Genomic DNA, 55688 nt, shown 5'->3' on the forward strand with positions numbered 1-55688 from the left:
CTGCTTCACTGGGAAAATCTGGATGCTGATGCCTCTCAGCCCAAAAGGACTGGTAAAACATATTGGATACTGCACATATCCTGCCAAGTTTCAACGCTGTGTCCCCCAATTCTACAGTCTAAATGCAAGAACAATGAAGCAGCCCTTCGTGCATCAAAAATCCAGACTATTCAGCAACGTAGTACAGCAACACAACACAAGATAGTTTTATAAATTCCAATCTCAGCTACATAGAGAAGTGCAACGGCTCCAAATTCACTGAAAAAAAATCCAGACCCCCCCCCACCCCCATTCACCCCTCTTCAGCAGTTCTGCAAAGACACATAGCCAGCACCTGGAGCCTATTATTTTGGGGCACCAATCCCCCCAAATTTTAACATCAAAATAGATAACTGAAAGCGAAACTTCTGGCACCACCCCATGTAAGATCAATGCACAAACATATGGGACACCTGGACCATGCCAAATGCAGAATTTTTGGGGCCACAAACCTCTAAATTCTACTACATAGAGACCAAGTGCAGCAACTCCTGGCCCCATAGGAAATGCTCCTCCTGGCACACTTGAAAAGCCCACATATGGGCCTGGATCCAGGAGGGCTGTACCTATTTTTCCATTTAGGCCCACAAAGTGTTTCTATCTGGTTAGACCGGGATCTTGTACATTAAAGGACTCTATTCCAAGCTCCTGTGTTCCAGGGAAGCTATAGCAGCCCAGAGCTCCTATCTTGACCTTTCTAGATACAGCTAAATTGCAAACCACCACACTTACATTTTGCAGAGGGACTTTTGATCACATGAGGTGTGGTAGCTACAGTAGCTGGCTCTTGTCTTGAGTGAACTTTTCAAAGCAGGGTCGGGGACTGAGACCTCTTTAAATTAATTTTAAACACGTTTCAGCTGAATGCTGGCATCGGCAGGATCCATGGTGCCTACATGTAAGGCGCACCATGCTGCAGCCGCGCGCAGGTTTTTCAGGTGAAGTAGGAGTGGCTCGGTTTGTTTTCCATGGCCAGTGTACAGGTTGCGATTTGGGGCCCAAAAGCGCCAAATCCCTCTGGATCCAGGGGCCATCACTGATTTTTTGTGGCGCTCGCGCCTGTTTCCTTGGTGCAGTAGGAGCAGCTGGACGTGTTCCCTGTTCAAACATCAGAATTTGCAGGTTAGGGCCCAAAATATGGCGGGATCCAGCAGCAGCCAGGTGCCGGATCCCCGTTTTTGCAGTGCTCATGCTCCGGATGCAGCGGGACGCGGGAGCATCAGGAGCAATTAAGCCGAATCTCTATTTTGACGGTACAATTTAGGGGGCTTGGGTTTTGACACGGGCAGCATCTGGCAGGATCCGGGTAGATCCAGCTGTTCCCTTCCCCGGGCACAGCTCAGCGCAGCGTCCTTGGGCCGCTTGCCATATTCGGACACGGGCTCATTGACCACCCCACCCCCACCCCATGCGCCGGGACAGGCGAGCTCGAGGCTTTGAAAATTCGCCTCCGCTGTGAGCGTCTACAATGTTCCTGGCGCCCGGGGCCCTGCAGCGAGACGCGGGGCACTTGTCCAACATTCCCTCCAGCCCCTCCACCGCGCAGGCCGGGTCTCTGACACCCCGGCGCTGTCAGCGGCGTGCTCCCGCGGCCCGGCTCGCCTGAGAGCCAGTCCCACCATGCCGCGAGGCCAGGTAAGGGCTGCGGGGGGGGCACAGCTCCGTTCTAGGGTGCCAGGGAAAGCAGACGATCGGGCAGACACTTGTTGTTCTCTGTCTTGCGATCACTCCTCCTCCCCCCCCCCCCCGCCGCCCCCCGGACAATCTTTTGCCAGCTGATGCCTTGGGGCTCGTTCCCGTTTGGCGCGGGCTGATTCAGAGCCAGAGTTACCGCGGGGGTGGGGGGGGGGGCAGATGCGTTTCCAGACGGCTGGGATGGGCTGGAACCGGCGGGAGGACCTGGAGGCAGAGCTGCGCTCTCGCTGGGTGCCAGGGGAGCGGAGAGATCTGCGCAGAGCGGGCCCCCCTCGGACAGCTCAGCGACCCAGCTCCGCGGGCTGGAGGAGGGCGGGCTGCGCTGCATTCGGGGACAGCGACGTGCCCCGACTCCCAGGCGTCGCCCTGCGCCAGCCCCCTGTCCCGTGTCTCCCTGGCTTGCAGCGGCGGGCAGGGCAGCAGGCAGCAGCCCACGAGGAAGCGTCGTTACTCGCTGTGTTTGTTATAGGGCTGGGTGCTGCTGGCAGCTCTTCTCATTGCTGGGCTGGGTCGCCCCGCATCCGAGGCCTTCAAGATGAACAGGCGCCCCGCGCGGACTCGAACCTGCGCCGACCGGCCGGAGGAGCTGCTGGAGCAGCTGTATGGGAGGCTCACCGCGGGCATGCTCAGCGCCTTCCACCACACCCTGCAGCTGGAACCGCTGGAGAAAGACCATAACGTGAGCTGTCCGGCAGGGGGCAGAGCAGCCAGTGAGAAAAAGTACCGCCTCCCTATCAACCTGCACAGCGTCTCCCCCTGGTCTTACAGGTGACTAGCGCCCTTATTTACTTTGCTACACTCCCAAGGGTGGCACGAGCCAAGGGTGGGGATTATTGGGGCCACCACTGCCATTGTCTTCTTCACGGGCTGTTTCTTGTCAGACCAGAGCTGTTCCCCTGGCACAGGGCACAACAAAGGCGGGTTGAGAAGGAAGGTTGGAATCAAGACAGGATATCCTTCTGAGAGATAAGCTCTAGTCCAGTAGGAAGTTATGCAGAAATTGCTGAGGTAAGGCTCTATGGTTCATATTATGCAGGAGGTCAGACTAGATGATCATAATGGTCCCTTCTGGGCTTAAAATCTATGCTTCTGAAAACCTGAGATCCCTTAATTAATATGCAAAAAGGTTTTCTGTAACTTTGTGGCATGATTCTACTTTTCATGTAAGGACCTAGCTCCATTCAGACAAGCCTCCCGATACAGAGGTGTGTTGAGCATCAGAGTCTCTGAGACACAGGTGACCAATCTGAGTCTGAGAAGGAGCCCGAATTTACCAATGTACATTGCCAAAGAGCCACAGTAATATGTCTGCAGCCCCCCATCAGCTCCCGCACCCTGCTCCCAGGGCCTCCCACCCACCGGCAGCTCTGTCAATCAGCCCCTCTCCCTCCCTTCCTCCCCCCCACCTCATGATCAGCTGTTTCGTGGCGTGCAGGAGGCTCGGTGTGGGGGGGGGGGAGGAGGAGCAAGGGCACTGCAGGCTCAGGGGAGGGGGCAGGAAGGGGTGGAGTTGGGGCAGGGGCTGTGGCAGAGCCAGGGGTTGAACAGTGAACACCCCCTCGGCACACTGGAAAGTTGGCTCCTGTAGCTCCAGCCCCAGAGTCGGTGTCTGTACAAGGAGCCGCATATTAACTTCCAAAGAGCCACATGTGGCTCCGGAGCCACAGTTTGGCCACCCCTGCTCTAAGAGAATGTCTCACAATAATTTGCACATGGACTAGTGATGCTGGAACACACGAGAGTTTAAACTCTTGGAGTGAAATCCTGGCCCTATGGGCGCTTTGCCATGGACTTCAATGGGGCCAGGATTTTACCCCTAACATTGGCAATACTATAATGTCAAGTTCCCTTGTTCCTCCCAAGAAAAAGGCTGAAGCCCACTCACTACCCCAGGAGTCACTTTGACTTTCCTTTGATGCCTCAATTGCATGTGAATGGCCTGGCCTGCTGCGCTGCAGTGACAGAAGAACTAAGTGAAGAGCCGAAGGCTGGGGTCAGGAGCATTGATCTTGAGGTGTGAGGAATCATCTTGGGGAGCACAGTGGTTAAAAGATATTAGAAAAAAACAGACAAAGGGCTTTAAAGAGTTAAAATATGCTAGAAAATAGTGCAGTGTGAGGTAAAAATATAAAGCTGCCAGAGAAATGCATAGAACAGGCTAAAAAGAGAAGTGAACAAGAAAATGGAGTTGACCATTAAGCTTTTTTCTTAACTAGAAAGTTTTTCACCACCATCCGAAAGGTGGCACATGGTGCACATTGCCCCATGCAGAATCAACTCCCTCCTATAAAACTGCATCCAAGAATCCCCCGTGATTTTGCAGCTGTTCCATGGAGGTACACACCCACAATTGGTCAAGTCAGCCTGTAGTTTAAGGGCACTTTTACACTTCTCATTGAAATGAAGCTTTATACCAGATGGGACATGATATAGATGCTGTTTGGAAAGGGAACATTGGTTACGAATTCCACAATCTTTACTGTTTAATAAATTGCACCTTTTGAAAGAAAGCATCTGACTGGCTGTCAGAGCCCACAACAGGGCAGGAATCTGATATAACTACAGGGACTAAGAGACAGTAACCTCTTCAGTGAAGAGCTCTGAATTTTCAGTACATTTATTTTTTCAGTTACAGCAGGAAATAACAGATACGTGCATGAGAGAAATATGGGGTGGAAACATGACTCGATTACCTAAAATTCCACTGAAAATAAATAAAGGAAATCCAATCCAAGGGGTAAAGTTAAACATTTAGGAGTTAAACATTAGGAGTTAAACATTTTAGGAGTTAAAGTTAAACATTTGGCCTTTAGCAGAGAAAATAAACTATGAAGAAAGCAGAAGCAGAACACCAACAATGGTGGGAACCATTAATATTTTAGATGATTTCCTCAGAGAGAGAGACATTACTGTGAACTTAAAAAAATCTGTAACTAAATAAAGAAAAGCTATCATGTCCTAAAGTGCAGTTATACTCTGAATGGTGACTTAGGCCTTGTCTACACTAACAAGGTCAGTCGATCTAAGTTATGCTAGTTAAGGTACGTAAGTTATGTAACTGAAGTCGACATAGCTTAGATTGACTACACCGCACTATGCTGCCGGGAGACGCTCCCCTGTTGACACAGCTTCCGCCTCTCAGGGAGGTGGAGTACTGAAGTCAACAGGAGAGCACTCTCCCATCTACTTATTGCATCTTCACCAGACCTGCTAAATTGATGCCGCTGCATTGATCGCAGCAGTGCCGATTTAGCCCGTAGTGAAGACAAGCCCTCAGTATCAGCAAAACCATAGGGCTTCATGTTTGGCTCTCAAGGTTTTCCATACCATAGCTGAAACTCGGAAATAAAAAGGTGTTTTTCCTAACTGCTGGTCCTGAAGACAGCCTGGAATCTGAAATTTAGGTCCGCATTGTCCTCTGTGTAGATTACTCCTGTGTAGGGGTTGGTAATGCCACCTGAGCTTTCCTTTTGGGGTAGCCACTCTCACTCTGACAGAAGGGGTTTTCCCACTGAAACTCAGCGATTTTGAGAAATCCAGAAAAGATCAGGATGAGGAGGCAGGAGGCCCTGTGCTTTCACAATGCCTTGATTTAGGTTAGAAACCCCCATGGGGCTATGGGTGATAATCCTGTTGAGTAACAAAAATATTTAAAAATAAATAGTAGCGAAGGAGTGCGCATGGAGACAGCATAACAATGAAAGCCATGGACTTCATAGCAGTTAGTGTCCTTAAGCCAGACCACTGTCCTGGGATCTAAAATGCATCCGAGTGCAACATGTGCCATGTTTACAGTTATGATGTTCCAAGGAGGTTCCCTCACATTCCTCACTGCAAACACTGTCCCCAGGGGTTGGCTCCTCTCTCTCAGGATGCCAGGCCACACACAAGGAAGTAAAATAAAATGAGAGTTTTTTAAAGCATTGAAAACAAGCCATGATCCTGCCCTCTGTACTTATCTGGGTGTTGTGCCTGAAGAAGGAATGGAGGACTCGGTCCTTTATTTTCAATCTTCTAAAAGAAGATTGTGAACAACAGAGAGTTAAAAACAAGCCCAAACCCAAAAGACCTTGTATTTCTCTTTAAATTTCATATGTGCTCCCTTTATGATGCCCTGAGTGAAGGACAAAGTCACAGTCGTGCAGCAGTCTTGAAGATAAAAATACCACCTCATTAGGGACCTCCAATAAATATTTATTTTGTGGCATGTTCCCTGCTTGCTTTTAGCTCAAAAAATAATCCTATGTGAGATAAAAACAGTTCATTTGCTCAATGAGGCCTTTATAGACAAACTAATATATTTAGGAATATTACATTTTCTTGTAAACATTGAGGATTTTTTTTTATAGCTACATAAAAAATTCACAGAAACCCCAAATATGTTGAAATGCTGAGAATAGCACATACCAATAACTTAACTAACTCACACTCATTTGTTCTGCCATATATTGGTCCTCTCAGGATGTTGGTCTACCTGGGATAAGAACAACAAAGCAAGGCCTCAATTCTGCCATCGTAGCTGCGTGGGCAGACTTCTTTGACTTCAGTGGAGCTCAGCACAGGCACAGCAATCTGTCCACCCAGCACCAATCACAGGAATGGGGCCAGTCTTAGGAAAAGGGGGATCAGAAAGCCATAAATCCACTGCACTCTCCTCCAGACATCTCAAACTATGCCAGTCAGACAGCCCCAACCTCTCTCTAGCCATTCAAGTAACCCTAGACTTTTAATATTTATTTACAGTATTGTATTACTGTGTCACCTAGGAGCCCCAGTCTGGGGCCAGGACCCCAGTGTGCTAGGCACTGTACAAACACAGAACAAAAAGACACTCCCTGCCCCCAAGAGATTACAAACTATTCTTGGTATAAGACAAGGGACAACAGATGGATACAGTCAGACAGGGAACACAAGGAAAGAGTGAGACAGTACTGGTTAGTGTGAGGGGCAGTGGTCTTTGCAGGTCATTGGCCTCACACTTTTTGTTGGCATCATGGCAAAGGAGAATTCTGAGGAGGGTTTTGAAGGAAGACAATGAGGTGGCTTTGGGGATGTTCATGGACAGCTCCTCCCAAGCTTGAGGGGCAACTTGGGAGAAAGTATTGAATAACAGAGAAGCTCCCCATGTTTTATAAGGACTGGTTTTTTATTTTTAGTTTAAATTTTCAGTTGGAGCTCATAATGAAGGCAAAAGAATGTTTGAAAGTAATACATGATTGGAGGGGAATCCTGGCCCAGTGATGCAGAGACCTAGCGTTCACTGCCTAAAAATAGATCTAATTGGCAGGAAAATTTGCCTGATATTCAGACTTTTATTAGATCATTACAATAATGGGGCTCCAGGAGCCATCATAAGACAAACAATAAAAATGTATTATCTTATTTAAAACATGTATTCTCTTGTCCTCTACTGTCTATGGTACTGTAAATTCTTAATGTCAGCCTATGATTTTATAGACGTCTGAGGCCAGAAGGGATTATTAGCTCATCTAGTCTGGCCTCCTGTGTATCACAGGCCATAGAATTTAACCCCGTAGTGCCTGAATCCATCCCGTAACTGTTTGAGCAATAGCATATCTTTTAAAAGGATATGCAGTCTTGATTTAAAGATTTCAAGTGATGAAGAATCCACCACACTCCTGGGTAAATTGTTGCAGTGGTTAACTAGCTTCGCAAGTGCCACCCTAAATATTTCCTCTCCCTCCTTGATGTTTTCATTCTTTGAGTCATTGTAGACAATGATCATCCCCACTTTAGCAGTCTCTTAGCCAAGCTTCTCTCTAACTTTCCTTGCAAGCCACTGCCCGCCACCTCTCTGACCATCATTTGTTGCTCTGTTCCGAATTTCCGCTAAGTTGCCAGTGTTTTTCTGGTGGCAGTGTGCCCTGAAGTGAGTGTAGAGTTCGAGGTGTGATCACACTGATGCTGCATGCAGAGGGATTGTCCCTTCCCCTACTCCATGACATGATACCACTGAACATGCAGTCTAAAAGCGCTCAGATTATACCACAAACACAGTATCACCCAGAAGTCTAACAGCCTTAGTGCTCTCCAGTTTTCTCTCTGCCATTCAAGAGCTTCATTATAGATTTTTTTTTCTTTCCAGGTGCATTAGCTTAGTTTTTCCCAAATTTATGTTTCTGCCCCTGATTTTAATCTGTCTGGGATCTTTGGTATTATTTCTCTGTCTTCATTTGATATTTGCAACAGCTCCCCATGCAGCAGCATCTGCAGATTTCATTATGAACATCCTGTTTATACCCCCATCATTAATTCTATCCCCCCATCATTAATAATTAAGAGGTTAAGTCAGTCCCAGCCTACCTCCAAGCCCTGCAGTACCTCCCAGGGCACCTGCCCCCAGCTCAGCACACTGCCATTTATCACAGTTCCTTGTTTAATCTTTCAGTTCATATGACAGCATTCCAAGCCAAACCACCTGGGATTTGTCATATAAGAGTTCCTGAGAAAGAATCAAATGCTGCACTGAAATCCTAGTGTCTGACGTTCACCTACCATATCCCCTCATCCAAGTGTGTAATTCTATATCCACCTACACAGATATATTTTCAAAGCAATCGACTTAGGCTGGAAGGATGCATGCACGATCCATCTGCAGCCTCTTCCCTTATCTTTGTTCTGCACTTATTACTGCTTTCCTATCCTTTGGCCCTTCATTTGCTTATACAAACATCAAGACTTACATCATTTTTGGCTTGCTACCCCTCAGAAACACACGAGTTGCCATATGGATCAGGCCATAGGCCCATCTGGTCCAGGATCTCGCTGCTGGCAGTACCTAACCCGTGGTGCTTCAGGGGGAGGTTGTTGGAGGGGGAATGCATAAAGTACATCTGCCTGATATTGAAATCCCATCCTGCTGGCCAAAGAAGAACAGTATACGACCTGTAGTATGAAATTTAATTACCCATATCACTCTGTTACTTTGCAGATCTATAAAGAGCCAGTGAACTTAAGTCACTAAATTAAAGTCAATGACTTTAATTTTGTTAGTGTGTTTGTTTTGTTTTTCACAAATGATTTTTCTCTCTGTAAAAATGCCAGTTTTAGTGCTCATGTATTTAAAATTCTAGTAAAGAATTACAAGAGGAAATCGATCTTCATCTTTGCTAACGCTCAGGCTGGCTTAAACTGCAATACTTTTAAAAAAATTATATAAGGGAAGGTATTTTTCTTGTGAGTAAACTTCCATTGACTTTTTCAAGCACCATATCCAGGACATTTTACAGAGTTCAGCATTATTGTACAATACAGTGGAATAGCACAGAGGTGCAGCAGAACACAAATCTGCTATTAATCAGATCCTTATTTTAATGCATCTGTGTAATGATCAGCTGGACCTTATCAGAGTTCTAGAATGCAGAGCATCCTCCCATTACTGAACATTCTGAACAATTTACATGATGGAGATTTCAATGCTGCTAGTTTTGTTATGGAGAGGTACCTCTTTCTCTACTGGAGGTGTTGCTAGGGTTCTTTCGTTAACTCACTTTACACTTAATTTGTTTTACATATATATTGGGCCAACTCACTGATGGTGTAAATGGACACACTGACACTGACTTTGCAATCCCGCAAGTCCTCATCCCAGCACTGAATCTGACCGAGTGCATGTAAAGCGCTCGGAAATTGTGAAGTGCAATATAAGTGATAAAGTATGATTTTGAAGATCACCTACAGGCACAGCACTATTGGACAACCAGATCTTTAGACAGTCAATGCTTTGCAAGTGTTGCCGCTTCTGACAAAGTGGCCTTTCAAAGCTTGCAATCATACTAAACAAACAGCAGGAAGTTTGCTTTTCACTGGGAGCTCTCAAACCACTCAACAGAGTCACAAGAAAGAGTAAAGCCAAAAACTAGTCACATTTCACCAGCCACTTCAGTTCAGTTGGGAATTTAAATTTATTTAGAACAAACATTAAACACAGCATCTGTGTACAGCTGACTGCCAGGAGATCATTTCTCTATGTTTGGACTGCTGTCTAAAGGCCAGTTAGCATTAACCACCAATAACACACTGATTATGTGGTCATATCTTTAGTCACATGTGGGAAAGTGTTCATGTGAAATTAGAGCATTCCCCCAACCTATTCTGTACTGATACTTATAAACAAATAAAACATTTTTAGTCCTTTTCTAGGGAAAGAAACAAGTTTGTTATGAATTGAAATCCTATGAGCGATGGAGCTATGCTGATTTGCCACAGTTGAGGATGTACCTGGACCCTGTGCATGAACATTCATGTTCTACACATGAGTACAGGAACAACTGTGCAGTGGCACAGATTGTATGAAAGGAAGACATTAAAATGGACAGACTTTTCATGACAGCAGCCCTGGCAATCTCTGAGCAATTCAAACCAAAGGAGGCATAGCACAGAAAGACAATGAGGCTTTACAGTAAAGGTTTCCTATTAAGATTTGGGCTGAAGCCTCAGAAACTTGGATCCAGATTCAAAGTTCAGGGATACTGGGGTCCAGAATTTAGCTTCAGCCCATTTTATGGAGAGAAACCAGCTGTGAAGTTCTGGTCTGGCTCCAAAACCTTTCCAGAATTCGGATCCAGGCTTTGGCTCAGAATCAGCTCGGATTTTTTCCATTCCTTTTATTATTATGGAGCTAGGGTAGCAACCCCACAGTTCAGATTGTAAGACGCTTTCCATACAACACCCATTTTGATCCCCAATCTAGCTTTCCCCAGTGCCCCTCCCCTGCCTCATGAAATTTAGAATATATACCCCTCTGCTTGGAGGATATTTTGGGGGAAAGATCAGGGTGGATCAGTGAAGGTAAAAAACAACTAAAAACTCATAACTTTGCATGGGGCAAGAAGCCTCTATTAGCCAGTCTGGAAGTGCTTTCATGGGATCCATTAACAACCTAAATCAAGTGGCAGAGGTGCGTGACAGAAATTACTGGTCACAGTTCAGTGTGAGGTGAAGGTTTTAAATATATCAATGGAGGAGATGAAGATTATTCATCATCCCCATTTTGCTGGCTCCAAATCTTTTTATTTCATGGTGATCTTACTTGTGGTAATCTTGAAATACACAGATATTACCCAGAGAAAGAGAGCAAGCATAGTGGAGAAAGAGGAAGGTTGCAAAAGGCCTGTAATGTTGTTGACATTTGAGTTTAAAGGAGTTATTCATGTTCTGTGGGGAAAAGCCAACACTTAAGAGACAACAACATACCATATGGTATAACCCAAACTATGCATCGATTGCCAAAATGTACCTTATTATGGGGCTGTTGAAATCAGTTGTGTTTCTGACTGAGGGGGATCCCTGAAGTCTACCCACAACAGCATGCTCCTTAAACTAAGGATACACCAACAGGCTGGGGCTTTTATATTGGGAAGTGGGTATAACCCTTGATCCTAGGCCTGTGGCATTCTGGGAAATGTAGTTTAGGAAACCAGTGTGAAGTCTAGCATGTCAGCTTACAACTAGTTAATTTAGAGAATGTAAGGAGGTAATGAGTTACCTGATTAGTTTGCATCACACATGAGTAAATGTCTTCATTCTTTTCAATGAAGAGGGAAATTTTAACTCTCTTATAGGAACACAGGAGTTTCCAGACTGGATCAGATTTGTGGTCCATCTAGTTTTGCACCCTTTCTCCAACAGTGGCCAACACCAGGTATTTCAGACAAAGGGACAAGAACCCCAGAGTAGGCAGATGTCAGGTAACCTGCCCTCCATGAAAGTCTAATCATGATCCCTTTTAGTTAGAGATTGGCTTAAATCCTGAAGCATGAGATTTTACCTCCCTTCCAATACTTTATTTTTACCATTAACTATTATAACTGGACATTCTTATTATCTGAATAAACATCCTACCCATCTTTGACTCTTGCTAAGTTCTTATTCATAGATTCATAAATTCCAAGTCGAGAAGGGATCACTGTGATTATCTAGTCTGACCTCCTATATAACACAGGTCATAGAACTTCCCAAAGTGGTTCCTAGCACAGATCTTTTAGAAAACATCCAATCTTGAGTTAAATATTGTCAGTAATGGAGAATCCACCATGACTCATGGTAAAATGTTCCAATGGTTAATTACTCTCACAGCTGAAAATGTGTGCCTTATTTCCAATCTGAATTGGTCTAGCTTTAACTTCGGCCATTGGATTGTGTTATACCTTTCTCTGCTAGATGGAGGACCCATTATCACAGATTTGTTCCCCATGTAGATACTTACAGACTAATCACGTCATACCTTAAACTTTTCTTTGTTAAGCTAAATATAGTGATTGACTCAAGGAGCTCAATCTTAGGGTATAAAGAACAGGAGTACTTTTGGCACTTTAGAGACTAACAAATTTATTAGAGCATAAGCTTTCATGGGCTACAGCTCACTTCATCGGATGCATAGAATGGAACATATAGTAAGATATACATATGGCATCTTGATTATCACTACAAAAGTTTTTTTCTCCTGCTGATAATAGCTCATCTTAACTAATTAGCCTCTCACAGTTAGTATGGTAACTTCCAACTTATCTGTATGTGTGTGTGTGTATATATATATATATATATATATATCTTACTATTTGTTCCATTCTATGCATCCGATGAAGTGAGCTGTAGCCCATGAAAGCTTATGCTCAAATAAATTGGTTCGTCTCTAAGGTGCCACAGGTACTCCTGTTCTTTTTGAGGACACAGACTAACACGGCTGCTACTCTGAAACCGGTCTTAGGGTATGTTTACACTGCCAGAGTTACAGCACCAGCAGTTACAGCACTGCTCAGAGAGCGCTGAAGGGAAACCGCTGCTGTGTGTTCACACTGTCAGCTGCCTGCGGAACAGCGTGTTCACACTTGCGGCACTTGCAGCGGTATTCGGAGCGGTGCTGTCAAGGTTCCTCCCCCACTCTGAACTCTAGGGTACAGATGTGGGGACCTGCATGAAAAACCTCCTAAGCTTATCTTTACCAGCTTAGGTCAAAACTTCCCCAAGGTACAAAATATTCCACCCGTTGTCCTTGGATTGGCCGCTACCACCACCAAACTAATACTGGTTACTGGGGAAGAGCTGTTTGGACGCGTCTTTCCCCCCAAAATACTTCCCAAAACCTTGCACCCCACTTCCTGGACAAGGTTTGGTAAAAAGCCTCACCAATTTGCCTAGGTGACTACAGACCCAGACCCTTGGATCTTAAGAACAATGAACAATCCTCCCAACACTTGCACCCCCCCTTTCCTAGGAAATGTTGGAGAAAAAGCCTCACCAATTTGCATAGGTGACCACAGACCCAAACCCTTGGATCTGAGAACAATGAAAAAGCATTCAGTTTTCTTACAAGAAGACTTTTAATAAAAATAGAAGTAAATAGAAATAAAGAAATCCCCCCTGTAAAATCAGGATGGTAGATATCTTACAGGGTAATTAGATTCAAAAACATAGAGAACCCCTCTAGGCAAAACCTTAAGTTACAAAAAAGATACACAGACAGAAATAGTTATTCTATTCAGCACAGTTCTTTTCTCAGCCATTTAAAGAAATCATAATCTAACATGTACCTAGCTAGATTACTTACTAAAAGTTCTAAGACTCCATTCCTGGTCTATCCCTGGCCAAGACAGAATATAGACAGACCCACAGACCCTTTGTTTCTCTCCCTCCTCCCAGCTTTTGAAAGTATCTTGTCTCCTCATTGGTCATTTTGGTCAGGTGCCAGCGAGGTTACCTTTAGCTTCTTAACCCTTTACAGGTGAGAGGAGCTTTCCCCTGGCCAGGAGGGATTTCAAAGGGGTTTACCCTTCCCTTTATATTTATGACACGCCCCCCAAATCTCAGCTAGGGTGAAACACTGGCTGGGATTTCTTCCTGGAGCTCTAGGACAAACAGAGTTAATAAGACACATGCATCTCTAAATATACTACCAAGTACATAAAGACTAACAATATTTTCCACATCTCAAGGACGATTTTAACCAGTTGATCACGGGAGAGTGCATCAGCCACTTTGTTAGAAGCTCCTGAGATGTGTTGGAGATGTGTTGGATGTTGAAATCAAAATCTTGGAGAGCTAAACTCCACCAAAGAAGTTTTTTGTTAGTTTCCTTGACGGTGTGAAGCCACTTCAGTGCAGCATGGTCGGTTTGCAGGTGGAAACGCCGTCCCCAAACATATGGGCGTAGCTTTTCCAGAGTGTAGACAATGGCGTAACATTCTTTTTCAGTGACTGACCAGTTGCTTTCCCTCTCAGACAGTTTTTTGCTGAGAAACACTACAGGGTGGAATTCTTGATCAGGTCCTTTCTGCATTAAAACTGCTCCCACACCACGCTCGGACGCATCTGTGGTTACTAGGAACGGTTTGTCAAAGTCTGGGGCCCTTAGTACAGGGTCAGACATGAGTGTCGCTTTAAGCTTGTTAAAGGCCTTCTGACACTTTTCGGTCCACTGAACAGCATTTGGCTGTTTCTTTTTGGTTAGGTCTGTCAGTGGGGCAGCGATTTAGCTGTAGTGTGGTACAAATCGTCTGTAATAACCGGCCAAGCCTAAGAAGGATTGAACCTGTTTCTTTGACTTTGGGACAGGCCACTTTTGGATAGCATCCACTTTGGCCTGTAGGGGGCTGATAGTTCCTTGACCCACCTGGTGTCCAAGGTAAGTCACTCTGTTTAGGCCTATTTGACACTTCTTAGCCTTAACAGTTAGTCCTGCCTCCCTTATGCGCTCAAGGACTTTTTGTAGATGTTCCAGGTGGTCTGCCCAGGAATCCGAAAATATGGCCACATCGTCAAGGTAGGCGACTGCATATTCTCCTAATCCCGCTAGGAGACCATCTACAAGTCTTTGGAAAGTGGCGGGTGCATTTCGCAGCCCGAAAGGGAGTACATTAAATTCATACAGCCCGAGATGTGTGGTGAAGGCTGACCTTTCCTTGGCAGATTCATCTAGCGGTACCTGCCAGTACCCCTTGGTTAAGTCCAAGGTAGAGATGAACTGGGCCCGTCCCAGTTTCTCTAATAGTTCATCTGTGCGTGGCATTGGATAGTTGTCTGGGCGAGTTACAGCATTTAGCTTATGGTAGTCCACGCAAAAACGTATTTCCCCATCTGGTTTGGGAACTAGAACCACTGGAGATGCCCATGCACTTTCAGAGGGGCGGATTACACCCATCTGTAACATATCCTGGATCTCCCGTTCTATAGCAGTTTTAGCTTGAGGAGACACCCGGTAAGGTTGGACCCTAATTGGGTGAGCATTACCTGTATCAATGGAGTGGTATGCCCGTTCAGTCAGTCCTGGGGAGGCTGAGAACGTTGGCGCGTAGCTAGTGCACAGCTCCTGGATCTGCTGTCGCTGCATACGCCCAAGGGTCATGGAGAGGTTCACCTCTTCCACACCACCACCACATTTCCCTTCATAGTAGACACCTTCGGGCCACTCAGCATCGTCTCCTCCCTGGGCTGTAAACTGACAAACCTTTAATTCTCTGGAATAAAAGGGCTTAAGAGAATTAATATGGTACACCTTAGGCTTTCGGTTGGAGGTGGGGAATGCTATGAGATAATTAACAGCTCCCAGGCGCTCCTGGACCGTGAATGGCCCTTCCCACGATGCTTCCATTTTATGGGCCTGGAGCGCCTTTAAGACCATGACCTGGTCCCCTACTTTGAAGGAACACTCTCTGGCATGTTTATCATACCAGGCTTTTTGCTCTTTTTGAGCATCCTGTAAGTTTTCTCTAGCAAGGGCTAAAGAGGTTCGGAGGGTGTTTTGTAGGTTGGTTACGAAGTCCAGAATGTTAGTTCCTGGAGACGGTGTAAATCCCTCCCATTGCTGCTTCACCAACTGCAATGGCCCCTTAACCTCACGGCCATATACAAGTTCAAATGGGGAAAACCCTAAACTGGGATGTGGTACAGCTCTGTAGGCAAAGAGCAACTGCTGCAACACTAGGTCCCAATCATTGGAGTGCTCATTTATGAATTTACGTATCATGGCCCCCAAAGTTCCATTAAACTTCTCCACCATGCCATTTGTTTGATGGTGGTAAGGAGTGGCAACCAAGTGATTTACCCCATGAGCTTCCCAAAGGTTTTTCATAGTTCCTGCCAGGAAATTAGTCCCTGCATCTGTGAGGATGTCGGAGGGCCAACCTACCCTGGCAAAAATGTCTGCTAGTGCCTGGCACACACTTTTAGCCCTGGTGTTGCTTAGAGCTACTGCTTCCAGCCATCGGGTGGCAAAATCCATGAAAGTCAGTATGTACTGCTTTCCTCTGGCTGTCTTTTTCGGAAAAGGACCCAGAATATCCACAGCTACTCGCTGAAATGGAACTTCAATGATGGGGAGTGGCTGGAGAGGGGCTTTGACCTGGTCTTGGGGTTTTCCCACTCTTTGGCACACCTCACAAGACTGGACATAGGTAGAAACATCCTTGCCCATTCCCTCCCAGTGGAATGACCCCCCCAAACGGTCTTTGGTCCTGTTCACCCCAGCATGGCCACTAGGGTGATCATGGGCTAAGCTCAAGAGCTTGGCCCGGTATTTAGTTGGAACTACCAACTGTCTCTGAGGATGCCAGTCTTCCTGGTGTCCCCCAGAAAGAGTTTCCTTGTACAAAAGTCCTCTTTCTACAACAAACCTGGATCGATTAGAAGAGCTGAGAGGCGGTGGGTTGCTCCGTGCCGCCGTCCAAGCTCTCTGGAGGCTTTCATCTGCTTCCTGTTTGGTCTGGAACTGTTCCCTTGATGTTGGAGACATCAGTTCCTCATGGGATTGTGGACCTAGGCTTGGTCCCTCTGGAAGCGATATAGGGGATGGAGCTGTTTCTGTTGACTGTGAACCGCTCTCCGCTGGTGCACTATGTTGGGATTCAGGCTCCGGCTGAGCCTCTTGTGTAGGGTTATCGGCTGCTGCCAGTTCAGGTTCGGTGGGGCCCTCTGGTGTTGAGGTTGCAAGTACTGGATTCAGTGCTGACACGGGGTCTGGTGTTGGTTGTTCGGCTGGTTCCGGTTCTGGGACTGGTTCCGTCTGGGTTTCTGGGACTGGATCCACTACTGCTGTTGCAGACATTGGCCTGGGGTCCGGGTCCATCACCTCTGACTGGGTCCTGATAGAAGTTTCCGGAACAGAGCTAGGCCTCACGGCTTGTTTAGCCTGGCTGCGGGTGACCGTTCCCACCCTCTTGGCCTGCTTCACATGATTGGCCAAGTCTTCCCCCAATAGCATGGGGATGGGATAATCATCATAGACTGCAAAAGTCCACATTCCTGACCAGCCCTTGTACTGGACAGGCAACTTGGCTGTAGGCAAATTGAAAGAGTTGGACTTGAAGGGTTGAATCGTCACTTGGATCTCTGGGTTGATTAAATTGGGGTCCACTAAGGAAGCATGGATAGCTGACACTTGTGCTCCGGTGTCCCTCCACGCGGTGACCTTCTTTCCGCCCACACTCACAGTTTCCCTCCGCTCCAAGGGTATCTGGGAGGTATCTGGGCCTTCAGACCTCTGGTGTGATTCCGGTGCAATGAACTGTAATCTGTTGGGGTTCTTGGGGCAGTTGGCCTTTACATGCCCCAGCTCATTACATTTAAAACATTGTCCAGCTGACGGGTCACTGGGGCGAGGTGGGTTGCTGGAGAATGGGGTGGTGGGACGATAAGGGGTCTGGAGGGTTCTTTGGGAGGTAGGTGGGGCCTTGGGCGGCCCCCGGTAATAGGGTGTGGTCTGGTGTGGTCCCTTCTGGTCTCCGCTCCAACTGCGACCAGTTTTCTTCTTCTCTGCCACCTCCACCCATCTGGCTCCAATCTCTCCTGCCTCGATTACAGTTTTGGGTTTCCCATCTAGGATGTATCTTTCTATTTCCTCAGGAACACCCTCTAAGAATTGTTCCATTTGCGTTAGGAAGAGCAAATTTACTGGAGATTCAACACTTGCTCCTGATATCCAGGCATCCCAATGTTTCACAATGTGGTAGGCATGTCGGGTAAATGACATGTCTGGTTTCCACCTTAGGGCTCTGAACCTCCGACAAGACTGCTCGGGTGTTATCCCCATTCTGACTCTCGCCTTGGATTTAAACAGTTCATACTTGTTCATGTGTTCTTTAGGCATTTCAGCTGCCACCTCAGCTAAGGGTCCACTGAGCTGCGGCCTCAGCTCTACCATGTATTGGTCAGTAGAGATGTTGTACCCAAGGCAGGCCCTTTCGAAGTTTTCTAGGAAGGCCTCAGTATCATCGCCTGCCTTGTAGGTGGGGAACTTTCTGGGATGGGAAGTGGTACTTGGAGAAGGATTACTAGGGTTTGTTGGGATATTCTGCTGAGCCTTTATCTTCTCCATCTTCTCCACATACTTCCTCTCTTTTTCCTTCTCCTCCAGTTCTTTGTCCCTTGCTTCCATAGCTCTCCTGTGAGCAGCCGCTTGGTGTTGTTCTGCTTCTCTCGCTGCCTCCCTTTCTTGTTCCTTCTTCAGCCGCATGAGTTCTATCTGTCTTTCATGTTCCCTTTGTCTTTCCGCAGCCTGAAATTTGGCTAATTCCAGCTGTAGTCGAGCTGCGGATTTTGTCATTCTAACCTCTCTGTTTTTAACTAACTTTACACCCGAGGTTTAGAAATAAACAAACAAAACTTGGCTGTAAAACTTTGCTGTGCTGGAATAGAATACCTATTCTCTGATAGTGATTGTCAGCCTACAGAAAAAGACAATTCCCTTGTCTCTGCTCTGGGCCCAAATCAAAGCAAAAAACCTCCAACTACTTGGAAACCTGCTTACCCAGCCCAAAGAAAAAGCAAATGGGTAGAACATACACCCCCTATTTACTTTTAGGGGAAAAAAAAACAACTCTGGGTTGGAAGACTGTGAATTTCCCTGCAGGAGTTAAGTACCCTGCCTCCAGGCAAAGAAAACCTACAATTCACTAAGATAATCCCCTTTTGTCTCTGCTTGGCCACAAAGCAGAGAAAAAACAAGCTGCTTTCAGTTTCAGCTGCTTTCTGGACTTCCTTTCCAAAGGAAAAAAAAATTTCCTTTTTAAAATCTGTATTTCTAGTTCAAAAAATCTCAACTGGATCTCAAAATGATTTCAGGTTAATCCCACCACTATGCCACCATGTCAAGGTTCCTCCCCCACTCTGAACTCTAGGGTACAGATGTGGGGACCTGCATGAAAAACCTCCTAAGCTTATCTTTACCAGCTTAGGTCAAAACTTCCCCAAGGTACAAAATATTCCACCCGTTGTCCTTGGATTGGCCACTACCACCACCAAACTAATACTGGTTACTGGGGAAGAGCTGTTTGGACGCGTCTTTCCCCCCAAAATACTTCCCAAAACCTTGCACCCCACTTCCTGGACAAGGTTTGGTAAAAAGCCTCACCAATTTGCCTAGGTGACTACAGACCCAGACCCTTGGATCTTAAGAACAATGAACAATCCTCCCAACACTTGCACCCCCCCTTTCCTGGGAAATGTTGGAGAAAAAGCCTCACCAATTTGCATAGGTGACCACAGACCCAAACCCTTGGATCTGAGAACAATGAAAAAGCATTCAGTTTTCTTACAAGAAGACTTTTAATAAAAATAGAAGTAAATAGAAATAAAGAAATCCCCCCTGTAAAATCAGGATGGTAGATATCTTACAGGGTAATTAGATTCAAAAACATAGAGAACCCCTCTAGGCAAAACCTTAAGTTACAAAAAAGATACACAGACAGAAATAGTTATTCTATTCAGCACAGTTCTTTTCTCAGCCATTTAAAGAAATCATAATCTAACATGTACCTAGCTAGATTACTTACTAAAAGTTCTAAGACTCCATTCCTGGTCTATCCCCGGCCAAGACAGAATATGGACAGACCCACAGACCCTTTGTTTCTCTCCCTCCTCCCAGCTTTTGAAAGTATCTTGTCTCCTCATTGGTCATTTTGGTCAGGTGCCAGCGAGGTTACCTTTAGCTTCTTAACCCTTTACAGGTGAGAGGAGCTTTCCCCTGGCCAGGAGGGATTTCAAAGGGGTTTAACCTTCCCTTTATATTTATGACAGGTGCATTCTGGGCAGCTACCCCACAGAGCACCTCTTCCTCTTCTGCCACTAAGAGTTGTGGAAAGGTGGAGGGGGTCGCAGGGCATCCTGGGTCCTGTCCCAATGCTCCGTGATGCATTGCTTTGCATTCCAGCAATCCCTGTGCTTCCATCTGCATTTGGCGCCATCTTTCAACGGTTTGTGTACCCCGCGCGCTGCCTCTTTGGTCTGCAGGAATGGATCCCGCACTGCTGACCAATATGCTGCTCGTTCTCACTGACACGTCATGCGTGACAGTGGAGTTATTCCTTAATCTACAAAGGTAAAAGGAGTTTGACACTGATCTTGCCACGTGTAGTAGCTACGACACAAATTGCTTGTGGCATTCCCAGAGGTGCTGACCACAGTGGAACACCGCTTTTGGGCTTGGGAACCAAGCACTGAGTGGTGGGATCACATCGTCATGCACGTCGGGGATGATGAGCAGTGGCTGCAGAACTTTCGGATGAGGAAAGCCACATTCAAGGGACTGTGTGATGAGCTCGCCCCAGCCCTGCGGCGCAAGGACACGAGACTGAAAGCTGCCCTGCCATTGGAGAAGCACGTGGCGATTGCACTGTGGAAGCTGGCTACTCCAGACTGCTACCGTTCGTCGCTTAACAGTTCAGAGTGGGAAAGTCGACCCGTTGGACTCGTGTTGACGGAAGTGTGCAGGGCCATTAATCACATCCTGCTCCAAAAGACTGTGACTCTGGGCAATGTGTGTGACATTGTGGATGGCTTTGCACAAATGGGCTTCCCTAACTGCGGAGGGGCGATAGATGGCATGCATATTCCAATTCTGGCACCAGACCACCTAGCCACCAAGTACATTAATCAGAAGGGGTACATTAATTGGAATGGTTCTCCAGGTGCTTGTGGATCACCGTGAGTGTTTCATGGACATTAACGTAGGCTGGTGTGGAAAGGTGCATGATGCATGCATCTTTTGGAACACTGGCCTGTTCAGGCAGGGTCTTCCGGACCAGAAGATCACCATAGGGGAAGTCGAAATGCTCACTGTGATCCTGGGGGACACTGCCTATCCCTTAATGTAGTGGCTTATGAAGCCATACACGAGGCACCTTTACAGCAGTAAGGCATGGTTCAGCAACACACTGAGCAAGTGCAGAATGACTGTTGAGTGTGTGCTTTTGGCCATTTAAAGGCCCACTGGTGCTGTCTATATGGGAGGCGGGACCTGGACCATGACAATATTCCTATGCTTATAGCCATGTGCTGTACACTCAATAATATTTGTGAAGGGAAGGATGAAAGCTTCAGTCAGGGCTGGACCACGGAGACTCAGCGCCTGGAGGCTGAGTTTGAACAGCCAGAGACTAGGGCTATTAGAGGGGCGCAGTGCAGGGCCATAAGGATCAGGGATGGCTTGAGGCAGAATTTGAAGCTGAAAGCCACTAATATTTGTGGCTATGCTCAGGAGTGCAGTGCTTGTACTGCTAGGAGGTGATGGTGATTGGTGCAGACGATGCACTGTGAAGGTTTAAGAAAATTGCCTGTTGCTTTGCAGGGTTCTGTTTGCTTTCAATTAATAGAATAATGATTGCTTTCAAACCAAAACAATTCTTTTATTAAAAAATAACAACCAGAGGAGACAGACAAACAAAAAAACACATCAGCACTGAGGGGGATGGGGGAAGGGAGGGTCCCAGAAGGAGGTGGGGTCCCGGGACAGTTAAAGATTTGTAAATGTCCAGGTATCCTATCCAACCTTCTCCTTTGGAGTACAGTGCAGCTGGTACTGTACTTCAGCAGGGCTAAACTGCAGAGGGACAGGTGTTGAGTGCAGTGGGTACTGGGAGTTCACAGGCTGGACTGTGATGGGGGAGTAGAATGCCACGGGTACAGACTGGAGCCAGGAGGTTGATAAGAATGCGTTGACAGTGTCTAGGGGGCACATTGAAAAGAGTTTTGTGACAGTGGCTGGGAGGGGAGGGCGGGCACGGAGCTGCTCGGTTTGCAGTGCTAGTAGAGCCTGGATCGTGTCCACTTGGCACTCCATAATGTTTAAGAGCTGCTCTGTGGCTTCGTTCTGGCGTGCCGCATTCTCCTTTCGGTCCCTCTTCTCATTGTCCCGCCACTCCTTCAATTCTTGGTTTTCAGCCGCAGAATGCATCATGACATCACCCAGAAAGTCCTCTTCAGGTCTTCGTGGCCGTTTTCTAATTCTGCGCAGCCGTTCAGCCGGCAATAACAAAGAGGGAGCTTGGGCTCCCAAGATCATATCTGTGAAGCCAAAATGCAACATTTTACAGAAGCAGTATTGTTTGCAACACAGAGACCACTGATTCAGTGATTTAAAACACAGCCACTATTCACATCCTATCACTAACTGGCTGACCCCAGGCAAGCACACATGAGCCACAAGACCCCCAAAATGGTGAGTAACTGCTGGGACAGTGGAAATCAGTGTTCCAGGACCATACTGTACACTGGGCATGTGGCTCTTGGGGAGAGCCAGCACTTTGCAGGGGGGCCTTATAATCATTCCCGTCCCCACATTTTCCACAGGCTGTGTTCATTATGGAAGATAGCTTGCTGATGAGGGTAAACAGGAAATCAAGGGAGGGTCTTTTCCAAGACTGCGGCTTCCGCCCTGGTCTTTACACGGCTCGCCTGTGTGCAGTAATAGTTGCCTCACCCCTGCACCCCGTGATGGCAGAGTGGCGCAGGAAAGGTACCGTTAATGGAGCAAGAAACAAAGCATCTCTTCCAAAGAACCTGCAGCAGCGGGTTGCCCAGTATCTCCATGAGAGTTTCATGGAGATCTCTGAGGCAGATTCCTGTGAAGTGAGGGAGTCAATCAACACCTTGTTTTGCCGCTCTGAGTAGACATGTGGTGGTATATGCATCATACATAAGCCTGCTTTCTGCAACCCTCCTGCCTCCAACAACTCGCTTCAGCAATTCCCAAAATCAAAGCCACTTACCAGGGGCCTCCTCTCCTGTTTGCTCTTCACCAAGCTCCGACAGCTGTGACTGGCTAGTCTCCTCCAGGGTAGCGAAGAGCTCCTGGCTGCATGCATCTCTGGCTTCCGAGTCGTCCTCTTCCTCTGGGTCCCACTCCCACTCCACATCATTGTCCAAGATTTCCTCCTTCTGGCTTGGTCCACTCTCGACTGGCACGTGAGCCATGGAAGAATCCACAGTGGCCTTCGCAGTGGAGGTGGGGTTGCCATCGAGTATTGCATCCAGCTCTTTGTAGAACTGGCAGCTCATGGGCACAGCACTTGTGGTAGGCGTTCCACAGCTCCTTCACTTTGACCCTGCACTGCAGTGTGTCCCAGTCATGGCCCCTTTCTGTCATGCATCATGAAATCTGTCCATAGGTATCATAATTCCTACGTCTGGAGCGCAGCTGGGACTTGACAGCCTCCTCTCCTCAAATGCTGATGAGGTCCAGCAGCTCGGCATTGCTCCAAGCAGGGGATCGCCTGGTGCGTGGAGCAGGCATGGTCACCTGGAAAGATGCGCTGAGACCACTGCACGTGTCACCAAGCCAACAGGAAGGGGACTTTCAAAATTCCCAAGGAATTTAAGGGGTGGGGCTCACGGTTGGTCACCTGAGGGCAGGGCAGTAGAGTTCAAATCGATGACCAGAGAGGCAAGAGCAGGCATTGCGGGACACTTCCCGGAGGCCAGTCGCAGCGCTGTAATCGACCCGGGTGTCTACACTGGCATCGCAGTGCTGTAGCCCCAGCGCAGGAAGCTCCATGCCTCTCGTCGGGGTGGATTGTTACAGCCCTGCCACTGCGCAGTTTCTGTGCACAAAGTGGCTTGGCAGTGTGTACACCTCAGGAGTTACATCGCAGAAAGCTGCTTTACTGCCCAGAAACTTGCCAGTGTAGACAAGGTCTAAGGCATGTTGTCTAATCCTCTAATCATTCTTGTGGCTCTTCTCTGAACCCTCTCCAATTTATCAACATCCTTCCTGAACGGTGGGCACCAAAACTGGAGATAGTATTTCGGCAGCAGTCGGACCAGTGCCAAACATAGAGATAAAATAACCTCCCTGCTCTTAATCAAGATTCCCCTGTTCATGCATCCCAGGGTCAAATTAGCTCTTTTGGCCACAGTGTCACACTGGGAGCTTGGGAATTTCTGTGGCTGACTGGCAGGCGCATGCCATAGGCTACCCAAGAGCCTGGGCTCTCCACACTGCCTGATTTGGAGCAGAGACTTGCCCCCAAGTCTTCCACATCCCCGGAGAGTGCCCTAGTCACCAAGTGATTGGGCAGTCTGGGGAGCAGCTTTCACAGTCTCTCCTATTGAAGTCGTTCCCTTTGTATAAATAATGGGAACAGCTTCACCAGGCACGACTGAGCACCAGCGTCCCCGAATGCCCAATAGCCTAGTGGTTCGGTCACTCTCCTACCCTGCAGGAGACCTGGGTTCAAGTACTGCGCCAACTCAGGCAGAGCAGCAGGCCTCTCCCAGCCCGGGTGAGTGCCCTAACCATGGGGAGATGGGGTGGGGGGAGGCTCTCTCTAATTGATTATGAAAAGCAGCTGACCTGGCTAAGGTACCTAACTCCAGGAGAGGGTTCAGGATATTTATACCGCAAAGCTGTGGCTGCAGAAAACCCCTGTGAAAGACAGCCCGAAGATTTGAACATGTTAGAGTTGCCTGTAGGTGTACCCCTTCCTGTTGTGCTGAGTTCACAATTCCACACAGTTCCGTGCCCGACTGTCTCGATCTGACAGCTTTGGAAAATAAGGCAAGTCAGATCTCCGTGTCCCAGACCCTGATCCGTTCAGTCACTGCTCAGCCCTTTTTCTTTTGACTTTACAACACAGCAGCATGACAGCAATAGCTACAGCTAGTTTGCCTGGCAAAAACCCCAACCCATTATAGAATGTGATTTGATGTCAGCATTTGCTGTAATGTTTTCCGGGTGGTTTTCATAAAAGCATGAAATGAATATTTATTATTTACTTCCATACAGAATTTCCTACGATCCCACAAGGTATCCCAAGTACATTCCTGAAGCATACTGTCTCTGCCAGGGCTGTCTCACTGGGACTTACGGCGAGGAGAATTTCCACTTCCGCAGCACCCCAGTGTACATGCCAACCGTCATCTTGCGCCGCACTTCAGCTTGTGCTGGGGGGCGCTACGTGTACACAGAGGATTACGTCACTATCCCTGTGGGGTGCACTTGTGTACCGGAGCAGGAAAAAGAGGCAGACAGTGTCAATTCCAGCATAGATAAGCAAGAAATGAAGTTGTTGGTAAACCAGAATGACAAGCCAGCATCTGAATGAGAAGCATTCAAGGAACCCTGTGTACAACAGTGGCTTCAAGTTAATATTTCACTGAATCAGGAGGTTATATAGCAATAGGGGGGAAATCATTTTGTCTTTCTAACTACGACTGTTGCAGTTATAAGGAGGAGGCTGTGTTCAGTAGATTGTTACTCAGCCATGGCAGACAAGACACATCGAGTAAGAAGGATCTTTTCGAAGTTCAGCTTCCTTAAGTTTGTATTGTTTAAAGTTAAACACAATTTTATTATATCCTTGCTTATTTTGGATGAATTTTTAGAAGAGGCTATAACCGTGTAACATACCAGCTACTTTCATAACAAACTACTGGTTGCAAATACTTTATAATAATTTTATAGTCTGCCTTTTGGTAATTCTATATAAAAGTCACTTAACTACGCCACATGTCCCATGTTAGCAGTAGAAAGGAAGCCAGTAATTCTGATTGCTGGGGTCCTCCTGTTACATTGCAGACTGTAAAAATCCAAGTGATAGTCTTGGCTGTTACAACCATAGTTATTTAGAGTCTACAAAATGGGAAACCTTTACCACTTAGTATTTTTCAACTGTGTTGAATTGCTAAAGTCATTCATACAATACTCGATAAAAGGAGACACTCATAAGAACATAAGAATGGCCATACTGGGTCAGACCAAAAATCCAGCTAGCCCAGTGTCCTGTCTTCTGACAGTGGCCACTGCAGGTGCCCCAGAGGGAATGAACAGAACAGGTAATCATCAAGTGATCCATCCCCTGTCGCCTATTCTCAGCTTCTGGCAAACAGAGGCTAGAGACACCATCCCTGTCTGTCCTGGCTCATAGTCATTGATGGACCTATCCTTTATGAACTTATCTAGTTCTTTTTTGAACCCTGTTTTAATAAACTGAGTTAATAAACTCTCTTTATTATTGCTAAATTCTCCGTGCTGCTATGAATACAAAACCTGCTGATAAACCATATCAGAAAAATTAATATTACAGTTTTGTAACATTCTACTCAATGTTTTAACGCTTTCTAGTAATAAAAAGACACATATATAATAAAGAGACAGACTCTGGGACACAAGTATTCTACATTATATCCCATTCCTTGTCAACCTCTTAATTGTTAGTCATGACAGCTGTATTCTGTAACTTTGCAAGCCTTCTCATGTTGACAATAAATCCCACTGAGGGAAAGTCAATAGTAAAGAGAACTAATGAAATTCAGCTATTTGTACAACATGTGTTATTGTCTTTCCTGTGCATTACCAATAATTGGCTAACAACCCATGAAAGATTTATAATTATGTAGTTAGTGGCTCTGGAACAATTTGTATAGTGGGGTTGCTGAGAACCGTTAAACCAAATTGTAAACCCTTTATATGATGGAAACCACTTCAAGCCAAGGGGTGTGGTAGCACCCTCAGCACCCCTAGTTCTGGCACCTGTCTATGTAGAACCATTTGGTCTTATACCCCCAGCAGGCTACAGTCACTGGAGGGCAGTGAGATCTCATGTTTTTGCAGAGGTCTGATGTACTACTTGGTGGACCTAACAGTGGTATCCATATGTTGGTAACACATCCTAGCTATTTGAAAGACTGTATGTCTCCCTCTCAAGGGGCCGTGACTCAGGCTGAATCAGCCAAGTGACTTCTGTAACACAGACACACACTGTGTGGCCACAGCCACCCAAGGAAGCTGCACTCGCCAGTGACAATGGCTCTCTCGACAGGGAGAGTAAGATGGAGCTTTTTCAGCAGGAGGCTCCTGACTGTGCCACTCCATTACAGAAGAGCTGAGGATGAAGGTACTTGTGTAGTAATATGTTTGCTGCATCAACAACCTCAAAATTATACTTGGTCCATGCAGGTGTTCTTTATATTAGACAGAATCTCCAATGCCGGCAAGACATCAAGACACTATCCAGACCAACATTCCTTTTCTTGTATCCCCACAGTGCATAGGGGTAGTAGTGAGGCATAGGAAAGACCATGAGCAAAGCAGAATTTAACAAGCGGAAAAATCAGTCACGCTACAATCAGTCATGCTACATTATGTGTCTTTTTTTGTCTTTTAGTGTATAATGTTTAAGGTTAAGGTTTTGTCGCAGGTATTTTAGTAAAAGTCATGGACAGGTCACAGACAATAAACAAAATTCATGGAAGCCCACAACCTGTCCTGGACTTTTCTAAAAATATCCTGGGCGGAGGGAGACTAACAGTTGGAGCCCCACCAGGGACTGACAGCCAGCTCCTGCTCCAGCCCTGGCCACTGCTTCTGGGGCAGGAGCTGACCACTGGCCTTGGGGGCTGCTCTGACCCCAGGCCACTGCTCCTCTAGCCCTGATGGCTGCTGCTCTGACCCTGGCGGCTGACCCAGCCCTTGGCTGCTACTCAGGTGGCAGCTGCTGCAAATCCACCAGCCCCAGGCCACTGCTCCTGTGGTGGGGGCTGACTACTGGCCACTGCTCTGGTCCCAGACCCCTACTCCAGCCCCGCCACTACTCTTGGGCAGGGGCTGACAGCTGCTCCAGCTCTGCCGCTGTGGTGGGCTGAAGCTGAAGAAGCCACAGAGGTCCACTGAACTCACAGAATCCGTGACTGCCATGACCGAACTGGATCATAAGAACGGCTACACTGGGTCAGACCAACGGTCCATCTAGCCCAGTATCCTGTCTGCTGACAGTGGACAAAGCCAGGTGCTTTAGAGGGAATGAACAGAACAGGTAATCATCACGTGATCCATCCCCTGTTGCCCATTCCCAGCTTCTGGCAAATGGAGGCTAGGGATCCTTATTAATGTTCACCATGCCTTTTATACCTTGGTACAGTAAACCAAAATTTTTGTACTGCAGTTAATCCAGCTTCTTATACATCCTCTAGAACATTTAAAACTCAATAATTCTATAATCCGTTAGGTAGGAACAAAACACCTTCATGATGTAAGAGTAAAATATTTAACAGGCTCTAATAAAGTAATATTCAATACACTTGTTTAACAGTTACAGTCTATCCTATCCCCTTGGTCAAAGGCTTCTGCCGGATTTTTGTTTAGCTTATGTTGTAATTTCAGAATTTTACATACATATGTTTTGTCACTAAGCATTGCCCTAAATTTTGCAGGATATAGAGTTTGCAGTTGTTATCCTTGTGCTAAATTTCTTTATGACATTGTTTATTTTTTCACTGAGGCTGAAGCTGATCCTTTAGGCTCAACCCTGTGTGAAGTCATTTTCCACTGTTACAAAATTGCAAAAAAAGTTAGCATTTGATAACCACACAAAAATGGATATTCGTCAGCTAATGTGTAGGAGTTCATCAGCAACATATCCAAATCATTGGGGTTCTGAGACACTCTCCACCACAAGAATTCTTTTGTCCAGACCTTGTTTGGGCACAATATTCAGAATGTCTACCAATAGTCAGATAGAAAAGGTGGGTGAGGTAGTATCTTTTATTGGCCAACTTTTGTCCAATCAATCATTCTAGCATTAAACAATTATAATCTATAGTTGATAGGAACCATATCCTGAAAGAAATCTTTCCTGAACCTCCTCTTCTGGCCTTCAAACAATCTCTCAACCTCATGAAGCTCATCATCAAAAGCACGCAGGACACACCAACTCAAAGTGGCACCAGTCCCTGCCAGACCAACAGGTGCAAAGCCTGAAGATATATCTCCACTACTATAATGATCAACACCCTCCACAACACACCGTTCAAGATCCATGGGTCCTACACATGCCTATCACAACATGTGGTGTACCACCTCCAGTGCACTAAAGGCCCCAATAACAACTATGTGGGTGAAACCAGACAATCACTACACTCTCAAATGAATGCATACAGAAAAATGATAAAAGACAAAAACATCATCTGACCCATAGGTGACTATGTTTCACAAAGTGTTCACTCCATATCTGACCTCTCAGTCCTCATCCTCAAAGGAAACCTGCATGTAGGATAAGTATAAAATTAAAGAGTTAAAATTAGCTTATTGGTTAAGAAAATGTATATGTGTTGTAAGGAAAGGTCCTGACTAGCAAGTAGAAGGCCTCAAGTCATAAGGCTAAAAGGAATGAAGTAGGGAGGGTATCTGGTTCAAAGAATAACAAATGAAATAAGAGGAAGTTTCTAAAAAGAAGGCCTCTGACCAATAGGGGTGACTGTAGATGGTTTAAAATCAAACAAAGAATCTGTCTTAAAATGAGCTAACACAGCCCTTTCCCACCGCACATATCCACGTCATCTCCTATGTGAACCCAGGTTCAATGAAATAGCTGTTGGTCCTCAGAAAGGAGGGGAAGAGATAAGGAAGAAAGGCCTTGGGAAGGAAGGAGGTTGTAAATCTTATCTGGATTAAGACTGGAATTAAGGGTGAACCGTCTCAAACTGATTTTTATTTGAAGTCATTAATTGGCAATGACATCACTTGTTTGTTAAAGGGTATAGAAAGTCATCTTTTAAAGGGTTCATTGCTAATACCTGCCTGCCCATGCTGGAGCCAAACAATATGGGTCTCAGCACCCCTGGGTTCAGCCCGTTTATAAATATCTTCATCAAATGCTTATAAATGTTTTGTTAGTGTTTGGCTGTAGTAAAGTGCTGATTAGTTAGACTTTTTAAGAGCACTTGCATAAAGTACCATTTGGCCTTTGGCTTTTGAATCATAGAATATCAGGGTTGGAAGGGACCTCAGGAGGTCATCTAGTCCAACCCCCTGCTCAAAGCAGGACCAATCCCCAATTTTTGCCCCCGATCCCTAAATGGCCCCCTCAAGGATTGACCTCACAACCCTGGGTTTAGCAGGCCAATGCTCAAACCACTGAGCTATCCCATAAAGGCGTGTATGGTTAAATTAGTGTTGGTTGGTTTTCCATGAATATTAATAATTTCAAATATTATTAATAATCCCAACACTGCACAACACCTTCAAAAGACGAGCCTGGGAATTTAAATTCATAACTCTGCTAGACACCAAAAATCCTGGACTTAATAAAGACACTGGCTTTATGGTTCATTACAACAATCTATAACCCACTAATCCGCCTTTGTTGTATGAGTTGTTAACGTCACCTGGCACGGTCTCTTGAAACATAGGTTATCACTTTATTCCACCCTTGTATTTAGCTATGACTCTCCAAGTACCTTTTCCAGACCTGAGGAAGAGCTCTGAGTAGCTTGGCAGCTTGTTTTTTTCACCAGTAGAAGTTGGTCTAATGAAAGATATTAGCTCCCCTGTAGTAGTGGGATTTTATGTTTGTATTTTATATAATTTAAAATAAAAAAATAAAAAATAATAATGTAGCATGTATTAAATGTATTGATGTATGGTTTGATCATATCCTGCCAGCCACCCTTTTTCAATAACAGAAAGGAATGACCTAATGGGCCAATGGGTAGAAATACATCAGCCAGAATCTGTGTATGGACTGATTTCAAAGCAGTAACAGATCTTTGAGGGTCATCAATTCGTTGTAGGTTTCACATTTTAAAATAAGTAAAAGAATGCCATGATTGTTTTCTTTTGCAATGCAATTTAATGTTCCTGTTCAAAATGTTCTGTGTAAATTAATTCTGTTTTGTATGTGAATAAGGAATGTATGTGTTAAGAGATAAGTGTAAAGGTCATCGCTGAACCAGAGGTATGAGGGAGGAACTGGAGACCGACACAAGGGCACCAGGAGGCTACAACACGCCCCTATTGAAATGTCAAAGGAGGGCAAATTAATGACTCTAAAAATAAAGCAAGCACCTATGAATGGGAACAAAACAGCTGTAATCAAAACTAGCATAAAATAACTCCCTAAAAATGTAATAAAAAACAAACTAAAAAAATGTAAAAAAACAATTAAAAAAAACAAGTGCTCATCAAACAAAAATCAATTACAGCATGATGGTGCAAAACTCATTGTCCCAGTGAAGGAAAATCACTATATAAATAGGGTACCTTGCCATGAAACTTTGGGTTCATCCTGCCAAGACTTCCCTGGAGCATCGTGTCGCAACCTACAGAACCCAGCTCCTCCCTACCCGTGATCAACCTAGCTGGCCACTAGATTGATCCGAGCTCTAACATCAACTGGCGGGACAGTGTGTGTGGTGTGATTAAATGCATATGCTAATTGTTATATCGTCAATAAATGCGATGTATTGCTTTTTCCCCTGAAAAAGATCCCATGTGCTTCTTATAAGCATAACACCCCCACCTTGTCTCTCTAATATCTTGGGACCAAATCAGTTATTAGCGGACATGGATTTATTTGCATGATGTGGAGGAAAGAAAATCTATTTCTCATAAAAGTATCTCAGTAACTGTGGTGTTTGTTTTAAGTTGCTATGTGGTGACCACCTGTTAAGCAATTCTCCAGTCTTTCAGGCGCAAGCCATGAGATCAGTTTCAGATTTTCAAGTCACAAGCGCACGTTCTAGAGAGCCACTGGGAATAACAGGCTGAAGGAAGAGCAGGTAAGTGGAACATGATCTGGTCAATTCAAACCAAGAAAAATGACACATGCCTTGGCTTAGACTTGAAAGTTTTGAGAATTGACTGAGTCAGAGGAAAGTATTAGACCAGTGCAAAATCTCAGCGGATCAATAAATTATGTGTGCTGGAGGCCTCTTCCTCTTTGTGCAGGAACAGGTGCAGAAAGCATCGTCCCAGGGTTACCAGTGAGCTCATGTAGAATGTTGCCTGAGTTACACACCACCTTTATTAATCCACTTCTCAGCCACTTGTGTGAATAATTGGTTGGAGGAGCCAGTTAGTTTTCAGGCTGGCTGTTTTCAAGTGAGCAGTTGTTTGCTACTAACAGTGCTATTTAACATAAAAAGCATTTTACATTTCCAAAGCACTGTACATATATTACTTCTCACAGCACGCTTTTGATGCAGTTATTACCATCTCCATTTTATTGCTGCAGCATTAGGGGCTTTAAAAAAAAAAGACATGGCTAAATGTAAGTTACCATGTTATGGACTTATCGCAATCTGACATCAGCTGTGATGTGACATACTCCATCGCCTAGCCCTCAGATACCACCATGCTAGAACTGCCTTATGTTTGCATGAAAGGGGTCGGGGGAAGGTTCATTGGCATTCCTTCAAGGCTCACAAATTGTTGACACAAAGAAGGCAGGATACAGCTCTTTGAACCCAATTCAGGGCCAATAAATGCGAACAATTCAAAGCTGAAACTACTTGGCAGCTGTAGACTATCTGATCCCTTTTCTGTTGTGCCAGGAAAATGTTTTCCCTTATTGAGGTTGTCCCTGCAATAAATTAAGAGCTTCAAAACATGCAAAGGTCTCCTTAATAAAGAGCATCTTCTGTATAGTAAGAACCTAAGAGAGACTGGAAAATTCAGGTCATGCAAGAAGGTTGAGAACATCTTGAGAGGCTGATTTTGTTTTGATTAGCCAGTCACTATAGTATAAAGATGCTAGACAGACAGTAATGTACTTGGAATCGCAAAAATAAATAAATAAATAATGTCCTGCAGCCAGGCAGTGAGCTGGTAGACATCTACGTGAACGGGTGTCCGAAGTGTTAGGCAACAGGTCAGCTGCTAGAAATGGCCAAGACACATGTGAGGGAAACTTAGCCATTCATAGATAACCTATTGTGTGGTGGCATCAGCTACCCTCCTCTTGTGTACGCAATGGCTCCTGCTGAGAGGACAGCCCAGCCCATGCTCAGATACAGGGGCTAGCAAACAAAATGAGACAGCACAGCTGTGAGCAGATGTTTGTTGACTAGTGGCTTTTGGATCGTGGAGCGATGACCCATTTCAGACCCATGTTTTCTGAGGTATGTGCTTGTGGCTGGAGGTGACCTGCTTGTGAGGGAATGGCACACAGCCACCCCACAGATACAGATATCTCACATGTGCTGTGGTGTGTGCGTGTGTGTGCGTGGTCTGTATCTGTATGGCATTACGTGTGGGATGGACCAGTCTTCATGGATATGCAGATGCTGCCTTCATAAAAGCAGCACAGCCGGTCCTAGACAGTGTGATTGGCTGCACGACTTTAGTAGTATCCTGAAGAGCTTGCATGGAGCTGTGTTGTGACCTGTTTCACACAGGGCTGTTACACTCCTCCCAAGGACCATGGATACATTTTTCCTCCAAATGCCACATTTTCAGTCACCACATACTTGACTGTGAGGATGTGGAGAAACCCTTCTGCTGCCCAGAGCCTGCTAATATAGCTTAGGGGCTAGAGCAGCCTTTGGTCCCACCTCACTTGATGCACATACTTTCATGGTCACAATAGTGTGAAATGCTCACTGCTTTACTGCAACAAAGAGTAAGTCGTGAATAGAGTTGGGAATTTTTCAGTGAAATCAAAACTTCTGTATCAGGTTTGAGAAATGTTGCGTCATGAAAGGTTTTCCGGTCCAAAATGGAATTTCTGGTCAAAACCAAGAGAGGACAAGAGTAGACACCCACCCCAGGATAGCTGGTAGTTTGAGCGTGTGGGAGACATCCGAGACCAGGGAGTTAAACCAGGGTCTCCCACTTCCACTAGGCTATTGGATATGGCTAGGTGGGCGTGTGTCTCTCTCTGCCTAATGCAGGCCAGGGACTTGAACTAGAGTCTCTGTCATATTCTGGGTTGCAATCCAGACCAATCAGGGTTGTGTCACCACCTGCCAATCAATCGTGGGCGCCTCACAATACTTTGCAGCTGAAGCTCCCAACCTGAATCACTCACAAACAGCCTACCAGCAAGCAGGTCATGCCGTTGAGTATCTGTATATAGCTGCAGTCCTGGTACAGTAACTCCAACCCCAGCAGCCTGTCAGCAACACACCAACCACACTCTGGCTTCCAGCAGCCTTGATTACTACTTGCATGGTGACCCCAACACACTCCCAGGCCTGAATTTCCTCCCAAACCCATGTTCTGCACTGTCCAGCCCTCTCCTGGACAGTTCAGCTATTAGAGGGCCGTTGCCCCTGTAAGGGGTCAATATCCAACAGTTTGCTACTTTAATTGGAGTTACCCACACAACTCAGTTTAAACACAGCACTGGATTCATTTTGATTAAAAATAAAACAAGTTTATTTAATTACAAAGACAAAGATTTTAAGTGAGAACAAATACAAGGTATTAAAGTCCGAAATGGCTACAAGACAAATTAAGACAAAACACTTTCTAGTAACTAAAACTTAACAAGCTAGACTTGGTTCAAGGTAAAATCCTTATCGCGTGTTCCCAGCAACATTGCTGACCAAATTCTCTGGCCAGGATCCACCCCCATGAAGTGAAAGGGCTGGTTCCTTTGTCTCCTTGGCTGAAAGAGAGAGAGAGGTAGGGAGAGAAAACCTGAGGTGTTTTTGCCCCTCACTGTTTTAGACCAATCACCCTTTGAAATGAATCTTCCTGTGCGTTACCCCCTATATAGGGTGACCAGCCATCCCATTTTTAAAGGGATAGTCCCATTTTTTGGGACTTTTTCTTAAATAGGCGCCTATTACCTCCCACCCCCTGTCCCGTTTTTTCACAGTTGCTATCTGGTAACCCTACCCCTAGATAAAGTTCCTTCCCACAGTGAGGCTGGAGATATGGAGTCTCATGGTGAAAGAGGGTCCATGTGGTTGCTTGCTAAAATGCGGATACAGCTGTTCCTGCCCCCCTTCATTGCCAAAGAATGGCCACTTGGCAGGTGATTGGCAATCAGCTTTGATGACACCTGGCTAGAGGCGTCAGCTTGTCCTTTGTCTTTGAGGAACAGGTTTACCCCCTCCCCAGACTTGTCAGATAAACACATTTCAGTCATAATTTCAACTTATGTTCATAACTTTATATATAATGTTGCTACATAGATTTCACCAGATTTTTGATTATTGATCAGTGAGTTATTAATTTTCAAATGATACCCCACAAGGCATATTTTGTACAAAGATTATTACAATAGAGTTTGGGGAGTGAATATGGGGGATGCATTTGGTCAGTCTCCCACACCCACTTGCCCTAACCCCCAGGCTACTGGATATTCTGGGGTGGGCATCTCTTTTTTTGGTGAAAGAATTTGAAAGGTTTTGGTTTCGTCCCACTACAGAATGGGAAAATTTTTGAAACCTGGAACATTTTCAGGGGTGAGAAACCATTCCCCTCCGCCAACTCCAGTTGTGAATGTTGTTATCCAAGCTGCTATATAATCTCCAGTAAAGCCATACCATTTAAATATTAAGAAGACGAGTGTGAAAGCTGAAAAATCCTGCTTCACAAAGACACTTTTTGAGAGCACAAGGAGAAAGCAATAGTTCATAAAGCTTAGCATACTCAAAAGACAGACGCTAGTAGAAACTGACCTGCTCTGTTGAGCACCCATCTTCAAAAATCTAAATTTATGCTCATCTTCATAATCATGTGTCAACAGTGTGCTTATTTTCAAAGCATAAACAAGTACATTACACATCAAGAGATTACTTTTTTTTCTTGGTGGTGGATGTCTAAGGCAGGATGAAATTGAGTTCCACCACCAGAAAATAGATTGTATGTTGAGCTGGTCTTTGGAGAGGCTAGTGTAGGTATTTTTAAATATGAATATAACATAGAGCCCAGTAAGATTCTCTTACATGGAGAACCAGACATAGAGATTAAAACTAATCAAAGACCTAAATGGTGAAGCAACAATTTAGATGCATCTTGTGATTGGAGCAGCTTGCTCAAATTGGGATTAAGGAGGAGGAAGAACTTCTCTAGTTGGAAACCCATTGGTTCTGGCATGGAGACCTGTCCAATTTAGAGCAGGAGTAGCTAGTCGCCTAGCTGAGGACAAGATTTCTGTGCGTGAGTAGGTACTACATTGTCTGTCTGCATAGCGATCTGGAGATCTGAGGTAGTGAATCTAAACCACGCCGCAATAGTGCGATAGAAATCTGTGTGCCAACGTGTATGTATTTAATGTTCTGTTTTCCTATTTTCACAATAAAGTAAGAACATAACCCTTTGCAAAATAACTAAACCCCAGCTGGATGTCACCTGGGTACTTTAATTTTTAGGGGATTAGGCGAGCGGTGGATGCTATGGCAAGGCGGGTTTCTGGTCTTTGAGCGACAGGGCTGTGTTGGAACACATGCTTGCAGTGACTTGCTAATGACCAAGTCTCTCCATTCTGCCTTTGGGCAGCCCTCCTAGTGCACCTTTCCTCCCTAAAAATGCTCATTTCCAACTTCTCCCTTTGGGAACAGAGCAGCACGGGGGTTGAGGGGGGAACAAACAGCAGCAAACCTACAAATACTCCATGCAGGGAGATGGGGCCAACAGAGGTAGTATATCAGAGGTTCTCCCTCTGAAGGAGAGGAAAGGGTAGACTCTTCTGGCATTCACCAGGCAGGACTCAGGAAGTAGGAGTGGTCTTTTAGAAAGTGGCGAGAAACAAGTAGTGGACTGAGGAAGTAACTTAATGGACAAGTATCCATCTCCTAAGGGGGAACCAGTTCCAGGCACTAAGATGTTTACATCATGTCTAGGTTACCCCATTCATTTGGGGACTGGGGTCCTGTCATAGGACCAAACCAGAAGCTACCTACAAAAACAAAAGTATTATTTTTAACCATTTTAGTGCTAGCTTAAAGGGTTTGCTAAGCTCATCCTCACCAAAATAATGTGACTACAATGCTAACTCCTTCCCTTCTCAATGAACTTTTACCACTAGCAAAGGTATTAAACCAAAGGTTATGCCCAATACCATAGAAATGTAGGGCAGGAAGGGACCTTGAGTGGTCATCAAGTCCAGCCCCCTGCCCTGAGGCAGGACCAAGTAAATCTAACCCATCGCTGACAGGTGTTTGTCCGACCTGTTCTTAAAAACCTCCAATGGCAGGAATTCTACAACCTCCCTTGGAAAACTATTCCAGTGCTTATCTATCTTTATAGTTAGGAAGTTTTTCCTAATATCTAACTTAAATCTCCTTTTCTTCAGATTCAGCCCATTACTTCTTGTCCTACTCTTAGCGGACATGGAAAACAATTGATGACCATCCACTTTATAACAGCCCTTAACATATTTGAAGACTGTTATCTTGTCTCTTCCTCAGTCTTCTTTTCTCAAGACTAAACATACCCAGTTTTTTAACCTTTTCCTCATAGGTCGGAGTTGCTAAACCTTTTATCATTTTTGTAGCTCTCCTCTGGACTCTCTCCAATTTGTCCAAAGTGTAGCACCGAGAATTGTACAAAATACTCCAGCTGAGATTTCATCAGTGCCGAGCAGAGTGGGACAATTACCTCCCATGTCTTACATGCAACAGTCCTATTAATACACCCCAGATTATCAACCTTTTTAGAAAATGCATCACATTGTTACTATTAAATTTATGATCCACTATAAACTCCAGCTCCTTTTCAGCAGAACTACCAACTCCATATTTTGTAGTTGTGCATTTGATATTTCCTTCCTCAGGAACTTTGGATTCGCTTTTATTGAATTTCATCTTGTTGATTCCAGACCACTTCTCTAATTTGTCAAGGTTATTTTGAATTCTTATCCTGTCATCCAAAGTGCTTGCAACCTCTATTAGCTTGTTATCATCTGCAAATTTTAAATGCATACTCTCCATTCCCTTATTCAAGTCAGTAATGAAAATATTGACTAGTACTGGACCCGGGACAAATCCCTGGAGGAGGCCACTACATACGCCCTCTCAGTTTCACAGCAAACCATTGATAACTCCTCTTCGACTACAGCCTTTCAACCAGCTACACACTCACCTTATAATAATTTCATCTAGACCACATTTCCCTAGTTTGCTCATGAGAATGCAATGGGCTAGAAGATGGGACTGGACAAGCGGGGATGGATCACTCAATAAATTGTCCTGTTCTATTCACTCCCTAGGAAGCATTTGGCACTGGTCATAATTGGAAGACAAGATACTGGGCTAGATGGCCCACTGATCTTACCTAGTATGGCCATTCTTGTGTTCGTATGTGGGACTATGTCAAAAGCCATGCTAAAATAAAAGTATATCGTGTACAGCTTCCTCCCTATCCACTAGGCAGGTTATTCTGTCAAAGAATGAAATTAGGTTGGTCTGGCATGATTTGTTTTTGACAAATCCATCCTGACTATTCCTTATAACCCTTGGGATGAGTTTCTTGTCTGTTATTTTGTTTAGTTTGTTGTGTGCTTGCTGCGTGCCGTACGCCTGCTTGATCGAAGTTTATATGTGGTCTGTTTGGGAGGCTGTTTGCTGAGCCTAGCAGCGTGCTAGACAAGGCTGAGAGCTTCCTAATGAGGCTCTAGTTTACCATCCTTTGTTTCCTGATCCATTTAGGGTCCCTTGATAAGGGGGCGGGGTTCCTCAGAGAGAACAGGGGTTTAAAAAGCCAGTTGCTAAGCGACCAGAGGAGATAGCAAACAGGAGCACCAGCATAGGAGCTTAGAGAGGGAGCATGAAAGCCAGATACACCTAATGAATATGTTTTTAAACTTAGGCCAATACACCCCCCCCCAAAATAAATAAACAAAAATTTGCCAAAGTAAAAATAATGCAGGTAGAAAGCCAGCAGCAGAGTGGGGCTATCCAGTTTATTGCCCCCAATGCAGCATGTATGATCACCTGCCTTGTGGGCAGGTGGCATGTGTGTGCACATTTGGTACAAATAGTTCATGGCCCTCAGAGACATATCAGGCTCTTGAGACCAGAGTGGCTGAACTGGAGGAGCTAAGGCAGACAGAGAAGTACATAGACTTGGAGGGAGGGATAGCTCAGTGGTTTTAGCCTTGGCCTGCTAAACCCAGTGTTGTGAGTTCAATCCTTGAGGGGGCCATTTAGGGATCTGGGGCAAAAATTGGGGGTTGGTCCTGCTTTGAGCAGGGGGTTGGACTAGATGACCTCCTGAGGTCCCTTCCGACCCTGATATTCTATGATAGACAAGACTTTCTGGGACACAGTAGAACTGACAGCCTCTGTGCTATTCAGGTAGATGAAAGGCTTTGGGAAGGAGAACATTAAACTGGAGTAGAGGGAAATGATCATTTAGTTGGGACCCTCCTTCCAGCTGATGTTATGGTATCCTCTTGCACTGAGAATACCCTCTAGGGGAGAGAACTCAGTTATTAGGAAGAGACAGGTAATAGTAAGGGGGATTAAATTATTAGAAATATATAGTTGGGTTTGTGATGACCAGGAGAACTACATGGTGAATTATTTGCTGTGTGCGAAGGTTGCAGGTCTCCTAAGACATCTAGACAGATTTATGTGCAGTGCTGGAGAAGCAGCCAGTGGCCATGGGACATGTAGGTAATGCACATTAGGGGGAAAAATCTCTATTATATATACAAATTTGACTCCTTCATTTCCAGTTTTGGCACGTTTAACTTTCTTTGAAGAATTTGCATTTGAGTCATAATCAGCGAGGATTTCTGCCTTCCATCGTAACAGATTTTGGATTTATGTTTTTCTGACTCCAAACTGTCTGGTAATTTGACGGCAACTGATACCAGCTTCTAGTTGTGATATTGTTTTATGTTGCTTTGGTGTAAGAAACACTTTGGATTTTCATTTTTTCTTTTTCGCTTCCATGTTGACGTCTTTTAGCTTTAAACTGTAAAAGACTGTTACCTTTTCCTTAACTGGTGTTCTTCGAGATCTGTTGCTCATGTCTATTCCACAATAGGTGTGCGTGCTCACCACGTGCACCGGTGCTGGAAGTTTTTCCCCTAGCAGTACCCATAGGGGGGAGCGCCCCCCACAACTCCTAGAGTAGCACCTGCCTGGTGTGGTATAAGAGGAGCTGTGCGCTGCCCCCACCCTCAATTCCTTCTTGCCAGACAACTCTGACAGAGGGGAAGGAGGGCGGGTTGTGAAATGGACATGAGCAACACATCCCGAAGAACACCAGTTACGGAACTGTCTTTTCCTCTTCGAGTGATTGCTCATATGTATGCCACAATAGGTGATTACAAGCTATATCTGTTGGAGATGGGTAGGAGTTCACAAGTTCCCAGGATGGAGGACAGCCCTGCTGAACCCGGCACCATCCCTGGTTTGGGGGACGATCGCATAGTGCGAGGTGAATGTGTGAATCAAAGACCACATGGTGGTCCTACAAATGTCCTGCATGGGGCTGTGGGCCACGAAGGCAGACGATGAGGCCTGCGCCCAAGTCGAGTGTACCCTCACAATGGGTGGCGGGGGGACACCCGCCAGCTCATAACAGGAACGTATGCACGAAGTGATCCAATTGGAAAGCCGCTGAGTGGAAATCGGCTGGCCTCTTGTGCACTCAGCCGAGGCGATGAACAGTTGCGCGGACTTTCTGAATGGCTTGGTCTGCTCGAGGTAGAAAGCCAGAGCCTGCTGCACATCAGGCATGTGGAGAAGGCACACCTCACTGGACGTGTGAGGCTTGGGGCAGAGGACCAGTTGAAAAATGTCCTGACCCACCTGGTAGGTGGAGACCACCTTCGGGAGGAATGCAGGGTGTGGGCGGAGCTGGACCTTGTCTTTATGAAAGACCATGTACGGTGGCTCGGCGGTCAGGGCCCTGAGCTCCAAGACTCGCCTGGCGAACGTGATTGCAACCAGGAAGGCCACCTTCCACGAGAGGTGAGAACAGGAGCACATGGCCAGTGGTTCAAACGGGGGCCCCGTGATATGAGCCAACACCAGGTTTGGGTCCCACTGCAGGACCGGGGGTCTAGAATATGGAAAAAAGATGGTCCAAATCCTCAAGGAACCGGCGAGTCATAGCATGGGAAAATACCGTGTGCCCTTGCACCGGCAGATGGAAGGCCAATATGGCTGCCAGGTGCACCTTGACTGACGAGGGCGCCAGGCCCTGGGCCCTCAGGTGGAGGGGGTAATCAAGGATAAGCTGGATTGGGGCAGTCACCGGGGAGACACCCTGGTCTGCCACCCACCTAGAAAACAGGGACCATTTGCCAAATAAGCACGGTGAGTGGAGGGCAGTCTACTTTTGAGGAGGATGCACTGAACCTGCTCTGAGCATGTCCTTCCCTCTCCACCTAACCACAGAGCAGCCACGCTGCGAGGTGAAGAGCTGCCAATTTGGGGTGGAGGAGGCGGCCCTGGTCCTGAGAGAGCAGGTCCAGGCAGAGCAGCAACGGCCACGGCAGAGCTACTGCCAGGCCCGTGAGGGTCCCATACCAAAGCTGCCTGGGCCACCCCGGGGCAATCAGGAGGACCCAGGCCTTGTCTGTCTTTATCTTCTCCAGGACCCTGCTGATTAGAGGGAACGGGAGAAAGGCGTAGAGAAGCCAGCCTGACCAGGACAGGAGAAAGGCATTGGAGATAGTGCCCCTCCCCAGGCACCCCCGGAGCAGAACCAGGGGCATTGCCAGTTCTGCAGAGTCACAAACAGGTCCACCTGGGGAGTTCCCCACCTTCGGAAGAGCTGGTGGACCACTTCCAGGTGGAGGGACCACAAGTGTTGCGAGGAAAAGTCCCTGCTCAAGTGATCCGCCCTCTCATTCCAGGTGCCCAGTAGGTGGAAGGCCTTCAGGTGGATGTCGTGGGCTATACAGAAGTCCCACAGCCTGAGGGCTTCACAGCAGAGGGCAGAGGATTGGGCCCTGCCTTGCCTGTTGCTATAGAACATTGAGGCCATGTTGTCTGTGAGGACCCTGACTACCTTGCCTTCTAGGTGCGAGTGGAAGGTCATACACGCCAGCCGCACCACCCTGAGCTCCTTGACATTTATATGTAAGGTCAGGTCTTGAGTCTGAAAGTTCCCCACATGGGCCCCCCAACCAAGGTCCGACGCATCAGACACCAGCTCCAACGACGGGGCCCTGTCCCTGAATGGGACCCCATGGAGCATGTTGTTTTGGGGCGGACCACCACCATAGGGAGGTGATCACAGAGTTCTGCATGGTGAGGACTTTGTCCATCCTGTCCGTGGCCTGGGAGAACTTTGAGGCCAACCAGAGCTGGAGGGGCCTCATCCTAAGTCTGGCATAACGGACCACATATGTGCACGCCGAGATGTGACCCAAGAGTTGTAGGCAAACCCTGGCTGTTGTCACTGGGAACCTTGTGACCTAGTCGATGAGACCTTTCAGGGCCCTGGTCTACACTAGGACTTTAGGTCGAATTTAGCAGCATTAAATCGCTGTAAACCCGCACCCGTCCACACGATGAAGCCCTTTATTTCGACTTAAAGGGCTCTTAAAATCTATTTCCTTACTCCACCCTGACAAGTGAATTAGCGCTTAAATCGGCCTTGCCAGGTCAAATTTGGGGTACTGTGGACACAATTCGACGGTATTGGCCTCTGGGAGCTATCCCAGAGTGCTCCATTGTGACCGCTCTGGACAGCACTCTCAACTCAGATGCACTGACCAGGTAGACAGAAAAAGAACTGCAAACTTTTGAATCTCATTTCCTGTTTGGCCAGCGTGGCAAGCTGCAGGTGACCATGCGGAGCTCATCAGCAGAGGTGACCATGATGGAGTCCCAGAATCGCAAAAGAGCTCCAGCATGGACTGAACGGGAGGTATGGGATCTGATCGCTGTATGGGGAGAGGAATCCGTGCTATCAGAACTCCGTTCCAGTTTTTGAAATGCCAAAACCTTTGTCAAAATCTCCCAGAGCATGAAGGACAGAGGCCATAACAGGGATCCGAAGCAGTGCCGTGTGAAACTTAAGGAGCTGAGGCAAGCCTACCAGAAAACCAGAGAGGCAAACGGCCGCTCCGGGTCAGAGCCCCAAACATGCTGCTTCTATGATGAGCTGCATGCCATTTTAGGGGGTTCAGCCACCACTACCCCAGCTGTGTTGTTTGACTCCTTCAATGGAGATGGAGGCAACACGGAAGCAGGTTTTGGGGACGAAGAAGATGATGATGAGGAGGAGGTTGTAGATAGCTCATAGCAAGCAAGCAGAGAAACCGGTTTTCCCGACAGCCAGGAACTGTTTCTCACCCTGGACCTGGAGCAAGTACCCCCGAACCCACCCAAGGCTGCCTCCTGGACCTGGCAGGCGGAGAAGGGACCTCCAGTGAGTGTACCTTTTAAAATACTATACATGGTTTAAAAGCAAGCATGTGAAAGGATTAATTTGCCCTGGCATTCGCAACTCTCCTGGATGTACTCCCAAAGCCTTTGCAAAAGGTTTCTGGGGAGGGCAGCCTTATTGCGTCCTCCATGGTAGGACACTTTACCACTCCAGGCCACTAACACATACTCGGGAATCAATGTACAACAAAGCATTGCAGTGTATGTTTGCTGGCGTTCAAACAACATCCATTCCTTATCTCTCTGTGTTATCCTCAGGAAAGTGAGATATCATTCATGGTCACCTGGTTGAAATAGGGTGCTTTTCTTCAGGGGACACTCAGAGGAGCCCGTTCCTGCTGGGCTGTTTGCCTGTGGCTGAACAGAAATGTTCCCTGCTGTTAGCCACGGGGAGGGGGGAGGTTGAGGGGGTAGCCACGCAGTGTGGGGGAGGAGGCAAAATGCGACCTTGGAACGAAAGCACATGTGCTATGTATGTAATGTTAACAGCAAGGTTTACCCTGAAAGAGTGTAGCCAGTGTTTTATAAAATGTGTCTTTTTAAATACCGCTGTCCCTATTTTTTTCTCCACCAGCTGCATGTGTTTCAATGATCACAGGATCTTCTTCCCAGAGGCTAGTGAAGATTAGAAAGAAAAAAAAATGCACTCGTGATGAAATGTTCTCTGAGCTCATGCTGTCCTCCCACACTGACAGAGCACAGACGAATGCGTGGAGGCAAATAATGTCAGAGTGCAGGAAAGCACAAAATGACCGGGAGGAGAGGTGGTGGGCTGAAGAGAGTAAGTGGCGGGCTGAAGACAGGGCTGAAGCTCAAATGTGGCGGCAGCGTGATGAGAGGAGGCAGGATTCAATGCTGAGGCTGCTGGAGGATCAAACCAGTATGCTCCAGTGTATGGTTGAGCTGCAGCAAAGGCAGCTGGAGCACAGACTGCCACTACAGCCCCTGTGTAACCAACCGCCCTCCTCCCCAAGTTCCATAGCCTCCACACCCAGACGCCCAAGAACACTGTGGGGGAGGCCTCCGGCCAACCAGCCACTCCACCACAGAAGATTGCCCAAAAAACAGAAGGCTGGCATTCAATAAATTTTAAGTTGTAAACTTTTAAAGTGCTGTGTGGCATTTTCCTTCCCTCCTCCACCACCCCTCCTGGGCTACCTTGGTAGTCATCCCCCTATTTGTGTGGTGAATGAATAAAGAATGCATGAATGTGAAGCAACAATGACTTTATTGCCTCTGCAAGCGGTGATCGAAGGGAGGAGGGGAGGGTGGTTAGCTTACAGGGAAGTAGAGTGAACCAAGGGGCGGGGGGTTTCATCAAGGAGAAACAAACAGAACTTTCACACCATAGCCTGGCCAGTCATGAAACTGGTTTTCAAAGCTTCTCTGATGCGTACTGCGCCCTCCTGTGCTCTTCTAAGCGCCCTGGTGTCTGGCTGCGCGTAACCAGCAGCCAGGCGATTTGTCTCAACCTCCCACCCCACCATAAACGTCTCCCCCTTACTCTCACAGATATTGTGGAGCGCACAGCAAGCAGTAATAACAGTGGGAATATTGGTTTCGCTGAGGTCTAAGCGAGTCAGTAAACTGCGCCAGCGCGCCTTTAAACGTCCAAATGCACATTCTACCACCATTCTGTACTTGCTCAGCCTGTAGTTGAACAGCTCCTGACTACTGTCCAGGCTGCCTGTGTACGGCTTCATGAGCCATGGCATTAAGGGGTAGGCTGGGTCCCCAAGGATAACTATAGGCATTTCAACATCCCCAACAGTTATTTTCTGGTCTGGAAATAAAGTCCCTTCCTGCAGCTTTTGAAACAGACCAGAGTTCCTGAAGATGCGAGCGTCATGTACCTTTCCTGGCCATCCCACGTTGATGTTAGTGAAACGTCCCTTGTGATCCACTAGAGCTTGCAGCACTATTGAAAAGTACCCCTTGAGGTTTATGTACTCGCCGGCTTGGTGCTCTGGTGCCAAGATAGGGATATGGGTTCCGTCTATGGCCCCACCACAGTTAGGGAATGCCATTGCAGCAAAGCCATCCACTATGACCTGCACATTTCCCAGGGTCACTACCCTTGATATCAGCAGATCTTTGATTGTGTGGGCTACTTGCATCACAGCAGCCCCCACAGTAGATTTGCCCACTCCAAATTGATTCCCAACTGACCGGTAGCTGTCTGGAGTTGCAAGCTTCCACAGGGCTATCACCACTCACTTCTCAACTGTGAGGGCTGCTCTCATCTTGGTATTCATGCGCTTCAGGGCAGGGGAAAGCAAGTCACAAACTTCCATGAAAGTGCCCTTACGCATGCGAAAGTTTTGCAGCCACTGGGAATCGTCCCAGACCTGCAATACTATGCGGTCCCACCAGTCTGTGCTTGTTTTCCGAGCCCAGAATCGGCGTTCCACAGCATGAACCTGCCCCATTAGCACCATGATGCATGCATTGGCAGGGTCCATGCTTTCAGAGAAATCTGTGTCCAGATCACTCCCGTGATCGCGCTGACGTTGCCTCCTCGCCCGGTATCACTCTGCCAGGTTATGGTGCTGCATATACTGCTGGATAATGCTTGTGGTGTTTAATGTGCTCCTAATTGCCAAAGTGAGCTGAGCGGCCTCCATGCTTGCCTTGGTATGGCGTCCGCACAGAAAAAAGGCGCGGAACGATTGTCTGCCGCTGCTCTAATGGAGGGAGGGGCGACTGACGACACGGCTTACAGGGTTGGCTTCAGGGAGCTAAAATCAACAAAGGGGATGGCTTTACATCAAGGAGTATTTCAGGCAGGACTTCACGGAGGGTTCCAATAAGAAATGGTGCACCTAAGTTATTGTTCTTATTGGAACAATGAGGTTAGTCTGGCCTCTGATTGATACATGACTAGATTTACCTCACTGCACCTTCTCTGTGAGTGACTGCGGTTTGACCTAGAGGAATGAGTCCCCTAGATGGGGGGCGGGGGGGGAAGCAAATGAGTACCAAACAAATCCGGTCTATTTCTTGTTTTGATCTACTCCATCTATCTTTTACATCTTTGGCTGGCAGCAGACGGTGCAGAAGGACTGCATGCCATTCACATCTCATGGCTGCTTGGTAAAAGATGATGCAATAGGACTGCTAGCCATCCTCATCTCTTGCCTGCTCACCATAAGATGGTTCAATACGACTGACTGCAGGACTAAAGAGAATGACTTGATCAAGTCACTCCAAATTTAGTCCCTGCACCCATGTCTGCCCAGACGCTCCTGATCGATCTCACACAGGCAACCAGGAGCACCTCGGACATGACGATGACGGCTACCAGTCCTATTGCACTATCTGCTGCCACAAGGCAATGGTTTGCTGCTACTCTGTAGCAATGCAGTACTGCGTCTGCCAGCACCCAGGAGACATACGGTGACAGTGAGCTGAGTGGGCTCCATGCTTGCCGTGGTATGGCGTCTGCACAGGTAACTCAGGAAAAAAGGGGCGAAACGATTGTCTGCCCTTGCTTTCACGGAGGGAAGGAGGGAATAGCGGCCTGATGATATGTACCCAGAACCACCTGCGACAATGTTTTAGCCCCATCAGGCATTGGGATCTCAACCCAGAATTCCAATGGGCAGCAGAGACTGCGGGAAATGTGGGATAGCTACCCACAGTGCAATGCTCCGGAAGGCGACTCTAGCCTCGGTACTGTGGAAGCACTCTGCCGAGTTAATGCACTTAATGCACTTGGAGCATTTTCTGTGGGGACACACACACTCGAATATATAAAACCGATTTCTAAAAAAACGACTTCTATAAATTTGACCTAATTTCATAGTGTAGACATATCCAGGGTCTTGAATCTGTCTGGTGGGAGAGAGGCCCTGGCCAACACTGCGTCCAGGAGCACCCCGATAAACTCTATGCCCTGGACCAGGACTAACGTGGACTTGGTGCTGTTTACCAACAGGCCCAAGGTGGTGCAGGTGGACAGGAGGAGAGCCACATGATCCCTCACCTGTGACTGGGAGGTGCCCTTGACAAGCCAATCGTCCAGATAGGGAAATATCTGGGCCCCCCGCCACCTGAGGTAGGCTGCTACCACCGGCATGCATTTTGTAAACACTCTGGCGGCAGTGGACAGACCAAATGGGAGGATCATGAATTGGTAATGATTCTGTCCCACCACGAAACGGAGGAAGCGCCTGTGCCCCTCGAATATGTGGATGTGGAAGTACGCATCCTGTAGATCGATGGCAGAGTTCCAGTCTCCGAGATCCAGGGAGGGGATGCTGGAGGCCAGGGAGACCATGCGGAACTTGAGCTTAACCATGTACTGGTTCAGACCTTGGAGGTCCAGGATGGGCCTGAGCCCCTCTTTGGCCTTCGGGATAAGGAACTAATGGGAGTAATACCCCTTGCCCATGAACTCCCCGGGCACCACCTCTATCGCTCCTAGATCTAGGAGCCGCCCCCTCCTCCTGCTCGAGCAGAGCTTCGTGCGAGGTGTCCCCCAAGGGAAATGGGGGCCGGGGTGGTTGGGTGGGGAGGAAGTAAACTGGAGGGTATAACCCTGGGAGATGGTGTTGAGAACCCATCAGTCTGAGGTTAGCCGCAACCATTCAGGGAGGAAAGCACATAACTGGTTGGAGAAGGGAAACTTTATTGGGGGTAGATCCCTGATGAGGACTGGTGGGGTGCCCCCTAGTGTCCTGTCAAAAAAGCCTTTTCCGCGCCTGCTTGCCTTTGCAGGACCCAGATCCTGCATGGAAGACTGTGCCTCACTGGACAGCCCAGAGAGCAGGAGTCATGATGCCATCTCATGAACACCGCAGAGGTCATTGATCGTGCGGCCATGTTCGCAGCATCTGAGGCTGCCTGGAGGGATGCCCTAGTGGCCGCTGCCCCTTCCTCCACTAGTGCCTTGAATTTCTTCCTATTGTGCTCCTGGAGGGAGTCCTCAAACTTGGGCAGGGAGCCCCACAGATTGAATTCGTACCGGCCCGGGAGAGCCTGATGGTTTGCCACTTGTAACTGGAAGCTCGAAGATGAATACATTTTCCTTCAGAAAGAGTCCAGTCTCTGAGAGTCTTTGTTCTTTGGGTTCAGGGCTGGCTGACCCTGCCATTCCCTGTGGTTGACCGACTCGACCACCAGGAAGTTGGGCGAAGTTGGGTGGGTATACAAGTACTCATGCCTCTTAGTGGGTACAAAGTACTTGCATTCCGCCTTTTCAGAGATGGGGGCCAGCGAGGGCAGTGTTGCCACAGGGCATTTGAAATCTTAGCCACCCCTTCATGGAGAGGCAAGGCCACCCTACCTGGTGCCAATGGGAACAACATGTTAAACAGGGAGTCTGAGGGCTCCTCCATTTCCTCTGCCTGGAGGTGGAGGCTTGCTGCCACCCTCTGTAAGAGTTCTTGGTGGGCCCTGAAGTCCTCCTGCGGGACAGAAGGGGGCGGGGCCACAATTGCCTCTTCTGGGCGGGGCGAAGAGGCCGGTGCGGTGCCCTGGGTGTCGGCTGGCACTGGAGGGTCCACCACCTGGTTGGACTCCGGGCACAGTACCGAGGATGTACGTCCCACCGCCTCCTTTCTCAGGGGTCTAGAGAGGGAGGCCGACGATGCCTCCAAAGCTCCAGCCAGCAAGCGAGCTCCCACCGGGGGCTGTGCAAGAGGTCACAGTGCCCACTGGTACCATGGGGCCGGCCATGATGCTCAGTGCCACTGCACCTACTGCGGCACTGGCGGGGCTGGCTGTTCGGGTTGGCTGGCCTGGCCCATTGGAGGATGGCTACGAATGGAGACCGGGCTGGCGTAAGATCCGCTGCTGTCTCTGGCCCGGGAGGAGCAGCGCTGCCGGGATCTAAGAAGGCCACGGGACCCTGATCTCGATGTGGAGGACCGGTACCGGCAGTAACAGCTGCTCCTCGAACGGCCTCGACGAGTGGACCCGCAATGGTGAAATGCCGGTGATCGATGCCTGGGCTGCGATGTCTTGGCGGAGACTTGGAGCGGGAGTCCGAGCAGGAACGGCGCTGACGACCATGCCGTGATCAACTGTGGTACCCTCTCCGAGACGAAGACCAATGGCGACGCCCACTGCAGTCCCGCCGATATTCGCTCCTTGAGGACGAGCGGTGCTGCGAGTCCTGGATGGACGGAATCCAGCCAGACAGTCTGGTCGGTGTCGAGGGCGATCCACCTGGACTCTGTCCCATAACATCCTGGGCTGCCTGCAGGGCTTCAGGTGTGGACGGCATCCGGACATCCGGAGAGGCCTGTTCCGAAGAGGCTGGGCTACTCCACTCAGAGTGAGTCGGAGGTCTGGGGCCGGATGGGGATCGAGGACTGCCCGACATGGACCTAGCCTCTGTCCCAGAATTTCTTCTGTGCCGCTGGGAAGAGGGAGTCTTCCTGGCCCTCTTGGCATGCCCCGTGGATGGGGAGCAGTGCCGACTGGTCGATGGCACCAGAGGGTCGCTGTGTACCGACGCTGTGGTGCTGGGTACCAGTTCAGAGTGGCGTGCTGCGGTCGGGCTCAACGCCAACTTCATCAGGATGGCCCGGAGCCTAATGTCCCTTTCTCTTTTGGTCCGTGGCTTAAACAACTTGCAAATCTTGCACCTTTTGCTGATATGGGTTTCTCCCAAGCAGCACAAACAGTCTGCGTGAGGGTCACTTCTTGGCATAGAAAGCCTACAAGAGCTGCATGACTTAACCCCCAGAGCGCAGGGCATGCCCCAGCCCGGGCTCACTGACTGACTAAACTAACTAACCAGCTAACTAACTACAGGTACTAATGCTGAACAAATGAACAGTTCTGGGGATGAGCTACAGCAAAGCTGGAGCAGAGCAGTTCCAACTGGCAGCAAGAAGGAACTGAGGGTGGGGAGGGGAGCGCACAGTTCCCCTTCTACCGCGCCAGGCATGCGCCACTCCAGGGACTGCGGGGGCAGGGGGCGCTACCCCCTACGGGTACTGCTAGGGGAAAAACTTCTGGCACCGGTGCACGTGGCGAGCACGCACACCTATAGTGGAATACACATGAGGAATCGCTCAAAGAAGAACTTACAGTAGCGTACATCTTTCATTTCAACACGTTCACAGCTTCCTTTCAAGTTCTTGTTTGTTCAAGTTCAGCTTCCAGTTCTGGTTCAACCACAGGCTGAAGGCAGAGTGGACAGTGGTAGCTGCTGGCTGGGCACCCAGTTCTGAAGGTTGCGCCGCCGCCAGCAACAGTGCAGGAGTAAGGGTGGCAGCCGCTGCTCTCCAGCCGCCCAGCTCTGAAGGCAGAGCGGAGAGTGGTGCCCAGCTCAGAAGGGAGAAAGAAAATGTGGTCACTGGTCACAGATAACAGGTGAAAACAACAAGGAGTCCTTGTGGCACGTTGGAGACTAACAAATTTATTTGGACATAAGCTTTCATGGGCTAAAACCCACGTTGTCAGATGCATGGAGTGAAAAATACAGTAAGGAGACTATATATTATAGCACATGAAAAGATGGGAGTTGCCTTACCAAGTGGGGGGTCAGTGCTAACGAGCCGATTCAATTAAAGTGGAAGTGGCCTATTCTCAACAGTTGACAAAGAGGGGTGAATACCAAGGGAGGGAAAATTACTTTTGTAGTGCTAACAAGGCCAATGCAATCAAGGTGGCCCTTTTCCACAGTTGACAAGAAGGTGTGAGTACCAGCAGAGGGAAAATTATTTTTTGTAATGACACATCACTCCCAGTCTTTATTCAGGCCTAATTTGATCGTGTCCAGTTTGCAAATTAATTCCAGTTCTGCAGTTTCTCATTGGAGTCTGTTTTTGAAGTTGTTTTGTTGAAGAATTACCACTTTTAAGTCTGTTATTGAGTGTCCAGGGAGATTGAAGTGTTCTCCAACTGGTTTGTGAATGTTACAATTCTTGATGTCTGATTTGTGTCCATTTATTCTTTTTCATAGAGACTGTCCGGTTTGGCCAATGTACATGGCAGAGGGGCATTGCTGGCACATGGCATATATCACTTTGGTAGATGTGCAGGTGAATGAGTCCCTGAGGGTGTGGCTGATGTGGTTAGGTCCTGTAATGGTATCTCTTGAATAGATATGTGGACAGAGTTGGCAACGGGGTTTGTTGCAGGGATTGGTTTCTGGGTTAGTGTTTTTGTTGTGTGGTGTGTAGTTGCTGGTGAGTATTTGCTTCAGGTTGGGGGGCTGTCTGTAAGCGCGGACTGGCCTGTCTCCCAAGGTCTGTGAGAGTGAGGCATCATCCTTTAAGGCAACTCCCATCTTTTCATGTGCTATAGTATATATTCTGCTTACTGTATTTTTCACTCCATGCATCTAAGGAAGTGGGTTTTAGCCCACGAAAGCTTATGCACAAATAAATTTGTTAGTCTCTAAGGTGCCACAAGGACTCCTTGTTGTTTTTGCTGATACAGACTAACACGTCTACCACTTTGAAAGATAACAGGTGGTCACTCTTCAGTTTCTTCACAGTTAAATTATAGGGGAACAGTTCCGTGGCATCTGCAAATAGTCTCTTGTGAGAGATGGTCTCTCCTCAGAGGTTGTCACTAAGGCAGATTTTACTGTAGATATTAAACACCTCAGCCTTCTTGACATCATCAGTTATTAGCTCTCCTTCCCCACTAAATAGAGGGCCTACGGTTTAGTTCATCTTTCTCTTCCTCCTAATATATTTAAAGAACCTCTTCTTACTGCCTTTTATGTCCCTTGCTAGATGAGACTCATTTTGTAAGAACATAAGAACGGCCATACTGAGTCAGACCAAAGGTCCATCTAGCCCAGTACCCTGTCTTCCAACAGTGGCCAATGCAAGGTGCCCCAAAGTGAATGAACAGAACAGGTAATCATGAAGTGATCCATCTCGTTGCTCATTCCCAGCTTTTGGCAAACAGAGGCTAAGGACGCCATCCCTTCCCATCCCGGTTAACAACCATAGATGGACCTATCTCCATGAACTTATCTAGTTCTTTTTTTAACCCTTTTTTGTGCCTTAGCCTTTCTGATTTTTCCCCTACCTGCTTATGCCACGCCATGTGACAGATTGACAATTTCCTACAATATCCTGAATTAACTTCACTGAATTAAATTAAACCTTATTGAATTCCGGTTAATACATTTGGGGTACACTGTATTAAAAATGCAATTGCGTGTATGTATTGTGGAATTGTATGCATTTCATGGAAAGGGTAAATAGGAGAACAGCAGTGGGTGCTTAAGCAATTTCACTCAGCTTGTAACATCTCCAGAGAAGCCCCCACACCTGGAGAGGTTCACATATACTAGTTCAAACTGGATTCTCTGAGGGGACCAACAGCCATAAAAGGGTTTTAGGATAAATAGCTTAGTTTTAAACTGGCTCATGGCCTTCTTCCTGATCTAGCAAAGGGACAGGACAGCTGGTCTATGGAGGGCCCCAATCCTTAGGATAAGAGTGGAAGGACTGGGCCTACTGAGATCCCATAAGACTGGGTGCATGTTCTGAGATGAAGCTGTGAGGAACTTGTAACCACAAGGAATCCCCTTGGGTGGAGGGTTGAAGGGCTGCTTGTACCAGGACCCATGTTAGGGTGAACTCTGTTAAGCTTATTAGCATGCATGTAGGTTCTTTTATTGTTTTTAATATCTTTTCTGTTATGATTTTTACCTTGAGAATAAAGTAGGCTTTCATAGGAACTGCAGTGTGATACCTTGTAACTGTAGCAATCACATTTGTTAACTATCTCTGAAGAGACAGCAACCAGGTGTCCTTGGGCAGCCTGTCTGTGCTGAGAATACCACAATAAAGGCAGGGAACCATGCAGCCTGGAAACACCCTAGTGAGAAGGAAGAGAGGTGCAGGTTTCCATCCACAAAGGCAATGGCTGGGGAGCTGGAAGCCTGAGAGCGGGTGACCTTGCTGCATCGAGGGGAAATAATGGTTCAGTTGGCCTGAACTGTGACACCTCTCTTTAGCAATTCATCCATTTACCGTTTTTGTAGGACTCCTTTTGATTTTCAGGTAAGAGCGAGCTCATGATGGAGCCATATTGGTCGCTTACTATTCTTCCTCTCTTTCCTGATCATCAGAATAGTTGGCAATTGTGCATTTAATAGTCACCTTGAGAAACTGCCAGCTCTCTTACGCTCCTTTATCTCTCAGGTTTCAGAGTAACAGCCGTGTTAGTCTGTATTCGCAAAAAGAAAAGGAGGACTTGTGGCACCTTAGAGACTAACCAATTTATTTGAGCATGAGCTTTCGTGAGCTACAGCTCACTTCATCGGATGCATGCCGTGGAAACTGCAGCAGACTTTATATACACACAGAGAATATGAAACAATACCTCCTCCCACCCCACTGTCCTGCTGGTAATAGCTTATCTAAAGTGATCATCAGGTTGGGCCATTTTCAGCATAAATCCAGGTTTTCTCACCCTCCACCCCCCCACACAAATTCACTCTCCTGCTGGTGATAGCCCATCCAAAGTGACAACTCTTTACACAATGTGCATGATAATCAAGTTGGGCCATTTCCTGCACAAATCCAGGTTCTCTCACCCCCTCACCCCCCTCCCAAAAACCACACACACAAACTCACTATCCTGCTGGTAATAGCTCATCCAAAGTGACCACTCTCCCTACAATGTGCATGATAATCAAGGTGGGCCATTTCCAGCACAAATCCAGGTTTTCTCACCCCCCCCCCACCCCCATACACACACAAACTCACTCTCCTGCTGGTAATAGCTCATCCAAACTGACCACTCTCCAAGTTTAAATCCAAGTTAAAATGGCCCAACCTGATGATCACTTTAGATAAGCTATTACCAGCAGGACAGTGGGGTGGGAGGAGGTATTGTTTCATATTCTCTGTGTGTATATAAAGTCTGCTGCAGTTTCCACGGTATGCATCCGATGAAGTGAGCTGTAGCTCACGAAAGCTCATGCTCAAATAAATTGGTTAGTCTCTAAGGTGCCACAAGTACTCCTTTTCTTTATCTCTCAGATTTTCTTCCCTGCCAGAGCTCTGAGTTTGTTAAAGTTTGCTTTTTTTAAAGTCCATTCTCCTTAATCCGCTGCTCTCATTCCTTTCTTTTTCTTAGAACCATGAAACCTATATTTTCATGATCACATTCACTCAAATTGCTTTCCATCTGCAGATATGCAACCAATGCCACCCTGTTTGTCAGACTCAAAATAGATGCCTTCCTGGTTACTTCCTCCTCCTTCTGAAACAAGAAGTTTTCCCAAATATATTGCAAGAACTTAGTGAACATCCTGTGTTTTGCTGTGTTACCACTGTAACATAAGAATAGCCAAAGACTAAGATTTGGTGTTTACATACTATATCTTTTTACAAGAGCGTTAATGCTGATAGAGCTCAAAGTGGCAATTTATTACAGTATTAGTTTACACTTGTACCATTGTTGTAAAAATATCCAATTTAGATACCCTAGAGCTATCATTTGATATAGGAAGAACTACTGTACCTACAAAGGAAAAAGTGTTACAATAATATTATTCAGAGAACGTAGCTGGGCTCAGTAATGTCCCTCTGTCACAAAGGGGGTAGATCGCTGCTTTGATGGTTAGCACGGGAGCTCAGTTCAAACTTAACATCATGCAGCACTCTTCTTCAGTATGTGCCTTTTAGTTTCTACCTGGCATCTATCAAATGCTCACATATTGCAAAAATATATGAAGTGTGTGAATGAGGCCAGAGTCCTGTGAAAAAAGGAAGTATGTGATAATGTAATTGAAGACTATCATATGCATACACATATGTACAAGTGGGCTGAATTAAGTTTGACCAGGCAACTTTAATTCTGACATTTTCTAACTTTTGAGTGCTTGATTATGCAACCTTAGCATTTCTTTTAATGTAATCCCTATAGATAATGTCTGTGCAGGAAGATATGTACACATATAGCTTTATAAAACTGTTAAGTGCTTTGGGATTTTTGGGTGGAAGCTACTACATAAGCATAGCCAAAGAGCTAGATAAAATTGTCTTTTCGAGTTTCTCAGATTACCAAAAATGCCTGGTATTCTAAAGAGGAAATGTTTTTAATGAATATCTGTTTTAACTTTTGGAAATAAAGCCAAACTCCACAAATATAAAACATTACATCTGTCTATTTCATGGTATAAGTTTATCAATAGGTTCCATTATGCCTCAGTAACTTCATAAGTTCCAACTACCTCTAAAAGATCTCTGAGGTGCACGTGTTTGTGGAATAAGCAGCAATAATTTTAAACATGGGACTTTTGAAATAAAGCAGCAAGTTCTTGAAGCTACACACCTGACCCACCCTATAAATGGTCTTCACCTTGATTTTAAAAATCATAGTGCCAGCATTTTGGCAGACCCCTTTACCCAGATTAGCTGCTGTGCATGATTTAATACCCCAGAGCGCACTGTGAGCATTGGTGCAGTGCATAGATAACTTATGTCCAGCTATTACACGAACTCAAACTGAAAACATATGAACACAGTATGAAGCAGTAAAGTGAATAGTGGCTGGTTCCGTAGTAAACAAAAATGCTATTCCCTCATTTGTGTCGAATGTTTAATGAAGGTCAAGCTCCCCCTAATGGGGAAATAAGTATTTTGTTTTTTTTCCACTAAAATGTCAGGTTTACAGTATCCCTCTAACAGTAATATGCCTGGCTTCAGAAC

At 46.7% G+C, this 55688-nt stretch overlaps 1 protein-coding gene across 1 annotated transcript; it reads left to right on the plus strand.

The window, feature by feature from the left end:
• Positions 1-1246: 1246 nt before the first annotated feature.
• On the plus strand, positions 1247-26276 carry IL17D (interleukin 17D). Its single transcript, XM_084643870.1, has 3 exons — positions 1247-1674; positions 2204-2502; positions 24749-26276. Exons 1-3 carry the CDS (start codon positions 1660-1662, stop codon positions 25065-25067), a joined length of 633 nt encoding a protein of 210 aa, XP_084499996.1. The 5' UTR covers positions 1247-1659; the 3' UTR covers positions 25068-26276.
• Positions 26277-55688: the final 29412 nt, after the last annotated feature.

The sequence above is a fragment of the Lepidochelys olivacea genome (genome assembly GCF_965140295.1).
Source record: "Lepidochelys olivacea isolate rLepOli2 genome assembly, chromosome: 1".
Classification (NCBI taxonomy): Eukaryota; Metazoa; Chordata; order Testudines; family Cheloniidae; genus Lepidochelys; species Lepidochelys olivacea.

Excerpts from the sequence above, each read along its gene's own strand:
- IL17D (XM_084643870.1), top strand. Across the intron at positions 2,503-24,748 it reads GTCTCCCCCTGGTCTTACAG|AATTTCCTACGATCCCACAA; the intron begins GTGACTAGCGCC and ends ACTTCCATACAG.